A 65,603-nucleotide genomic window follows, 5' to 3' on the forward strand; every position below is an offset into this window, starting at 1 on the left:
AGATTCCGTGTCAGTTAGGATTCGATTCTAATCAATTTCCATCCGGATTGGCAATGACATAGAAAAATAATGAGTTTTTAAAACACTTAATCTTAAAAATAAACGAGACATTTATATGTGGCGCCTCCTGCATATGAAAAATATGCCTTATTTGCAGTTGTCTGACGAGTAGATGTGAAAAATAAACGAGTAGGTGTATATCTATTATGGCGAGAGATGGGCACAACCTTCCTTTTTATCAAGTGGTCTGTATCTATTATGGCGAGGGATGGATTGGCACAACTTCTAAAGCGGGATATTTCAATTTTGAATTGAAACTTTTATTGCTATTATAGTTTACTATCCACTTTTATATGATCTATCTTCCTGTGAAACTAGACTTGGCATTAGAATGACCGTTAGATTTCCACGAGTTTCAAGATCTACAGTGATCTGATGGTTTCTCCCTCTGCAACACACCATTGTTACTGTAGGAATCTGAAAGTACTGGTTCAACATCTCTTCTAATTCTTTGTTTGTACTTCTGCCTTGTATTTTGAGTCTCTACATGCGGTGGGACAACAATATTGTCATTAAGAACACATATATCTTTAAAGAACACATATATTTTTAAAGGATAATTTAAAATGAATGACCCCTAATTTAAGGATACCATCTTTCGGATGATCCAAAACTCTCTATTTGGGACATTCCCTAACCTTTTGGGGCACACCTAACAAAATTAAAAAACATCTTAATTAAAAATAACAAAAATACCTTCGAAAGGTGTTTTGGCCTTTTTCTTAACCAGAGATATTCTTTCTTAATTTTACGAGGTGCGTCGTGTGCATGCCCAACTTTCATTGCAAAATGTTTTGTAAAATAAAAAATAAACATGATATACTCTAAGCCATCCGATCAACATCATAAACTAACCATCATATTATGTCTAAAGTTGTCATCCTTTTAAATCGGATTGTTGGAAACAGGGGTTACATATTTTAAATGTAGGTGGCACCACATGCAATTTTAAATATTTCTCTAAATAAATAGCCCAAATAATATAATACAAAATACACTATATTTTAAAATACAATTTCCCTTTGTAACTCTTCCAAACCCTAGAGATTGTTCTTGGGGCCTGACACACTGACCACTAAGCCTAGATTCCAAAGCCACCTTCTCTGGTGTACACTTGGGACTTTGTCCTCATTAAAATTCAACTTCTCATTTATGCTCTCTAAGTGGGGTGCATCATCATATGAAAAATATGGTGACCTGAGAAAAATTACCCACCTTTAAAAGTGGTAACTTGGGGTCCAATGTGGGTGCATAGAGGTGTCAAAGCCATAAAGTGAGTGGGCGTACTATTTTTGGATGGAAAGCATAGTATATATATATATATATTTCCTTTATAGAAGATCTCCTCGAGAGGGTTTTTTTCGATCTAAATTTTTGGGAATCGCACACAAATTATCAGATCAATTATTCCAAAAAATAAAATCTTAAAATTTTGCGTTTTCTAACACTTTTATCTAAAAATTGGAGGGTTTTTGTTCAGTCATGCGACATTATATTCTTTCAATATTTGAGGTTAAAGTTAATCATTGATTGGATCTCACATGATGGTAAACGGACGGTATATTCTTATAGGAAAATCTTTTGCTTTAAAAAGAAAAAGGGAAATTTAAATGGATATCCCCTTATTTATTATTTAAAAAAGGGTGGGGTTTGCATAAAGTTACAACCTTAGACAATCTAATTAAAGTGCACCTCCAAATTTTATCATAAGATGTAATTTTGGTGTAAAAAATTCTTAGGGTTGTTTGAAATTTTATTTTCAACTCTAGTTGTAAAATTTTAAATTTCAAAAATAGTTCAAGTCAAGTAGATATGTAAACATATGAAAATCTTGAAAATAGCCATTTTAGATAATATGTTGCAAGTGTACTATTTTTGGGACTCGAAATCTTTTTCTGTTTCATATTCGTACATCTCAATGTTGAGATGATCAATAAAGGGCTTCTTAACATTAAAACAACATTTTTCGATGGATTTTTTAGGTACCACCTGAATTCTACCTTTTAAGGTTACAACCATATATAAACCTTTTTCCTTAAAATTATTCATGACATTTTTGTTTTATATTCATATCCCAATTTTTTGAAGATATCGCATATAGAATTAGAGCTAGGTAGACGAAATGGAGATATGTAACTGAAATTTGAAGTAAGGAAAAAGTTTATATAATGATGCAACCTTATAATGTAGAACTACTGATGCACCTCAAAAATCCATCAAAAAATGTAGTTTTAATGTTGAAAAACCCTTTGATTGATCATCTCGACATCGAGATCTATGACCATGAAAAATAAAAAGATTTTTAGTCTCAGAAATAGTGCATTTTTACAACATATTATCTACACCATCCATTTTCATGATTTTCATATGCTTATAGATCTACTTGATTTTAACCATTTTTTAAATTTAAAAAATTAGATATAAAAATAGATTTTGAGATAATCCTAAGAATATTTCACATCAAAATTATATACCATGATAAAATTTGAAGGTGCACCTTACCTCTACAGCTACGGATGCAACTGTATGCCAACTACATACCGATAAAGCTGAAGAACAAGTTCTATAAGACAGATGTGAGACCAATTTTGCCCGATGGGAGGAATATTAGGTGGTCAAAAAATAATATACCCATGAAATGAATGTAGTAGAGATGAAGATGTTGAGATGGATAAGTGGCAAGACAATAAGGGATAAAATTCAAAATTAATACATTTGAAAAAAAATTAGGTGTGGCACCAATAGGGAATAAAATGAGAGAGAGTAGACTTAGGTGGGTTGACTATGTGTGGCACTGACACAATACAATATTTGTTAGGAGGTACGAGTTAGTTCAAGTAGAAGGTTAGAAAAGGGCAAGAAGTATGCCCAAAGGATGTGGTTGGAAGTAGTGAGAAAATATATGGGGATTTATGACCTCACTGAGAGTATGACACTTAATAGAGCAGAATGACATACCACGATTCGTGTAGCTGACTCCGATTAATTGAGAAAAGGTTTTGAGATGACAATGATATTCATATCCCTTCTTTTTTTTTCCCCTAAGTTGATCCTAGTTTAGAACTTCAAGGCCCAGTGTTTGCCCTAACAACTATAGCCTTAGATGTCAAGATCCTAAGTTTGCCATAAACTTACTTTGGACCATGAATGTCTAAAGTTGTTTTGCATATTAACTTCGGACCTTGAAGGTTTTAAGTAGATTTGAGAAACATCGACTTTGGACCTTTAATATTCAAATGTGATTTGAGACCTTAACTATCATGTACATCAAATTCGGATCTTGAAAAAAATCTGAGGTTGATGTATGTGAATAATAGTATACAATGAAACTATTTACAAGTGGTACAAGGAGGTTACAATTAATCTTCACAAATTGGATGTGAAATTGGGCGGCTGCATTTATTTCATTGACTCAAAGTTCAAAAGGAACTTTCTCAAACTTTTTGACACACCCAAGCTATTACATTTCACATTGATGGGTTTAACTAATTGTGACATCCTTGTATTAAAGGCAAATGGTTTCATTGTATGCAATCCCTTTTTATTATATTATCCTTTTGGTTTATCCTATTTCTTTTGTGTAATAGATTTTCTTTGAAAAGTAACATTTGATAAGGGAAAGTATAGAAATGAGACCATTTACTTTTGGTACAAGGTGAGACATTAATCTTGACCATGGGATGTGAATTGGGTGGCTGCAATTATTCTATTGACCAAGCTCAAACTTCAAAAGAAATTTTCTCGAACTTTGTGACACATCCAAAGTATCAAACTTCATATTGGATGGTTGTAAGTAATTGTGACTACCTCGTATTAAAAGTAAATGATCACATTGTATACAATCATTTTTGATAATTTATTCAAAGCATTCTAAAAAAATGTGAGTACGATTTCTTGGCAATTTTGTCATTGTATTAGACAGAAATAAAATAAATGGCCTATAAATAAATTTGGGCATGATTGTTAAGAGAAGAAAAGAAAAAAAAAAAGGATTACGAGAAATAATAGTTGTCAAAAAATTAAAAGGAAAAAGCTTATATAAGGTCTAGGTTTGATATGAAGTTGCAACCTCGAAACACTAGTGGGGGAATGCAGTTCTGGCGCTGGGGAAGCCTTCAAACTGATTATCTCAACTTCAAAATTCATGAATCTCAAAAAAGAGAAAAAAAAGAAGAAAGAAATAAAGAAGGAATTTCAAATCTTCAGAGTATCATGTATCGTAAAACATCATCTGAATTGTCATTTTCAAGTGTGTATAATTTTACCATATCTGTTATACTTTTGAAGCTCCATATTTCATGATTAGGTTATAGAAGGTTTTGATGTTGGAACAGCATTTTTCAACGGTGATTTACTATTTAACTGAAGTTACAAGGGCCACTTGATTTTAAAAGCTACACTCCTGCTCTTATATAAATAAGCTTTCATCCAATTTTGGTGCAATTCAATTTAATGAAGAAAAGAATTTCGAGTGATTTGATTCTTGCAAATAGAATATTTTGATGGTAATTAATTTACAGGAGAACTCATATTCGTTTGGTACTCAAATTTACCCAAAAATAAATACTACTGTCTCAAACGGATTAAATTGGTTAGTTTGGATGTACCCAAAATTGAAATATTTTTAGATTGCAATTCAAAAATATTGTGAAACAGACTTTGACCGTTTAGACAGTTGCATTATTTTGCCAAATTTTTAGATTGAAAGAAAGAAAAAAATCCGTGTCAAGGCAAAAATTACCATCCAAAACAATTAAAGTTAGACTTGAATTTTTTCAGATGAAAATGCGGTATTTACCCTCATCTCCTTCCCTGCCTCTTCTGCTCTCTCGCGCCTCGCTCTCTCTCTCCTCTCTTGTCTATGCTCTCAGTGACAAAGCCCTCTAAGTGTTTTAAGGCATTGGGCTGAGCTTGGTTTTTGGGTTCCTCTTACTAGCCCATTTTGCATAGCTCAGATACCCCATGAAACTTACACTATAGTGAGAAAATAGGAGCCTTGGGTCAGACACCCAGATTCAGTTATAGTCTACCATGGCTAGCTTGAGCAAGATGTATTGCTTAAACCATATGGAAAAGATGGTATTGAGACTGAGATTATGAGGATCCACAACCTTTCAGGACCCCCAAGGTTTCTATTCACCATTAAAGAGGAGTCTAGAGAATATTTGGAGTCAGAGGTGGAAAATCTAGGGCTGGAAGGTGCAGGTCTAGGAACAAGAACTTGAGTGAGATTTTAGCCACTGTTGAAACCCCATTTGAGACCCCTCTCTCTTCACCCAAGTTTCTTACTCCACCATAGACCATAACCACTGTGGTGTCTCTTCACCTGGGTGTTATCCCAGTGGCTTTAATCACAATTTCTTTCTCTCTATATTCTCCTTCTCTGTTTCCATCACTCAACAAACATGGATCTCTAGTGATGAATGCTTTCCGAAGCATAGGAATTCAGTCCTTGAACTCTGATGTGAATGATTTTACTAGAAATGGCGAACTCGCTTCTATGTTGCAGGGTCTCTCTCATGATCTGTGAATTCCGGTGATTTTTGGCCTGAAAATAGTGAGATTTGGCTGGAAGGTATGATAACGGAATTAGGTCCTTTTTTGGTCCGGCAAAGTGGCAAAGATGGGGCATGGTTGACAATACTTTTAGGGAATCAATATGCGGTAGAGGGTTTTTTCACAAATCAATGAAATTGGACATCCAAACAGTTTACAAACATGATAAAATAAAACAATAATGTTTTTCAATTCAGATGGAAAAACTTGCATTTTTTTCGCAGTGAATAATTTTTTCTTTGACATCCGAACTGGCCCTTCCTTATCCAATAGATTACTAGTGAGATTACTTGCGTTGCAGGTAGGAAAAATAAAAAATCATGTAAATATGCAATAAACAATTATATAAATAATTTCCTAAATATGCAACATAATAGTACATCGATATGTGATAAAAAAATCATAAATAATCACAAGATTTTGCAATGGAAGAGTGTGTAGATGCGCACTGAGAATAGAAAAAACAAAACCTTTTTTTCCTCAATTATTCAAGTCGGATAATGCTCCTAAATCTCGATCTACCTTGGGATTCCTACTTATTATTTTTCTTTTTACCTTGGGATTTCATTAATATTTGACATAAAAAAGATAATATAAACAAACCCAATATATGGTAATATGCTATACCATTGATTTTAAAAAAAAAACACATTGAAATTTGAGTTTTCCAACATTTAGATATCACTATTTTAAAATTGCATGTTCTCTATTCAATCCGCATCATTTTTTCAAGTGCATACAATGTAGCAATTAGGAAATGTTTTTTATTGAGGTCAATCTATGAGCTGAAGAGGTTACATCCCAAAATTTGAGGTCCTAAAATTAATTATAAGTGGGGTTTTATATAATAGAGTAGACAGTATACTCCCACGGGAATATAATATCTTTTAGCTTTAAATAGTTTTAAATAATATGATTTACATTTTAACATTCAAAAAGAACAAAAAAAAAGTCAAATAATATGATTTGGTGGGTATGTCATAAGTTGTCGATATCCATCATGTTATCAAATATATATATATATATATATATATATATATATATATATATATATATATATATATATATATATATATATATAGGAAAAGATGGGATTAGCCCATTAGTTCATATGAACATATGAGTCCAACGTCCTAGATTGAATATGGGCCGATCTGGCGATCATGGATATCCGGTAGTATTTGAATTTTAGTTTTTTTTTTCTACAAATCCAAATCACTTGAAATTTTAGACATGTGTTTATAAAGAATAGGTGAATCTTCGAAAAATATAAAAAATATGAAATAAATTGATCAAAATACCCCCGAAAAGTTTGGGGGGTATTTTGGTCATTGTTTAAGACTACTTTTTTTATATTTTTATTAGGTACGCCTTGATGAGAAGAATACACTCCTATAATTTCAAGTGATTTGGATTTGTAGAAAAAAAAAAAAAATTCAAGCACTACCAGACATCTATGATCGTCAAATCGGCCCAGATTCAATCTGAGCAGTTGGACTCATATATATATATATAGGAAAACACTACGCAACGCCTATAGGAAAAAATGAACAGTGATTTCGCCTACCCTCATCACCGTTCAAAGTTCATCGCATGGTCACGATTGCTCACTAGTTTTTCCTTTTTCATTTTTTTTTATACAAATCGGAATGACTTGAAATTTGGAACGTGTATTCATAAAAAATAGGGGAATCTTTGAAAATTATAAAAAAAAATATTTTACATTTTAGGGGTATTTTTGTCAATTTAGTTTTTACGAATAATTTTTATTAGATGCACCTCATTAAGATGTACATACCTTCCAAATTTCAGGTCTATAGGTGAAAATGAAATTTGGAGGGTATGTACAACTTACTGAGGCACATTTAATAAAAATATAAAAAAATTATCCGTGAAAAATAATTTGACCAAAATACCCTCAAAAAGTTTCAAAGGTATTTTGATTAATTTTTTCAATGTAAGATATTTTTTTTATATTGTTTGAAGATTTCCCTATTTTTGATGAATACACGCTCCAAGTTTCAGATCATTCCGATTTGTAGAAAAAAAATGAAAAATAAAACATTACTGAATAATCGTGACCGCACGATGAAATTTGAACGGTGATGGGGGTATGTAAAATCACTATACATTTTCGCCTATAGACGTTAGGAAGACTTTTCCATATATATATATATATATATATATATATATATATATATATATATATATATAGAAGATCATCATCATCTATTTGGTCTAGATGAGAATCACTAGAAGTGGAAGAAGAAGAATCATAAGACATGATATTATATAATTTTGATTTGATTGTATCATCTAAATTTAATGATTCTATTTTCTTTTTGAATTTACATTGGTATTTATAATGTCCTATTTTACCACACTTATAACATACGGGTAATTTTTTCCTTTTCTTTGTATTAGGGGAAAATTTATTGATTAACTTTCTTTTGGAATTTTATAAACTATCATGAAATGGTGATAAGCATTAAAGACGTCATTCATTATTTTCTGAAATTCTGATGGAGCATTTTTCAGTCCAAAGGGCATCACATTCCATTCGTATTGTCCAAATGGAACATTGAATGCAGTCTTATATTTATCCTGTTCTTGGATTTGTATTTGCCAATATCCTGATTTCATATCAAATTTTGAAAATATACAAGCTTGGGCAACTCTATCTAATAAATCTTTTTTATTCGGAATAGGGTATCTTATCCATTTTAAAACTTTATTTAATGGTTTATAATTTATGACAAGTCGATGAACTCCTCGTTCTTTTTCAGCATTTTTATTGACATAAAAAGCTGCACAACTCCAAGGTGAAGAACTTGGTCTTATGAGCTTCCTTTGTTGGAGTTCAGTTATTTCTTTTCGACACATATCTAATAGAATAGTATTCATTTGTATTGGTCTAGCTTTAGTAGGGATTTGTTTTTCATCAAATCCTTGTTCGTATGGTAGACTGATACTATGGTTTTTTCTTTCCCAAAAAGCATTAGGATGTTCACTGCATATTGAACTTTCTATTTGTTTTTGTAGTGTCTGAATTGTTTGTTGTAATGAAGAAGTCTGTAATTGGTCTTCAATTGTTTTATATCGTATTTCTTGTTTAAGTGTACAAAGAAATCTTTCCTTGTCTTTTAATTGGCTTTTGACATTATTTAATTCTTTTAATTTTGGTTTATGAATAAAATTAAACTGTATTGGAATATTTTGAATTGTTGATGAGATTCCTGTTTCATCTATGGTTATAGGATAAAGTAAAGTTAGGAATGGAACTCCTAAAATTACTGATTGGCTTAATCCTTTAACCATGATAAATGGTGTATCAATACACTGATGATTGTTACAGACTGAAGCATTGGATAATTTATATTTAATAAATAGTCTACTGCCGTCTGCTGTATTTAATATTTGAGTGGTCTTATCAAAATATTTTGAAGGTACAAGTCCTTCATTTATACAATTTAAGTCAGCTCCTGAGTCTATTAGAGCTGAGGTTTCAAAACTATAGTTTTTTGCAACTATAATTTTAACTTGGACAAACCATTTTTGTACAACTATTTTGTTTATTAAATTGACAGAAGGAATTGGTACTGGGTGTACTTCTGAGGATTCAGGAGTATCCAATACTTGGTTTGTATCAGAATTGATTAAGTCATTGAATTCTACTTCATCTGTATCCGATTCTTGCTGAGACATTTGTTGTAATTCAAGTGATTGGATTCTACTTTTTAACTGGCCTATTTCTGATTTTATTTCTTTAATCTCTTTTTTAAGATCAGAGATTGTAGGTTCCTTTTGTTGAGAAGTGTGTTGATCACTTACTCTTTTTATTATAGCAGAAAAATTATATTCATCTGGATTTTTATTGATAAGTAGTGGTTTTGATTTGTTTTTGGTAATATTAATGAATTGAGTAATAACAGCTCTTTTTTCATTAGGATCACTAATCTTATCAATAATATCTAAGATGAAATTATCTTCTTGAGTGAGTGTGTGAACACCATGTTGGGGTAAGGGACAACTACAATCATTGTCTTCTATTGAATTAGAAGATTCTGTATCAGTGGTAGAATCAGAAGTATCTGTCTATAGAAGATCATCATCATCTATTTGGTCTAGATGAGAATCACTAGAAGTGGAAGAAGAAGAATCATAAGACATGATATTATATAATTTTGATTTGATTGTATCATCTAAATTTAATGATTCTATTTTCTTTTTGAATTTACATTGGTGGTTATAATGTCCTATTTTACCACACTTATAACATACGGGTAATTTTTTCCTTTTCTTTGTATTAGGGGAAAATTTATTGATTAACTTTCTTTTGGATTTTTTATAATACTTTCTATCTTTCTTCTTATTTTTGGACTTATATTTTTCTTTTTTGTATTTTTTCTTTTTCTTATATGAATTGTCAGGCATACTTTTCTTATCTAGATAATATCCAAATTGTTCACAGAAATCACCTAGTTCTTTTCTCTTGGTGATCTTTTGTTTATCTAGTTGTCTTTTTAATTTCATATCAGTGCATAAGGCTAAACCTTCAGCACATATTTCTGCAGAGAGTTCTCCAAGTGTATATGTTGAATAGACAATTATTCCATTATGTTTCTTTCGCAGTCTTTCTTTGACTTTTTCTGCGAATAAGTATGGAAGACCAGCTATGAATTTTTCCTTCCAGTGGTCTAGCTGACAATCTTCTCGTATTAATAACCTTGAGAAAAATACATCTTTATACCATTTATAATGAGATAGAGTAGGACAGCGTAAATTGGATAGCAGATCCTCCGATCTTGCTGCTAGTAATGATGTACTGCCTACAAAGTGTAGAGTAATTGTATATATGAGAGTGTTAACTGCATCACTTTCTGTATATATGACTTCTTGATTTTGTTCATATCTTCCTGTCCATTGTCTTGTATTATTAAGAATCCTTTGTTTTGTATCATCATCAACATAAAAATCCCACCAGCCTCTTAACCATCCTGTAAATCTATTAACTATTGCTTTAGCAACCTCTTGGTCATGGTTGCCTGCCATTTTATTTGCAGAGGCATACATTGTCATATGTCTCATGACATCTAATATTTTTAATTCCGATAATCCATCAATTTGCCAATTCACTATTGACCTTCCTGAATAAGCTACTGCCTGTTGTATGGGATCTTCTTCCATTTGAATATCAACAGGGGTAGGTCTCTTATGATAGGGTAAGGCCGTTATGGGTTTCCAATATTTCCCATAAGCTATTTTATTGATAGTGTCAGTTATTGGTGTAGTATCCATAAAAGCTTTTTCTTGGTTTTGGATAGTATCTTCTATAATTGGTTCTTCTTCTGCAAGCATCATTGTTTCATGCTCAGGTATGGCTATGGCTTTACCTTTGTCAGAAGATTCAGGTGGTTGAGAAATGATTGTTGGCTGAGGAATATTAATTTGGGATGATGGTACTCCTTTAATATCTAATTGGGACAGTTTTGATATTAATTTATCCATAAGGGATTTATTATTGTCTCCAATATGAAATTTAGCTTTATTTAATTCTGGAGGTGGTTTAAATAATACTGATCTAGGAATAGAGGAAACAGAAGATGTGTCCTTGGATACAATTCTTTCTATCCTTTCTGTTTGTTTCCCTAAAGATTGTAAATATAAATTTGTATAATTGTTTTGTTCTACAATATGAGGTATAAAGTCTTGCTTTTTATTCAACTCTTTAGGTATGATTTTATAGGGTGTAGCCACTATGTCATATAGTGTTTGGGGTTGTGTAGGCTCATTCTTTTTTGGAATTGCTGTCTTGAGTATAATACTCTTTTCAGGTAGATGTATACTAGCTGTTATAGTACCATCAGTACTGATATATGTTTTTTCTTCTATTGTCTGAATTTTATCAAATGAAGGAATAGTAATATTCTTTTCTATACACATTTCTTTTAACCATTGGAAAAAACCTATATTTAACCTTTCTTTATGTAGAAATTTATTATATTTTTTATGTACTAATTCTAGTAGTCTTGGTGGTTGAAATCTTTTCAGATACCATTCTCTTATGTTTTTATTTTCTTCTGATAAATAATCTTTTTTGATATAATCTTTATTTATTTTTCTCTTTTTCCTTTCTAGCTTAGCAGCTAGATAGGCTGCTATATACTCATCTGAATATTGAGTATTATCATAAGTATCTTCCTCTATTTGTAGTGTACATACTTGAAAATCTTGTAATTCTTCTATACTGGGTTCAGTATTGGATGTTGTAGTATGAGATTTAAAGGTGTATGTAGGAATCACAATATTATCCGTGGTTCTTTGTGTTCCCTGAAATTGAATATCTGAATTGGATGAAGAAGGTTGATTAGGAGGCGGTAATATAATTACATTAGGATTGTGAGAATAGGATTTCCTACTTGGTATTTTATTTTTAATATTTCTTTTTCTTCCAAGATTAATAACATCCTGTACTTGTGGTTGTTGAAATTTAATTTCAATATTTCCATCGGTATGTTCTATTATTTGATTGGGAATATGATTTTGAGGAATTTCTTGTGGTTGGTTGGCATTTTGCAATGCCCATGATTGGGGTAATACTATATCTGACCATTTTACGGTTTTTGGGACAATCATATTGGATTTTTCTATGTTTGTTTGAAACAATATTGTTTGATCTTTTTGATCAAGTTTTAAAGTATTTGGACTTAACATATTCATGACTTTATAGTATATTCTGTATACTATAGCCAAATTTTGTGAACCATGGATCATGTTGAATCCATGTGTTTTTAGGTTTATTGTTAAAATATCTAAAATATTTGGATCGGTCAAAGAAACAGAAAAATTAGGAAAACAATTAAAATAGATTAGACCACTACAAAGGCTGGATTCGACCATGCCGAGTAGAGAGTCTGTGAATATATTGTGTCTTGTATCTCTTAGGCATACAAGCACAGAAGTGTTCAACCCTAAACGGGTCAAAGGTTTTACGGCTATTTGAATAAGGCCAATATGTAAATATTTATAATTATTTTCTTTATGTTTTTCAATTACTTTTTTTGAGAGTAGGTGAAAGTCTTCTTGGTTTTGAGTGACTGATAGACTTTCTTCTACCGTTTTGATGGCATAACCCATCTTGAGTTTAAATGATCATTTATTATAAACATCATGAATTGGGACCTTAGGAATGTTCCAGTTTTGAATATTTTCCTCAATATCATTTATAATAATTTGTTCTTTATTCTTTACTCTAAGTTTTGAAGATGAAGCTACAGTTTTTCCTGTAAGATTCTTTATGAGATTAGCCATCCGTAGGTTGCGGATAATGACAATCTGGACATTCAGCGGCCTTAGCTTTTTTCCCTAAGCGGCTCTCCTGGCCTTGGCGGTACTTTTCGCATCGGCTTTCACTTGTCTCTTGTCTTAACTCTCGGACCAACTTTCTTGGTGGTCAATCTCACTTAGTATCTTATGGTAAAATGTAACTTTATCTGTAACTTATTGAGTTAGAAGAACAGTTTTACAAATTCTCCAGTTGTAACTGTTTACACAGTTCCACTGTTGAACAGTTCTACTGTTGTGATTTGTTGACAGTGTTTCACTGTTATGGCTCTGATACCAAATTGCGCCAGGATCTACAGCACTGTCACTTTTTGATTATTTTTATTGTTATCTAAACTTCTGATTGTAAATATTTAATTTATAATAAGTATGTGAACAACAAACCGTTGTACTTGATTATTGATTGTAAAATTCTATAATAGTTAAGACAGAACAAGATGATTCCTAATAAAGGGACTATTGATATATCTAATACTATCCACTGAGCATAACTATTTTCTCCGATCTTAATATTAAACAAAATCTTAAATTGCATTATAATATTTTGAGCGAGAGATTCGTTGCTAATTGTTTTTTCTCTCCCGTATCTTTCTACCTTAATTCGGTAAATCTCTTTGCATTACGTTAAAAAGAGGATATATGGTCATTCAAATTATCACATATGTACCAAAATAGAAAGCAGAAATTTTCTCTTTCTCCAAAATTTATGAGGTTTTTTTTAAAAAAAATTCCCCCTCACACCCCAAGTAACTCACTCTCACTCTAGCCCCCTCTTCACCAATCTCCATATCCCTCTCTCTCTCTATACCCCCTTCCGCCCCCCTCTCTCTCTCTCTCTCTCTCTCTCTCCATACCATATATAATCGCATCATCATGAGCCTTATCCCATACCATATCTCTCTTTCCCCCATCAAATTTAGGAGTTTCTATTATTTTTAGGAATTTATCCTTATTTCCTATTTGAAAAGCACTTATCCTACCATCTCTCCGAATATGGGGTGCCATTTGTATAGAGCCTAGGCTCGAAACAATCAAATTAGAGCCTGCCTTCAAATAGTGTCAAGAAATGTGGCTTCAATACTGGAAATCTTTGTAATAGCCTTAAAATATATTTTCATATTTATTTATAAAATTTAAAGCTTAAAAAATAGTGTAGATCGATAGATCTATAAAAGTTTGAAAATCTTGAAAATTAACGGTCCAAAAATACGTTACAAAATCTGCTATTTCTAAAACTTGAATCTATTTTTTCTCATGTTCATGCATCTTGATGTCGAGATGATAAATTTGAAGATATTTCTGCATCAAAACAATCTCTTTTAGGAAAATTTTTGTTGTAGGCTAAAGTTTGATTGTTTAGAGCCTCGGCTCTATATAAACTTTTTGCCTGTATATAGTCTATTTTTATTATTACGATATGTGTCAACCCCTTAATTATTGCTTAATAATATAGTATATATAGATTATATATTTGGGTACTCATTTTACTTAAAAATAATAATATATATATATTTTTTTCTAACACAATGTGACGTCTTGAGTTTCATTCCTAACATAGGCAAAAAACATAATACTCTTGGGACATCCAATATCTGTTTTGTTGTGAGACGGTGGATAATCAACCACACACCCTAACGAATACAAAGGTCATCTATAACCATCGATCAACAAAAGGACGGTGGATGTGACCTTGGAATACCATTTAGCATAGACCATTGGGGCTTGTTTGGATGACAATTATTTTTATTTGAAATAGAGTATTTAATTTGAAATTAATATGTTCTGGACAATATTATTTTGTTAGTTCTTTAGTACATGTCTTGTATTATATGCAATACTATTATTTAATTATCATATTCCTTTGATAAGTTTTGAGCTACTTTTAGTTATTTTTGGTCAAAAAAATGTGACTTTCAACAAATTAATTTGAATACAGTGAAACAATTATCAAAAAGTTAAACTTATATGTAAATGGTCTCAAATACCTTTAAAATAAACATTGGCCAGACAATAGATAATTCATTATTATGATTAATTTTATTGAAATGGTGAATTATAAGTGATAATGAGTACATCCATGGCCATAGATTGTGGCGTACATCCTTTTATTGGCATATTTATTCAAGGGAATTGAACAACAACAAAAAAAAACTATTTATTATAAAAATTTAAAGATAATCTCATATATTTTATATTTAATTTAAATTTTATAATGTATATTGAATTTTAATTTTATTTTTCTCTATACATCAGATTGAGCTCAAATTTGGTAAGTTGATACTTCACACCGTCTCAAATTTGAAAAAAAAATACTAAATAATATTTCAAAATAAATAAAATGATCAAAATAAAATTTATGAAATTTGGAGTGGTAGTTTGCCTATTTTTATTTCAGTTAATTATATTTTAATTTTTTTATAAGTGCATGAAGGTGACACATATTGATATCCAAAATTTGAATATAATGAGATATATAAAAAAAACAATATAAATAAAATATACATTGTGATACATCACATTGGGTAATGAAACTTCTCATCATCAAAGTCTTTCTCAACTACTTTGAGTCGCTACAAGAATTCTAGTATGTTGTTATATTAAGGGTTACACCCTCACTTGGGCCATAAGTCCTTATATTTTCTCATTACTTCCGACCATATCCTTTTGGGCTTACTCTTTTTTTTTATTTATCTTTCTACTTTAACTAATTCGCACCTCCTAACAAGTAATGTATTAGGTAAGTGCCATATATAATTAGCCCACCTTAGTTTACTTATTCAGCCCATCGTAGTCTATTTTATCTCATATTATCGCCTAGTAATATCACCCCTAAATTCTCCTAAATATATAAAGAGAAAAGTTTATATAGAGTCGAGGCTATAAACAATCAAATTAGAGCCAACCTCAAAATTATGACTATAAGAGGTTGTTTTGATGCCCAAATATCTTCAAATTGATCATCTCGACATCAGGATGCATAGACATGAGAAAAAGATGGATTTCAAGTTTTGGACCGTCTATTTTCAAGTTTTCATAGATATGTCGATCTACACTATCTTTGAAGCTGTAAACTTTCTAAATAAATATGAAAATATATTTTAAGACTATTACAAATATTTCCATTATTGAAACCACATTTCTCGATACTATTTGAAGGTAGGCTCTAATTTGATTGTTTAGAGCCTAGGCTTTATACAAATCGCACCCATATATAAAGGGATTTAAGCTTTAATTTGATCATTTAGAGCCTAGGTTCTATACAAACCGCACCCATATATAAAGGAATTGTCTATAAAGAGACCATTTATCTTTTATACATAAAGGTCATAATCATTCCCACTCATTAAATGTCAAATAGGATGGCTTACGTGAGTCACGACGTCAAAAAAATTTTATTTTAGAACTTTGTATTTATTCAATTACACTGTACGTATCACCATTTTGAAATTTAAGGGACAATAATAATTAGGACTTTGATGTACAAAATTTGTAGACAATCCGACAAATATAAGATGAAACTTAAGAATAAAACATAAAATACATCGTTCTACTTTAAAAATTCGAAAATAGAAGGAAAATTTTGTGGTAATTTACTGCCTATGGAGATATCTTAAGATTGGAGGGACACTCTAGATATTATGTCAGTATAAAGTAACCTATAAAGTGCCCATTTCACCAAGCCCTATGTCATTCCACATTTTATTTGGGATCCTCCCTTGATTCCTCGGAACTTCTAGTTCCAGGTAATGGAAAATCCCTATTTTTTTTAATTATTTTTGGGATCGCCTCTTAAGTTAGCCGAGCAATCCTCGTTTCATTTGAATTTTTGGATCCGTAGCTTTCAAATGTGCTTCTCAGATTCTGATTTGACCCATTTTTTGGTGTTTGGCTCTGGCTTTTGGTTTAGAGAGTTGTATGTTAGGGTTCTTGGGTTTCATTCTGCTAGTTTTGGTCCCCATGGTTTTTTCTATTTTGGGTAGGTTCAAGGTTTTTGGGTGTTGTTTTTGGGAACTTTTTCATGGATATTTCTATGGCTTTGTTTTCTTAATTTAAGTTTGTAGCCTTTGTATCCAGATATATGGTTTCTGGATATGATTCGTAGGATTTTGTTTTTTTGTATGCTTTGTTATATTTAGTTTATTTGCTTGATGTCTTCCGTTTTGTTTATGTAATTTTGGTTCCATGCCACAAAACACAGGTTTGTATATTTTTGTATGCTTTGTTATATTTAGTTTATTTGCTTGATGTCTTCCATTTTGTTTATGTAATTTTGGTTCCATGCCACAAAACACAGGTTTCAAACATCTATTTTCGTGAGGGGTACTGTTTAGTTAGACTGTTAATTTTACGTAGTAGAAACTGATTTTTTTACACCTTTTGGTTTGATTAGTAAAATGTGCTCATATGGTTTCAATTCATTTTTCATATTAAAGATGGACTTTTGTGAGTTTAAGATTTTGATTCCCATGCGTTTTTGTTTGCTAAGATGAGGCTATACACAGACTTTTGTAGCTGTAATTTTTTTCTTGTGAAGTTTTTTCTTAATGCAACTGTTCTTATTGCATTTATTTGTTGTAGCATAGGCATAAATTTGTTTTATTTTGTGACTATATGTCTCCAAGTCATATTGGAAAGTGTTTGGAATTTAGGATGGTTGTAGCGGGTTTCGTCTCATTCATAGTTCCACACAATTTCTGCTGTTTCGATAATGGAAAATTGCTTCATTCGGGCTGGACCTCATTACTACATATACGGTCCAGAACGTGTAGAGCATCCATTTTAAAGATGGATGCAAGTAGATGTTCCATCTAAAAACAATGGAAACTAACTGTCCAAGTGTTTTCTTACTAGAATTATTATTTTTAGTTTTAAAAATTTATTTATTTGTTTATTTTTAGTCTTTAAAAATTAAGTCTTAAAATCCATCTAAAAAATAGATTTATTAAGAGGCCCGCATTTCTACATATGCGGGCTTGGCCGCATAGAAACCGGGTCCTTCTATAATTAGGGGTAGTTCTTTCTTTTTGGAATGTTCAACATGTTCAAGCTCTTGCTAACAGTTCTTTGATAGCCCATTAATTTTTTGTTGAACACTGATACTTTTGGTTTTGCTTATTAATTTCTTTACTGGTTCAAGGCTAGGTGGCAATGGCTTGTTTTGGGTGATTGCATTTTATGCCTGCAACAATGAGTTCTCACGGATATGACTCTGGGAAAGCTTCCCCAGGTATCCAGTATTGTATATGTATGATGCATATATTTTTCGATTTGATTTGCATTGGTTATGTCATGACACATCCTTTCTTTATGTATATAATAGTGTTTGTTTCTCATTATGTTGTTGGATTCAATTTGCATCCTGTAAGTTGCAGCACAAATTTTCTATATTTATAATAATATAGTTCTTATTTAGTTTGATTTATGTTGTTGATTAATTTCTATGTTTACTCAGAGTTTGGAAATTCAAAGTTGACTTTGATAAATGACCAATTTCATTGACCCGATCAATTCATGTACAAGGTGTTCTTTCTTTTATTGGATTTCTTTATTTCTCTTTGTTGCTTGATGGCTTCATACCTACTTAATGCTTATTGGATATTCTGATCTGTCTGAAAATTTGGTATTCTTGACATTTAAGATCAGTTAGGGATTGGTGGTGGTTAAGAAGAAGTGCTTCATATGACTAGAATTTGGTTCCTGACCTATGCTGTTGTCTGAATGAAAGGTGGGATGCCAATAGAGAAGATAAAAAATAACTTGAGTGGCAATAACCACCTAGAAATCTTGATAAATTTGTTTGCTGGTTATAAATTACCTCCTAGTGAGAACTAGAGTAAATGACGTCATTAAGCATCGATAAGGAAATAAGGAACAGACATGGACAGCATGCATTAGATGTCGATCATGGATATGGTCTTTCATGCATGTTGTTTGAAATTTTGAAACTTTAGTGCTGGAATGTCCTATTGCATTTACCCTGCTTGAAAACATACTTCATTTTTTTGGCTCTGGTTCTATTTTGTGTGTCCCTTCTTGCACCATCTACCTTTTGTTAGTCTTTTTTTGCTAAGTTGATGTTTATGATCTTAAATGTGGATTTTCTATAAAATTATGCCCAAATTTTTGTTGGAGTATCAGATGCCTGGTTACCATTTATTTTTTGATCCGGGGGCGAGATTGGTTTTTTTTTGTTGGATAACATGTGCTTTTCTTCTTTCCATATATTGAATTACATGATTAACAGGTAAGTTGAGGAGATTGAAGGAGCTATTGCTTAAAGACGATAATCGCACGTGTGCTGATTGTGGTGCTCCTGAACCCAAATGGGCGTAAGTGTACACACCTCTTCACTGCAGCTTTTTTAGATTAATCAGCTTGAGGCTTCTCGCTCTTTCCCTTAACTAAGCTTGGACCAGTTGCTAAACATAATGATAACAATAAAAAATAGTTTATTCGAGAAGGTTGTGTCTATGTTTTGTCCTCTGTTCCATCAAACATAGTAAATGCTACTTCCTGCTTATGATTTTTTTTTCTTATTGGAGATTCTGCAAATCAACTTATATCATATTTATTTTTTATTTTTTTGTTAACTGTTTTCCTAACTTCTATTGGCCTTATTGAACTTTAAGAAGTTCATTTTGGTGGATTAATAAAGGCTAATATGATTTTTAACACTGTAATAATAATGGTATATTTATTACTTTCTGATGATGATGATGATGATGACGACGATGATTATAGTAGTAGTGGTAGTAGTAGAATAGTGTTGACTGCTTGACTAAGCTGACTTTCAAGTTTTTGAATCTCCATATATTTAAGGAATTATATAATCCAATCAATTTTCTACTTTTTCTGCATTGGATGTGGATCATGCCATCATGTGGTACCTTTTCTGTATTATTACTTTGATGTGTCACTTCATAAGAGTTTTAACCAATGTTGATGCTAATGCATTTTTAGGTCAGCAAATATTGGTGTCTTCATATGCTTAAAATGCTGTGGTGTGCACAGAAGCCTCGGTACACATATTTCAAAGGTAATCCTTGATGAATTGTGGTTTCTTTGGTCTTTCATCTGTAACGTGTTCCTTTCAGTTTTTACTAGGCCTATCTGTCTCTTATTGCCTTTCATGCTGAAATTCTATGAATTTGGCATGGTTCTATCAATATAACTGATGGTGCTACTAGTTTTATGTAAATAGTAAATGTAAATGAGATCATATGGTCCTTTAGAGTTTTAATTCTAATAATCCGTTGTCCCCTAAAATGCTATCCTTAAAGTATCTTTACTCTTTCGTGTTGAAATTCGTGTTTGCATCATGAAGTTACAGGCCATAGAATTGGTCCCCTAGTCTCTGTAGCACCCACACACCACCACGAACTGAAAATGCTCGGAGCCTTACATGGATTGCTGCACTTACATACATTGATAAGTAGGATGTAGTTTTCCCTTGATTATGAGAATCCCAAACTGAGGTGAGTTGATAGGTGATAGTTATTGATGTGCTTGGAGGTCAATACGGTGCCATAGGGGGTTGAATTGGTTTTTTCTTTGATGAAGAGTTTAGAATTGGTTTTTTCTTTGATGAAGAGTTTAGATCAGGGGAGGGAGGGGGAGGGGGGAGGGGGGGAGGGAGGGGGAAGGGGGAGGGAGGGAGGGAAGGAGGGAGGGGGGGGGGGTGGGGAGGGGGGGAGGGAGGGAGGGAGGGAGGGAGGGGTTATGAGGCGCTAAAGGGCTTTCGATATTGCTCATTTATAAACTTTATCAACTAAGATATGGGATACATTTTTTTTTTTCCTGTTTTTGGTGGGGGTGGGGTGGGAGGGAGGGAGGGAGGGAGGGAGCGAGGGGGCATGGGGGTCTAAAAGGGGTTTCAATATTGCTCTTTTATCAATTAAGGTATGGGATACCATGGCTATATATTGAAAAAAGACTCTGACAACCCTAGACACATCATTTAAGAGGTGAGATGCAATGGGTGTATGTAGGAGAACTATACAAACTCTAGACACCTATAACCTCAAACATATAGTATAGGACACAAAGATCCTTTTTTGCGTAGTTGGTAAAATGGGGCATCCCTGAGACAATTCTTATGCCAACAAATGGCGTAGTTACATTGTTATACACATTGCAAGTTCTTTAAGCACACACACATGATTAAAAACAGTGTCTACTGTGGGGACTTTGAGTTTGACTTGTAATATTCTTCTTATCTTGCAAGTTGTAGACGAATCCACTCTGGTGCCATATTGAAATTCGTGGTAGATCCACTCTATAGCATTGTGGAGAGTTAGAAGGAGAGTCTAAAGAGTTCGTCATTCATCCCTTCTGAAATGCGATACAATGAGCATGTGTCGGAAAACAAAACTATGGCGAACCCTTAACTTTAAACATATACTAAATGATGTAAAGATCATTTTATCTCTGTAGCAGCTACAATAAGACAGTCCCCCAGATTCTGAACCTGTATTGCAAAATTGCAATTAATGCCAATTATTACATTGATGTCCCACTGCAAGTTTTCTATAGAACCTATACACCACCTTAAACTGATTATCCTCACAGAATAACGCGAAGTACTGCAACAAAACCTCACATACACTAATAAGAAAAATGTAGTTACCCTTGATTCTGAGAAGCCCGAACTGAGGTGGTTGGATAAGTATTGTTATTGATGTTCTTGAGAGTTTCCTGCTGTGCAACGAGGGTTGAATTGGTTCCTCTTTTTTTTCTTGAAGGGTTTAGAGCAGTAACTCGGACCTTGTGGTCTCTCCCTCTTTCCATAACAAATGTGTCTGGAAGCCCTCAATATTAACTTGTCAACTTTCTTAATAGGTTTGTTTGGAATTTCTTAGCAATTCATGGTGTGGCCTTTTGTTTTCTGAATGGGTCGATTTGATCATACAAGCAGGCTAAAGATTTTGGTGAGGTCAAAGGATATTTAATTGCGAATCAACTTTCATAAGCTCATGGAATTCTCCTGCCATCCTTCTATGATCAAATGTACTCATGCACAGAGGTCAAGTTGATGAATTCCTGAGTAGATTCCAATTCGAAGATGAAAGATGAGCCTGTGCGAGCTTCCAAACTCATCTCTCATGGAAAGAAAAAGGGTAAGTCCCTCTAGTGTTTTAACAAGAGTCCCTTGTCCACACACCTTTTTGAGCTTGATCATTACCGAAGGGAACTTTGTTCTTCTCATCTTGCTTGCAAGTTTTAGAACGAATCCACTCTGATGCCATGTAGATTTCTGTTGCAGATCCACATTTTGCCATGGTTGAATTTCTGTTGTTATGGAATTGTAGTCTGCTTGTGTGTGTTTAAGGTTAGGGTTAGGGTTTAGTCGAAAAAGGAGGGAACAAGAACATTGAAATGCAACCTTTTAATCTATATTATCGAGAGGTGAGGATGGAGAGAGAGAGGCATGATGCTTTAAGAGGGGCTGCCTTGTTGCTCATTTATTGCTTAAGATATGAGATACAGTGGTAATATGTAGACACCAGATGCTTATAACCTTAAACATATGCTAAAGGACATAAAGATCCTTTTCTCTGCATAATTTAGTATAAGGCATAACAATCTGGTGAAAATCCTAACTACAATTAATGCCATAGTTACATGTGGTTACTCATTGCAAGTTCTTTCGAGTACATGCACATGATTACTTTAATTGTATATGGTGGAAATGTTTGAGTTGGACTTTTCATCAATGGCATTTGAAGCATTAAGCAGTACTTAAAAACTCGGTGACTTGGGCTATGACTCGCACGGGTTACTTGGGTTCGACAGGGAGCTGGGTCCAGTTGAATAACCCTAAGAGGGGCAAGTCTAACCCAAGTCATGGGTTTTTATTGTATTTTCTATAGGAGCAGCCAAATCGGACCTTCGACTTCTACTCAGCCTTCGACTTGGGCTCAGGATGCTGGCGAGTCCTAGCCTGAGTTCAGGCCTTTAATCACTGTTTTGTACTAATGTGTTATGATCTTAGTGTATTGGTTAATGAAAGGCTTTTAATTTACGTGTGTCACCATCATCAGAGCATTTTCCCAACTTTAATTTATATGGGTACATAAATGTTTTATGAGGACTGCTTTTCTATTCAGGTCTTGTCTGTGTCCTTAGATGATTGGACTGATGATCAAATTGACTCAATGATTGAAGTTGGTGGGAATTCCTCTGCAAATGCAATTTATGAAGCTTCTATTCCTGCAGGCTTTTCAAAGCCTGGTCCTGATTCAGGCTATGAAGAACGCTCTCATTTTATAAGGTTGTTATTTCCTGTGTCTTATGCTCATGTAAACCTGTAATTTGGCTGATGCCATTTCCTATTTCTCCTTCCAATAGGTCTAAATATGAATTGCAAGAATTTTTGAAACCGAGCTTGAGAATCATATCATTTTCAGCACAAAGGAACTCTTCTGTTCAATCTTATGATTCTAGGACATCACAAAAGATGGTACGCATGCTGTAAATTGTACTTTTTTTCTTGTGTCATTCTCACGAATTATATTAAGTTTTTATACAAGCTGTGCATCAATCTCACTAGTCGCACATTCTGGTATTTTGGCCGCGTCAAAGATGCATTTATTTAGCGGTTTCTGTCACATGATAAACACTGCAAAAATGAGCTCAATTGGGATACTAAAATTTTGGGTGGTAATTACATTAATGCAAGTTTCAAAGTGATAACAGGTAGGGATGGTGGAATTCATTGGCTTGATGAAAGTCAAAGTGATAAAGGGTACAGATTTAGCAATTAGAGATATGCTCTCTAGCGATCCTTATGTTATCCTTACAATTGGACAGCAGGTTGGTTTTTACTGTCTTCTTTTTCTGTTGCGGCCCCCTTTCATATTCTCCTCTAGTGTGTGGATAAGAAGAAAAACTTAAGTCTCGGGACTAAGAGCTGTATATTTCACATGGCTCTGTTGCCCGACCCCTTTGTTACTTATTTGATTATGATATGATGGTGGACTAGAAAGTTCTATCCTCTTTTTCTCGTCCGGGTGCTTAATGTGGATTTACATCTTACTGTAGAGGGTGAAGACTAAGGTGATAAAGAGCAATTTGAATCCAGTTTGGGATGAAGAACTAATGCTTTCGGTTCCAGAAAGTTATGGGGCCCTTAAACTGGTATGCCCAGCAAGTGCTTCCCTCCAGCTGACTATCTGAAAATTTTCTGAATGGTTATTATTTTGTCTTTTTGATGGCTCTTAACAGGAATTTTGTAAACTTTATTATATCAGGAGTTTAATTTCATGCAAATTTTCTTGGTTCTTTTTCTTTTGATATAACCCGACTGTAAATCTACCTAGTATTTAAACAATGTTATAAGCTTAAATCAAAGTGTTGTATCTTTTGTAGTGTGAGAGTTGCATCTACAACACATTTTGAAGCCGACCTATCAATATATACAAAAAAAGATTCTGATTTCAGGATGTTGAACATGGGATGACCCCCTTCATTTCAGTTCATGGCATCAATTGCTTCTAAATTTTGATAATGATATTATGCATGTACTATTGCTTTCTAAAATTTGACCGAGCACCACAAAAGCAAAATCTGGAACACTTAGAAAAACTGTAGTTTATACACTCTCTCCCAACCTGCCAAAAATTAATGTGTCAGAACAAAAGGAAAAATAACCCAAAAGGCCACTGGGAGGAATTACTCGCCTTCTCGTTTATAATGATATCACACACTAATCTCCCTTACTGATTTTCTATCAAGTCAAATTTTTTGAGTGCTTTACTTGTTTCTTACCGATGAGCATTGTGCGCTGGCAGTTAAAATGTTCCACTAACCCATACAAAATTCGCAGAAATAATGGATACAAAAACCACCTATCTTATTCATGGGTTTTTCTCTTATTTTTATTTATTTGTTTCAAGCAGCAAGTCTTTGATCATGACACCTTCTCAGCTGATGACATTATGGGCGAAGCTGAGATCGACATCCAGCCCTTGGTTACAGCTGCCATGGCCCATGAGGATGTGGGGTTCGTAGAAGATATGCAGATTGGGAAGTGGCTGGCTTCAAGTGACAATGCACTCCTTAAAGATAGCATCATCAGAATTGTGGATGGTAGTGTGAAGCAAGAAGTCTCTCTCAAGCTTCAGAATGTTGAATCCGGAGAAATTGAACTCGAACTTGAGTGGATGCCTCTTGATCAATGAGGTATACTGTTTTTCAGGAAAATGCCAGCATAGAATCTTAAACATCTGCATGGATCATCCAAGTGGTCCAGAAACTTTTGACATCAAGGGACTTCCCTTGACCCGTCAATTTCTTTGAGAATGATTATTTCATCCTTATCTGACGTCCAATATTAATGGACAAGGTGGGGGTAGAAAGCAAAACCAAGAATGGTCCTAACACTCAAGTCACCTGCATGGATAGATCTAAGTATTGTCCTGATATTTTGAGTTTCTGGACTTTTCCATGATCAATGCAGGTGCTCCAGGTCCTACATTTTTCTTCTTTTCTCCAACATGGGTTGGCCCTTTTTGATCTGGGTGTATGATATTTGGGTATTTGTTGCAGGAGTCAAGTCAAATCTAGAGATGAATACTCCGTCGAAAACATCTGTTATTGGTCTTGGTTTGATTTCTTGCAACCTCGCAGGTTCTTGATTGTTGTACTAAAAACATTGCTTATTTATGATTGATGAAAATGCTTGTATATCTCAATGGTTTTTTCTCTAATATATGACTTCACAAACTTAACTACCGAAAAAAGGCGCCACAAACTTAAGTTTGGCCTTGGATCTAAGATTTATTCTACATTCTATATTCAGGCTTATCTTATGTTTGTTTGTTTTTTTTTTTTTTTTTTCTCTGTGTCGGTTGTGCTCAGGCTTGTGCATTGTTTCAAAAAGTGCTAGGTGTTACCCAAGCGGTCGTAGGGGTCTAGGCCGCCTAGCCTAGGCGGGATACCATAACCTTGGCGGCCTAGTTGAAAAAAAGAAGATAAAAATTGAGATCAGATGACTATAATCCATATTTTTATACAATGCTAAAACAGTAAAACCATATAAGCATACATTGATAGTTTGATACACCCAAAAAGTTAGATAGTAGAAACTAAAAATAAAAAAAAGAAAAAAATATATAGAAATTCAAAAAATATACAGTTTAGGATACAATGGTTAATATTCAACACTCAACGGTCAACACTCAACACCAAGAGTCAAGCATTCAAGCATTTTCAACTCTTCATTATTTAGTCGTCATCATCATGAGAATGAAAAGGGTAAGTTTCATCACGTACATTAGATTCAAGGTCATCATCATTAGAGTCAAATGTTTCTTCAATATAACGGTCGGTTTCTTTTGTTTTTTTTTAATCTGCATCTTTTTCTTTATCCCTTTTATAATGTAAAGATGAGGCCTTAGGCTTTAGGAGTTTTGGCTGCTCTACCCGTTCTTATCTTTTTGCGCTTCCTTGAACTTAAATTGTGTAATCTCTTCCCTAGTAGCATCAAGAATATTTTTACACGGGACAACATCCCTTTTAATATCAATAAGGTGTTTTTTGAACCAGTAAATACCTTCTTTAGTTTTCTTTCCACAATAATTACATTTATTTTGATTTTTTTCATTTGTATTTGGGTTATAATCATATTTCTAGATGACTACTTCTAGAAAAATATGAATAAATATTTCCATAGAACAAGGTTCATTTCTATCATTTTTTATTTCTTCTAAATTCAAAAATTGTCTAATCTCATCTCAAATGGCTTAAGGAATCTTTTTACAAGAAGGAACATTCCCTTAAATGTCTGTAAGATATTTCTTGAATCGGTTAATACCCTCATTGATATTTTTTTCACAAAAATTATACCGTATACAATTTTTATCATTTGGTTTCTGGTTATGATCATACTTCCAACCTGGATCACTTCTTTTAAAAGAACAAAAAATAGATCTATTCAAATGGCAAGGATTTTGTTCATATTTTTGTTATATATAACTCATATATTGTTTAATTTCCTCTCTGATAGCTTCAGGAACATTTTTAAGGGGTAACATTTCTCTTAATACTGGCAAGATGTTTTTTAAACCGGTTTATGTTTAGTTTTGTATCTTTTTCACAATAATTGTATCTAATGCAATTTTTATCATTTAGATTCGGGTTATATCCATATTTTCAATCCAGATATCTACTTCTGCTAGATCCTAAAGAATACATCTCAAAATAAAACAAGTAGTCAAAAAAATAAAGTTTTGCACTAATTTTGATTGTTCGAATTCGAAACATGGTGCTAAAATATTCAAAAACAGCCTCTAATAGGATTAAAAGAAACTCCAAAACTAAAACCATATTTAAAAGCTTTTATTTTTCAAAAAAACTTACTAGAATAAAAAGAAAAACTCATTTTCGCCCCTAGGCGGGGGGTAGGCCCTGGACGTTGGTTGCTTGCCTAGGCGGGTGCCGTATCGCCTAGGCGGTCGCTTAGGGACTGCCGCGTAGGCATGGCCGATGCATCCAAGCCTTTTGGAATTGCCTAGGCATTGGGCGATCCACTTTTTTGAACAATAAGCATGTGTAATTCTCCCTTTCACACTAACTTTTGTTAGGTTCCATAAAGTTTGAGTTATTATCCGGTAAAGTTAGCAATAAGCTTATATTTTTTATATGCAATGTTAGTAAGCAAGGCTGGCAATAAGCTAGGTCTTTGGGCCATACCGGGCCTAATAGATGCACTATATATATATATATATATATATATATATATATATATATATATATATATATATATATATATATATATATATATATATATATATATATATATATATATATATATAGATGTTAGAGTGAGCCCATTAATTCATAGGAAAAAATGAGTCCAATGGTTCAGATTGAATCTGAGCCCATCTAACGATCACGGATGTTTAGTAGTGTTTGAATTTTACTTTTTTTTTTCTATAAATCCAAATCACTTAAAATTTAGAGCATGTGTACATCAAAAATTGGTGAATCTTCGAAAAATATCAAAAAAATATTTTACATAAAATAAGTTGACCAAAATACCCTCGAAAAGTTTAGGAGGCATTTTGGTCAAGTTTTTTTTGTGAATTTTTATATATATATATATATATATATATATATATATATATATATATATATATATATATATATATATATATATATATATATATATATATATATTTATTAGGTGTCTTGATCAAAAGAACATACGACTAAAATTTCAAGTAAGTTGGATTTGTAGAAAAAAAATTAAAATTCAAACATTACCAAACATTTGTTATTGTCAGATTGGCTCAGATTCAATCGGGGCCAATGGGCTCATTTTTCTTGTGATATATATATTAAGAAAAAATATATCTTGGATTGAGTCGGGCCAGCCCTATAGAGGCCCAGGTCCTAAATTTTCAAGGTGGGGCTGCCTAAGTAATGCACGTGACGTTGCTCCTAGTACCCACTCCCCTATTGTGGGGAACCAAGTTCATAAATGTTGTACAAGTGCGTGGTCCACTCTGTATTTTCATTAGACATTTGTGTTTTGAAAGCAAGTTAATTCAGCTATAATACATCTCAAATGTAGAAATCACTTGTTGCATTTTGCCTTGCTTGGGGATTTTGTTGACTCAATTCTGTCAATTATTTTGCAATACTTGGTTTTTCACTATAATTTCACTATGCGTGCCCCTGTTTCCCTTGAGCAAAACTTGGCATGGGAGAATACTGTCACATATATATATATATATATATATATATATATATATATATATATATATATATATATATATATATATATATATATTGTTTGATTCAAATGCTTACTTAGTATCTCTCATGAGCCATAGTATCATTTTATGTAATATTTTCATTTCAAACTAGCAAAATAGTGGTACACATGTTAAAGATAAACTATGCTTGTTTAAAAAATGGGAAATGTGGAGTCCGGTTCCTAGTTGCCAAGTTATTTGTGCCTAAAATGATTATCGCATGTTGGATCAATATACAGTTAACAAAGAAAATTGGATAATTGAGATGATTATAGGTCATCAAATCAGAGTCATTCTCCAGCGATTTTGAGTTGGATCTGCGATTTTAAAACCATTGTGTGAGATTCTCATGAGCAAGAGCTCCTCACCATTTTCACGAGAGATCGAAAGATTAGTGGAAGCCTTCATTTTAGATGTCAACGTTAGGAAACAAATGGTTGTTAGACATTATTGTGATAGTTCATGGTATTGAAGTTCTTTTATTTTGTTTAATGGATTGAAATAAATGGCTCATGGTTTGCAATGGCCGTTCCTCGAAGAAAAGGTTGGGGCTTTAGTTCTTAGACACTAAGATTTGGGTTTCTAAATGTACTCTTAAAGCAATGTCTGTTGAAACTGCCATTGCAAACTTATTTACTGTATATTTAATTGCAATTCATGAGAAACTACCAGTGGCAAATTTTGTAGTTCATTTCTCACTCTTGCGAAATATGCAGGGTTTCTTTCAGGCAAAAGCCCACCTATCATATCTTACTGTTTTATAATGTCAATGACTGTTAAGTTTTCAGATAATTTAACTTCATGCGATGAATTGTATTAGATTCCCAACACCTTACTACACAGATTCCCCCACAATTCAATGTATTTGACATGCCATGCAGTGTAATAATAATTATGCCATAGTTAATTTTTTTTATTTGTGGATCTTCTCATTATGAATCTATGAACTTATATAATTTTAGTTACAGTTATACGTACTTTAAATATTTATGATTAAATTATAATTTTTCTACTCGATAAGCTTGAAATATTTTAATAAAGTATTTCTTTTCAACAAAAGTTGGATACTGGCTTTGTTTATTCTAAGAAATATTATATTTTAAATATAAAATTTTATTCATGTCCTTAGGTGGATTTGAAATTAGGTGGCCGAGAGTGTGTTATTGCCTAGGTTCAAAATTAAAAAAAAAAAAAAATCTCAAACTTTGTTATACGCTTTTAGTCATCTAACTTGACATTTGATGGTTAGGCATAATTTTGACTTTATAACAACCGTAAATAATCTCTTAGTTTACAATCCCAATTTATAATGCCACCAAGTATAAGAACCTGTGGTTTAAAAAACGGATCGATGCCCCGGATCGGGCATCACAAAAACCCATCTGGATCAGTGAAACGGCGATCTGGATCGGAAATCAATTGAATCGGTCGGATTAAGTCTTAAATAAAATCCAAAAAAATTATTCAAATTTATTATAAATGTTGTTTTTTAATAATCAAATAAGAAATGGGGGTATTATATTATTAACTTTCATTTTGTTCATCAATATGCGAATATTTAGATGTTCTTTCCCTGTATGAACTTATGTTAACCATTAAATTTACATCACACAAAAGAAAAATCATAGAATTATCATGGATGAAGTATATAATCATCCATGGACTACAATAAAGAATGAATTAAATCAATGAAAAAATGGCTACCAAAATCTCGAATTGGCAGAAAACCCTATTCTACTAAAAAAAACCCAAATTATTACAACCTAACTAAGTATAATCTAAAATTATTACAACCTAGCTAACTATCAAATTATATACTGAAATTGAAATTGTTGGTTTATATTTTATAATTATTTTATTATACAAATATTAACAAATCCAAATTATCTTATAATATCATTTAATTTAAAATATATTATTGACACCTGTAAGAAAAAATAACACATTACATAATTTATAATGCAAATAAATTAATAAAAAAATAAAAGATTTGGTTATCAATGTAAAAATTGTTATAATGCATATCAATTTTGGAAATAACACTTTAACTTTCAAAAATATAATTTTTTAAGTTTCTAAAATAAATTTAATGGAAGAGACTGTTAGTAGAGAGAGAAAGATTTCAAATGGCCTCATTGTATGAACCCTATCTTTAAATTAATATTCCAAAATTTATGTTAAAGACCACCATGTTATAAAAATAAAAAAATATAATTAAAACATTTATTTTTTGATAAAAAAATAAAAATATAACAATAGGCATTCATAAATGAGAGGGAGAAAAAGAGCTAACATGCTCTAAACCTAAATTGTATTACCTTTACATATCTAATTTAAGCTTATAATAATCACAGCCTAAATACGTGCTTGAAAAACATGATACTTGTTGTATTACCTTTTTTATAAGAAAAATAACAAGAATCACTTGTTGTATTAAGAAATACCTTTTACTTTTTTCTTGACAAGAAATAATCATTGCATGACCTTTTATTTATTTTTTACAAGAAAAATATGATACTTGTTGTATTATCTTTTATTTTATTTTTTGACAAAAAATACTTGTTGTGTTATCTTCTTCTTCTTTTTTTTCTTTTTTTTTATAAGAAATACTTATTGTATTATTATTTTTTTTATGAGAAAAATAAGAAAAAGAAGAAAATAATAAAAAATATTTGTTGTATTAAGAAATGCCTTTCATTTTTTTTCTTGACAAGAAATACTTGTTGTATTACCTTTTTTTTTTTGACAAGAAAAATATGATACTTATTGTATTATCTTTTATTTTATTTTTGACAAAAAATACTTGTATTACATTTTATTTTTTGGACAAAAAAAATAAAGAAATAACATGTATTTTGACAAAAAATACTTGTATTACTTTTAATTTTGTTTTTGATGAGAAAAATAAAAAAATAACATTTTTTTTTATAAAAAGAGAGTCCCAACCACCAAGAGGTTCAAACCAACGACCAACATTGGTAAGAAGTACATGATAACCATATATGCCACACGTGAATTGTTGTAGTAGTTATGTGTATAAAAGATTATATTAGAAACTAAACAGATATTAAAGAATTGTCCTACATGGAAGAGATTGGGAAAGAAAGGCTCTATATAAAAAATAAATAAATAAATAAATAAATAAATGACCATGCCTTACTTAATGAGAAAGTGATGCGTCGCCATGTGTAAAAACTATTGGTCGACCTGAACATCATTTTGACGTTTAAGGGCAATCCATAATATCATTCGTGTCAGCCGTTTTTTTAAATCACTGAAAAAAGTTAACTTAATTATTCATTTATTTTAGATGATCTTTTTCATTTTAGATGATTTTTTAAAAAATTTTGTTGATCACAAATATGAAAAGAAAAATATATTTTCAAAATAAAAATTGTAATTTTTTAATATTTTTTATGCACCGTTCATATCATCGTTATAGACAACACACTTTAGATAACATCAATATTTTAATTAGGATACACTTACGCTCGCTGACTCATGAAACAATTCTCCATGTTTAAACTAAATTAGAATAGAATGTATAAAATAATTATATTAATATCAATAGTCCCCCATGCTCAAGACCAACCATTTGCCTCGTACTTAGGAGCCAGCTATGCTTTGTCGAAAAAAGAAAGCATTCTTTTTTCGACCTCAATGAACCTCTCTTTTATAATACTTTATCTCTAAGAATTAGTCTCACTTTCTTTCTTAATGCGGGAGTAATTCTTCCTTTTATTTTTGAGTTAGAGCCATTATGAGACGTATTTCTTCTTCCTATGTCTCTTGTGTTTTTGTTTACATAGTTGGCTACTAAAGCGTTACTGGAGTAATTCTTCTAAAATTCTTCTCTTTATTTTTGAGTTAGGGCAATCGTGAGCCAATTCTTCTTATATCTATTTTGTTGTTTTTGTGGTTTTTTTATTTATTTTCATGGTATCATGATTTCTCAATTTGTAAAAAATTTTAGATACCCCTAACTTTCTAGACATCCTACCTCTAATACTTTTTCTCTCGCAACCTAAATCCCAATACTATTTTTTCTTGTATTCACTTCTCCAGTCAACCACATTTAAAACAAAAATACCCTTATTCACTCCTTAAAAAAAAAGTAGCTCTTTAGAACTCTAAGTCTCCAAACACTATCTCTCTCTCTACTTGCCCTCAATCCCCTCTTTATCTCTCTCTACTTCCCTCTCCCCTCTTTATCTCTCGCTACTTGCCCTCTCACCTTTTTATCTCTCTAAATCTCTCTCCTTTTTATCTCTCTCCCCTCTTTCTCTCTCTCTACTTGCCCTTTCCCCCCTTTTATCTCTCTATTTGCCCTCTCCCCTCTCTTCCCTCTTTCTCTCCCTCTCTCCCCTCTTTCTCTCTCCTTGCCCTTTCTTCCCTCTTTCTCTCTCCCTACCCTCTTTGCCTCTTTTCTCTCTCTCTACTTGTCCACTCTCCTCTTTTTCTCTCTTTGGTACAAATATTTAGGTCCAATACACTATGCCAAACCGCATTCGAGCGACAAACTCCTTTGGAACAATACAGACCGTGTATTGCTTTGCTCTAAGGCGATTCGACACCTAGTATGGCGGATTGAAATATTCGTGCACCGGAAAAAAGAGAACATGATGAGAGAGAGAGGGGGGGCATGTAGAGAGAGAGAGAGAGATAGGCAAGTAGAGAGAGCCTGTTGAGAGAGGAAAAAGAAGTTATGAGAGAGAGTTAGGGTATTTTCATTTTAAACTTGTTGACTTTATGACTAAAGGATAAATACAAGAAAAAACAATGCTGAAGTTTAAAGATAAAAAAAAAATATTAAAAATAGAATGTCTAGAAAGTTAAATTTGGGATACCCCCCATAAATAGTCACATTAGATAGGGGGATATAAATTCTTGTAGCCAAAGTACTATGAAAAGAGGATTCAAGGAAGAGCTCCCGAAGCATAGTTGGCTACTAAGCATCCCTTTTATAGCACAGTGGTGTCAATCTCAGTTCCTCCGTGGGAACAATTCTTCTCTATATTTTTGAGTTAAGAGCACTCATGGGACATTTCTATGTCTATTGTTTTTTTTGGCTTGTGCCCATTAGACATAGGAAGAAATGTCTCATAATTCACCTAATTCAAAAAATAAAGAAATAGTCCCACATCCAAGCCTATTGTGTTCTCTATTAGTCGCCAATAGACATGAAAATAAATGTCCCATGACACAATTGATTTAACTCAATATAGTCATGGAGGATAGCCCCATTCATAGTACTTTTTGACTCTTAAGAATTAATCTGTACGAGTAATTACTTTCTTAATTTTTTAATTAGAGCAATCATGAGATATTTCTATATTTATTCCCTATTTCTAATAGACATGGGAAGAAATGTCAAACTTATCATAATTAACCTAACTCAAAAATTAAACAATAAGTCACGCATTCTAGATAATATAAAGGAAATCGCAACAATTTCCTTGAAAAGTGATCCGAATGAGAATTAATTAAAGACTTATGTTAAGATGCTTGCTCTATAAAGCATATTTTATAATCATACTCAACAAATTTTAAACATTTATATGCCTTTATTTTGTAATACAATATATTTTTTTTTAGCAAGAGTTACAAAACAATAATATATTAATCTCCAAAATGTTTAACTGCAATTGTAAAATGCTAACATAACACTTAATTAAAAGAGTTTGACGGAACATTAAATACATTAAACCCTATACCATTAAAAAATTCCCCAAAATAAATTTATTATATCATTGTGCTTTTTGAATCCTCACTATAAAATGTAGCTAAAAATGGCAAAAACAAAGAAGAAAATAAAACCATTTACTTTTGACTCGAGAAAGTCGCAGAGGTCGGAAAAAGATATGAAACAGGATGGCTACAGTTGTGCCATTGACTGTGCACAATGTTCAAAAAGAAAAATCTCTTCTCTTAAAACTTCATTACTCATGTTTAGCCTCTTAATTTCAAAATTAATGCAATAAATTGCGATCTTTCCATGCCAAAAAAAAAAATAAGAGCGACGACATTATGAGACATTCCTACACCCACCTGAGTAAAGACTTCAAAAGATCACTATTCAATTTTGACACAATTCTCTAAAAAAGATAATCGATTTATTGATAACTTTTCTAATTATCAAAATTTAATAATGATCCTTTTGGATCCTATTCACAAAGGGTAAGAGGGTCTCATAGTATCATTAATCCATAGATAAATAATCACATGCCATACAATCTCAACTAACAATTAGTTTCTCAACTAACAAAAAATAAAAAAATGATACAATTTTAGTGTTCAACTCATCTATTACAGTGCGGTCTCTTATCTATTTAAGATCCATCTCTTAGATAGACGTCCAAAAATATTACACCTAACAAGTTAAAATGGACAGTGAAGAAAGAAATTTGAAAAATTAACATTTATAGTTTTTTTGAAAAAAATTGCAAATTAGATTATTATCATGATTGAGATTATTGAACTCTAAAATTTTGGATAAAAATATGAGATAAATTATGTAGGAGACAGCACAATAATAGTGGGAGTCGGGCGACTGATGATTTAAACACTTGAAGGAAAGGTATTGAGAGACATTTACTAATAAATGAGTAGAGAGAAATCCAATGAATAAGAGGGAAAACTACTGTGAATGAGAGGGAGAATACTGAGAGCGAGAGAGAGATTGATGTACTAAGAGAGTGATTTACTAATATATCAGGTGAGAAACCCACAACAAATCAGAAAGAGGGAGAGATTTATTCTAAATGACAAAGAAAGGTCCTCTGAACCATTGAGAGAGAGATTTTCTGAATCATAGAGAAAGGTTGGTCCTCTGAATCAAATAGAGATAGATTTCTGAATCAGAGAGAGAAAGGTCCTCTCAATGAGAGAGAGAGAGAGAGAGATCTATCCTGAATCAAGGATGAATCGAAGGAAGGAGAGTACTCTCTGAATCAAAGAGATAGGGAGATCTGGTCTTAAACAGATACAAGATTCAACAGGAGAAAACCCCCTGAATCAGAAAGAGATCTCTACACTAAATCAAGAGAGAAAAAAAATTAAAAGATAAAAAAAATGAATGAAATGCGGGTTTTGTGCTCAGCGGAAGGAGAAGTCGTATAATGGTTGAAGGCTCACGGCGATCAGAAACCGCCACTGCCCAAACACCTCAAAATAACCTCATCATCGCAACAAAAAACCCTACTTATTTATCGATAGAAACACAACCACTGGAGAAAAGTAAAAATTATACAACAGAGAGAAATCACCAAGAATACAGAAAATACTGCCAAATAAATTAACAGAAAACACCAAAAAATTGAGAATAAGCGAAAACGATAGAAATTCTAGAGAGATAAAACACCAAGAATACAAAGAATGCAAAAAAAAATGAGAAAATCACAGGAATAGAAGCTTCAGTGTGTGTAACAATGAGGAAATCATAGACCAATAAGGTCTCATTGAAATCCGCTAAGATGTTATTCTATCATCATAAGCTCTTTTATCCAAAATTACTCGGAATAATAATAATAATAGTAAATTTGATAAACAAATCATGTAAAATTACTCAAAAGAATAACAATGAAACCAGATTCGATGAACAAATAAGGGAAAACATTCCATATTACTGGGAAGAGTGACAAAAAAAAGTAAAACGATGAACAAAAAGAGAAATCCTGTGAGAGCGAAGATGATTTATACGGCGATGAGGAGGACTTATAAAGAGAGGAGGATGAATAGGAGAAAGAAATCCAGAGGTAGAAGAGGATAGAGAGATTAGGGTTAGGGTTTTTTACTTGTACTGAGATGATACTTATAGAGAGAGGAGAAGACTGGTTGGGGCACGGGCTGGGCTGGGCTTCTCATCGCCGAAGGTGCATCGGAGCGTCGATTAGGGCTTCTCATCGCCGAAGGTGCATCGGAGCGTCGATTAGGGTTAGTTTTCAGAGAGAAAGGCAGATTTGCATTTCCATGGACCGTTGATTTGGGTTCCACGTTAGGGTTTTTGGCATCTTGGTGTTTAAGAGGGGAAAGGGTAGATATGTATTATGGGAATGTATACGATGAGGTTGTTTACCTTTTGAAACAAGGTTATTTACAACCATGTGATGTGAAATTTAATGGTTTGGATGTATTATAAATTTTGAGATATTTTCTTTTGAAATTTGAGCTTAGTAAGATAATAATTGCAGCCACCCAATTTTACATTCAATAGTTAAGATTAATGTAACTACCAAAAGATAAATAGTATTATTATATACTTTCCATTCATATTTTTATTGTTTAAGGATGTAACTTTATACTATTAGGGTAAGGTGCACTTCAAAATCCTACATAAGATATCAATTGGATATTGGAGAACTCTCTAATTGATAATCTTACTTCGAGATGCATGGGCATAAGAAGAAAAAAGAGTTTTAACTCGATCTATATCATTTTTCCTTTTTTAGAGAGGGTCCATCTATACCATTTTTGAAACTTTGAATTTCATAACTAGGTATGAAATTAGATATTCAAGCTGTCATTACCGTACGCGGAGGTAACCTTGTAGAAACTTTACCCTTTTTAGTAGAAAAAATCCAATTGGTATCGATTAAGCACACCTCAAAGACCCATTCCAAAATGTTGTGCTTATAGGGACTAGGCCCAAGCAAGTGTTGGACTAGGGCTAAAGCCTAGGCCAAACCAGAGGGTCCTTAGCATAGGTTCTGGCCAGGTCTAGGGCAAGCCTAATAAAAATAAAGAAATTTAAAAAGAACAAAGCAAACACACATTGTCCCACATAGCCCAGGTTGGCCTTGTTGTGGCCCCAACCTAGGCCTATACCAGTCCTGGGGCCGTGGTAACTCGACTCTTGGGCCACATTTTGTTGCGTAAGCCCTAGTTTTTTAAGGTTGGGCGTATCAGGCTAGGCCAATCTCAGTCCTGGGGTCGTGGTTGCTCGACTCTTGGGCCACATTTTGTAGCGTAGGCCCTAGCTTTGTAAAGTTGGGCTGATTGGGCTCGGGTTTCTCGACCCATTGCCAACCCTAGTTATCTCAATGTTGATACGTATGAATGTCAAATCAAAACAATTTGAAGTACTGACATATATAGCATCTAGGAACAAAATTTCTAAACTATTCATTTTCAACAAATTTATAAATGTGGCGGATTTGGACTATTTTTTTGCTTTAAATTTTACAATTATGTGATAGATTTTTGGGCCATCATAGGAGTTCTTGCACTATCATTCTTTACTTTGATTGTTTAAAGTTGATTTACAGTTTTACACGAACTAAACCCATAAGCAACACAATTTACGCTAGTGTAGCTAGGGGCATAACATTGCTATGTCTTAAGACTTGATGTTCCTAGAAATCAACTACAACGATAGGTAAAAGGCATTGCATAGTTTAAGCTCATATGACCGGGAGTATTAAGCGCTAACCTTGACTCTTGAGAGCCCGAACTGTGTGAAGTTCGGATTCTCACAAATATCCGAACTAGGAGGGTCGTAGCGCCAGGTTCGAGTGACTAACGCTAAACTTAGGAGTATGAGTAGGCGTGGCAATGGACTAGGGCCCGACTTGGGACCCGAGTCAGGTCCGGGTATAAGTCTGAAAATTGGACTTGGCGGGTCGCGTCTGGGTCTAAATTTTGGACCCAAAACCTATTCGGGTCTAGGATTGGATTCGGTAACAATTTTTTAGTCCCAATATATGAAATATATTTTGGGTCCTACACCATATTTTCAGGTCTGGGTCTGGGTTGGACCCGACCCAACCCAACCAATTGCCACCCCTAAGTTTGAGAATCTCACAATGTTTATAGGAACAATTGATTCAACAATGGCTGAGGCCCGAGACCTTACTGAATCTCTACTTTCTTACATTTATTTGGATTAAACGTTTGGCTTGGGCTCTAACCCTAAACAAGTCTATATTCTTTAGGGGGAAATTACAAAAATTTCTTGAAATTGAGACTTTTTAGACAATCTACCCCCAATAAAGTTTATTTTAACAATTTTTGCCCGAAATTTAACTTTTATAGCAAATACTTTCAAGTAAAAGAGTCTTTTTTGTTTGATAAAAATACCCATAGTGGCATACATTTACATTTTGTGTTTGACCGCATGCTCAAAATATCGGACCGCCTCTATTTTGTGTTGGACCGCATTCTTTTCAGAAGCCCAAAGTGCCGGACCGTCCCCATTTTGTGTCAGACCGCATGCCCAAAGTGCCAGACCGCCCCCATTTTGTGCCGGCTTTCTAAAAGGAAAGTGTTGGATCACCCCCATTTTGTGTCGGACCGCATGTCGAAGGTGCCATACCTTTTTTCCATAAGCAAAGTGCCGGATCGCATGCTTTCCAGAAGGTATTTTGCTATTCATTTTACCTTTTTTATGACTTCGAGGTATTTGCTAAAAACGTTAAATTTGGGATAAAAAATGAATTTTGGTCTTCATTTTTTATGACTTGGGGGTATTTGCTATAAAAGTTCAATTTGGGGCAAAGGGTAAAAATTGAGAAACAAAAGTTAAACTTGGGATAAAAAAATAAATTTTGGTCTTCATTTTACCTTTTTTATGACTTGGGTGTATTTGTTATAAAAGTTAAATTTTTGGGTAAAAAGAATTTGGGCAAAAATTGAGAAAAAAAAAATGGTTGTGGATAAGTGCATGGGAAGTATATTATTGGAAAGTTTGGTCTGAGGGTAAATTGCATAGGAAGTCTATTATTGAGGGTCGTTTTCATTCATCACCAATTAACATTATTGTCAGAGCTTCTAAAGATGTGAAATCCTCTTAAAGTTTTCTATATGGGACAATTATCATTGTAGCAACTTGAAAACAAACCTATTAGCATGCAAACTGCAAACCTATTAAACTATGCAAACCCATTAAACTAGCGTGCATCTTTCATGTGGAATCCAGTTTATTATTAAAAATATTTATTAAATTAATAAAACAAGTATTTTAATCAATTGTGTTTATTATAAACAATATTTATTTAATGAAATGAGCCTTTTATAATAAATATTTTTTTATTACAAAAAATATACAATCAATTCTAAATATACATACAAGAGCTATATTGTTTTTTTTAATCACGTTTAGTATATTATTATAATTAATAATTATATTAATTACATTGATAATCAAATATTATATATTATTTATTAATATATTTTTATTATAAATTATATAATTTAGTATCTTTTGTTATAATTGTAAAGTAGATTTTAAAGTTAGATGATATTACAAGATAAATTTCAAATTTATTATTATTTGAATAGTAAAATTATTATAAAGTATAAACCAATCATTAGAATTTCAATGTATAGTATTATTGTTAGTTATGTTGTGATAATTTTGGATAAGTAAAGAGAATTAATAAATGTTTGCTCCGATATTAATTTCACTTTATATAGGATAATATTATTTTAAATTTTATAATATGAAAAATGTTTCTTAATATTTTTAAATTATTTTTTTCAATATTATAATATTATATTATAATTAATAATTATATATACATCTATACAAAAAATGTCTCAGTATTCACTTATTTTACAAAGTAATGAAAATACATGATGCACTACTCCTAATTATGTTTAGGAACTAAAATAGCACTATTTTTAGATATTTATAGTGATTTTTTGAGACAAAAATTACCGATTCTCTTATCCGATCCACCGATTCTTCTATCAGACATGGGTATGGGTGAGGCCAATTTGAGTCACTGATCCGATTTTTTAAACCTTGTGCACAACTATGTCAAAGGCTTAAAGGCTTTATTTAAAGGGAAAATATATCTTTATCTCCTATGTTTTGCTTTTATATATCTTGAGACCCAAAGTTTGAGAATATTATTTATGTGGACCATCTTTTTTATCTTCACAACCCCTTGATCTTTTTTATCGTCAATTTTTTATCCAAACAAAAACTAAAATCACACCCTCACGTTTTTCTCAAGTCTAATAAAATAAAAAATAAAAATAAATAAATAAAATAAATAAATAAATAAAAAACAAAGAACCAACCCCCTCTCTTTCCACCCCACCTTCACCTCTCCACCACCCCTCTTCGCTCAATCCTGCCCTGTCTCTCTCCTCCCCCACCTTCAACCTCAAGACCTACCGGAAATGCTTATCTCTGAGATCGATGTCATGTAATTTCCCCAAGTTACCCTTGGATGACCCCTGCTTTGGTTTTACCAAAAAAAATAGGATAGAGACAGAAATTGAATCATATGAGAAACCAGTAAATTGGGGCAAGAGAGAGAGATAAAGAGAGATTTTTACATGAGAAACGATGAACTGGTAATTTTTCTCTTCGAATTTTCCAAATTTTGGGTCTTTTGTGAGTTTCATAGTTTCTTAGATTGGATCTTCCCATGTACAGGTCCCGTTGTTGACTGGCAACCTCTCTGTTTTTGCAGTGCTGTGGGTTTTCCAATGTCCAAAGGAATGAGAAAAAACAGATAGATTGTCCCATCCTCCTGGCACCTGCAAATGAAATGAGAGAGAGAAGGGGAGAGAGAGATTACACACCGCTGCATGGTTTGATGAGAGAGTTGAAAAGAAAAAGGAGAGAAACACTCGACAATGTTTAAGTTAAAGTTTTTAGAGAGAGATAAATGATTGAAGTTGTTCTCTGATCATCAATACTTAAAGTACATTCTAAATCCATACCCATATGCACAATCACTCCCCACCAAAGAGAGAGAAAGCAATGCCAGAAATTTCTCAGGGATGAGTGATTTCCAGTAGGTCTTGAGGTCGAATGCGCAGGGTGACAGCTCCATATGCACAATCACTCCTCACCAGATAGAGAGAGAGCAATGGATTACCGCACAGGGGGACGGCAGCATGGAGCTGGACATCGAACTCAGAGATGAGCATTTGCAGTAGGCCTTTGAGCTTTTTTTTGTTTGGGTCAAAAAATTTATAGTCAAATAAATCTAGGAGTAGTAAGACATAAAAGATAGTACTTTTTTTTTATAAATAATATTTTCAAAACATTAGGTATCAAGAGATATAAAAGTAGAAAATTAAATATAAAAAATATTTTCCTTTATTTAAAGTGCAGTCAGACGGACATAAACGATGGTTACTTTCTGCTAATAAATAATATTTTCAAAACTTTAGGTCTCAGGAGATATAAAAGTAGGAAATTAAATATAAAAAGATATTTTCCTTTATTTACAGTGTAGTCAGACGGTTAGGGACAAATTAAAAGGAAAAAGCTTGCATAATAAGGTTACAACTTGATATTATTGAGGTAAGGTGCTCTTCCAAAAATCCTCTAGAAGAGAGTATTTTAATGTTGAAGAACTGATCATCTCGACGTGGATTTGACGAAAGAAAGGAATTTCAAGTTAAAAAAATAATGTACCTTATAATAAATTATCGAAACCATCTATTTTCAAGATTTTTAATTGTTTATAGATTTGCTCGATTTCTATCATTTATAAAATTTTAAATTCATGACTAGTGATGACAATATATTTGAAGCCATCGTAAGGTTTACGAAACAGGAACTACGGAACTACGTCAACAATTTTTAGAGGTGTGTTTTATTTATATAGTATAAAACGGATGCCTTATACATAAAAGGGTATTAGCTATGTTTCGTTTAAGAAAAAAAAATCCATAAAAAAAAAAATTGAAAGAAAATGGCTATGCGAGCTCCCTAGCTTGTTCGATGTGGGTTCAGGTTTGCCAACCTTAACAAGGGTAATTTGAGTTTTTGCCTCTTAAATTATAAAACCTACAAAAAATACATCTAAAAGTTTGAACAGTTTAACACTTTACATAGGTCTAATTTGTTACATCTAGAAGTTGAACAATTAAATAGTTCACACAGGTGTAATTTTATCAATTTCAAAACCTGTTATGATGTGTCATTTGATGGGATTTTTAAGATTTGATCAAAAGAATAATAGCAATTAGATAAAAAAAAATATGGATAAGATATTAGTATTGTTGGAATGTCAATTTGATAAACTACCCTTCAGAAACCTCATTATTTTATAAAGAGGTACTTTAAGTTAAATGAAAGTAAAAAACAGAGATTGTATACAATGAAACTATTTACCTTTTATACAAAGAGGTCGTAATTACTTTTAACCATCCGATGTGAAATCTGGTAGTTTCGATGTGTCACAATGTTCAAAAAAATTTCGTTTGAACTTTGAGCATAGTCAATGCAATAAATGCTGCCACCCAATTTCACATTCAATGATCAGGATTAATTGTGACCACTTTGTACCAAAGATAAATGGTCTCATTGTATATTTTTTCTAAAAAATAACTCTTAATTGGAATATTTTAACTCCCTTGATTATTTTGTAGGACGTTTTTAGCCTTTAAATGATATGATAATTTCTAATTAAACTTTATTGGGAAAAGTTTATAGAGAGCCGAGGCTTTAAATAATTAAATTCAAGCCTATCTCAAAATTTTCATTAGAAGAGGTTGTTTTGATACTCAAATATCTTCAAATTGATCATCTCGACATCAAGATGCATGGGCATTAGAAAAGGAGGATTTTAAGTTTAGAAAGAGTGTATTTTGTAACGCATTTTTGGACCATCAATTTTCACGATTTTCAAAATTTCATAAATTTGTCGATCTATACTATTTTTCAAGCTTTAAACTTTATAAATAAAGACGAAAATATATTTTAAGGCTATCACAAATATTTTCAGTATTGAAACCATATTTTTCAACACCATTTGAAGGTAGGCTCTAATTTGATTGTTTAGAGCCTAGGCTCCATATAAACCGCACTTTAAACTTTATAAATAAAGACTAAAATATATTTTAAGGCCATCACAAATATTTTCAGTATTGAAACCATATTTCTCGACACCATTTGAAGGTAGACTCTAATTTGACTGTTTAGAGCCTAGGCTCTATATAAACCGCACTTTAAACTTTATAAATAAAGACGAAAATATATTTTAAGGCTATCACAAATATTTTCAGTATTGAAACCATATTTCTCGACACCATTTGAAGGTAGGCTCTAATTTGATTGTTTAGAGCCTAGGCTCTAAACAATCAAATTAGAGCCTACCTTCAAATGGTGTTAATTTGATTGTTTAGAGCCTAGGCTCTAAACAATCAAATTAGAGCCTACCTTCAAATGGTGTCGAGAAATATGGTTTCAATACTGAAAATATTTGTGATAGCCTTAAAATATATTTTCGTCGTTATTTATAAAGTTTGAAGCTTGAAAAATAGTGTAGATCAATAGATCTATGAAAATCTTGAAAATTGACCGTCAAAAAATGCATTACAAAATAAACTATTTCAAAAACTTAAAATCTATTTTTTTTCTTATGTCCATACATCTTGATCTTGAGATGATCAATTTGAAGATAATTGGGAATCAAAACAACCACTTCAAGTAAAATTTTTGAAGTAGGTTCAAATTTGATTGTTTAGAGCGTCGGCTCTATATAAACTTTTCCCTATTTTATTAATAAATTTGAAGGCGGCCCAGACAAAATGGATGCCAACCTAGAGTAAGTTAGCTAATCATCTCTTTCCTTGTCATGATATGCGTAGATTCCATTGGCCTGTCTTTAAGTTCAAGCATCGCATCAATTTCTAGAATTATATCATTCTCATATCTAAATTTAATTGTATATCCTCATATGATTAAATTTTATGAAAGAGTAGTCACAATTACTTTCAACCATCGGATGTCAAATCCAATAGCTTGGGAATCGTCACAAAGTTCGAGAAATATCTTTGACATACAATATTGGTCAATAGCACCATCAGCCGTCCAAAGTCACTCCAATTGGCAAGAACGATTCTAAACACGTAAAGGTAGTTTTAGTATATGCCAAGGCCAATGGAATCATGCCTATCTTGTGAATGCTATATATATATATATATATATATATATATATATATATATATATATATATATATATATATATATATATAAGAATAGAGTTAGGGCCGTAGAAGTAGCACCTATGCCCTAGTTAATATCTCTATGTTTCCACTCTTACCTAATACATTTAAAAAAAAAAACACTAATAATTTAAAAAAAGGGTAGGTGCATATCATCCTCACTTAATTATCTAAAATATATACTCCATATTGACCTTTCGCACCCACACACATAAAAAATTATTTCACCATTGTCACAAAAAATATGAATATTGTTCCACTTGATTATGATGATGATAAGTATTTAGTGGTTGTTCAATAAAACAACTTATGTTAAGAATTGTATCCTATCAGACCGCTCATTTGTAGTATAAGAACGTCACAATCATCTTTGGTTATCTGATATGAAATCTTACAGTTGGTGGTATCTCACAATTCGAGAAAATTTATATTAATTTTTTTAATCAATCAATCATACAAACCCCAGCCACTCAATTTTATATCTAATGGTCATTAATGATTGTGACCTACGCTTATCAAATATAAATGATTTCTTGAATGAATTTTAAACAAAGATATATGGATTTATGATCTCACTGAGGGTATAACACTTAATAGAACATAATGATAAATTAGGATTCGCTTAGCCGACCCTAATTAATTGAAAAAAAACTATGATAGATGATGATAATGATTGAAGGAATTTAAAGAAACAAGGACTACTAAGTTACAATAATGGAAATGTAGTTGATGAGGCCACTACTAAGTTACAATAATGGAAATGTAGTTGATGAGGCCCTGGCCTCAGGCAAAAAACCTATGTTCCCATTGTGATTTGACTAAAAAATCTGCAAATCCATCCTTTCGACCTCCAACCCCAATATCGATTTCATGAAAAGGAATTGGATTTGGAGCCTCAAATAATGCTCCATCTTGAATGCTAATGCAATCTGCTCCATCCATTTGAATGGATGAAGATCAAAAGATTTTCATCACTCCAAGATCACTAAATCCATTTTTGGGGGCACAAATAAATTTATTTTAAATATATTTTTTCGAGCTACAAATGCATCCATTTAAACTTTGCTAGAGTTTTGGGTCCTCAATCTATCAAAATCATAAATTATGAAAAGGGGCCTCGTGGTGTTTGCATGAGATCGGGTGCATATTGATAATTTGTTGTGGCAAAAGGCTTTATGCTCCTTCAGGAGTATTCTATCGATTTACTCCTTCGGATAAAACCTAATCCATGAGTAATTGTAGGATCTTAAATTATGGATATGTAGCCTTCTAGACTCCTAGACTAACCCCTATTAAAAAAAAAAAAAATCCAAATAGCACTCTCTATGTGTTGTAAAAGAATAATGTCTCAAAATTAAAACGAGAGCACCCAATTTTTTGATAATGAAATCGAAGGGCTAGAAATCCTAAAATTCAAAAATTTATCTTTTGAAAACAATCATCTAATGATTTAGGAACCCTAGAAAATTTTCAAATTGAAAAAAAGAAATCCTTCTAAGTAGGTCATCCAGACGAAGGAGTAGAGACATATCTGCTCCGTCAGGAACATATTAGACTAGATTCGCTTAGTTATTATTATTTTTTTGAAATGTTACTCGAAAAAAAAAAAAAAAATCTTTCCAATCAGGTCATCCGAGGAAGGAGTAAATGCACATCTGCCCCCACAGGAGCATATTAGATTGGATTCACTTATTTATTATTTCTTTTTGGAAATGTTACGAAATTCATATAAACTAAAATAATCAATCTAATGGTTAAGATAATAGGATCAGCACAACGCCAATGTAAAATAAATCCAAGTGCACCTAAAGAATATTCTCCATAATATTCACTAGAAACTCCATACTGAAAATGATTGAAAGACCCCCCATTAGAACTTGTCATTTGCCTAACTTTTTTTTTTAATCTTTGTTTTCTGTTATTCTAATCCGACCTACCCACAGAAACGCAGGGTTGAGAAATTTGTAAAATTTAGTCCCGAGTGGCCAACTTAAAAGTAAAGATCGATAACAATACACATCTTGCATGTTCCTAAAGAGAAGAGGAAAATATCTATTTAAGGTATCAATCTTATATTCTAGAAATGAGAGCACCTCAAACACCCTATGAATGGTCGTTTTGATGCTGGAGAACCTTCTATTTGAATATATCGACCTCGAAATATATAAATGTAAAAAAAATAAGGTAAAGTTGTCTGTTTTTAAAATTTTTGTTTTAACATGAAAAAAATGGATGCAATGGTAATAATAGAAGCTATTCGGTAGAGCTGCAATAATCCAAATTATAACAGATATGTATGTAATTTTCCCAAAAAATAAAGTGTTAAAAATAATGTATCACATAGCACATCATGTAGACTGTCAATTATCAAGATTTCAACTATTCAGATATGCTTGAACTACACTATAATTAGAGCTTTAAATTTCATGATTAGGGGTTGATATAGATCTCTAGGCTTTTGAAATAATTTCCAACACCGTAACTACATCTTCTAGTGTGGTTTAAAAGAACATCTTACTTTGATTGTTAAGATAGACGCCTTTATATATATATATATATATATATATATATATATATATATATATATATATATATATATATATATATATATATATATATATATATAGAGAGAGAGAGAGAGAGAGAGAGAGAGAGAGAGAGAGAGGAAAAGTCTTCCCAACATCTATAGGTAAAAATAAACAGTGATTTCGTCTATGCTCATCACAGTCCAAACTTCATTGTACGATCATGATTGTCTAGTAGCGTTTCATTTTTATTTTTTATTTTATAAATGATCTGAAATTTGGAGCGTGCGCATCTTAGTGAGGTGCACCTAATAAAAATATGAAACAAATATTTCAATAAATATAAGTTGATAAAAATACCCCCATATAAACATACGCTACAAATTTCAAATCATTTCGATTTGTAAAAAAATGAAAATTGAAATACTACCGGACAACTATGACCGTACGATGAATTTTGGATAGTGAATAGCATAGATGAAATGACTGTTCATTTTCGCTTAGAAGCATTGCGTAGTGTTTTCCACACACACACACACACACACACACACACACACACATACACACACACATATATATATATATATATATATATATGATATTCTAAACTTCACACTTTTGTGGGGTAAATTTGTAAATATTACTACAAGACAAAGGGTATTTTTGTCATCTCCATAAGAGGTAAAATTGAAATTTTAACTGAAGGATAATGTCACTATTTAAATAAAGTTTCAAGACACTAACTTCTAAAATACCATTGTACTTTTGTGAAAATTTCAAATTTGTCGTTGCTTAATGGTAAAGTTACCTATTTAAATAATTTTTTATTAAAAAGTAATGATTATTTTGATAAATACATCAATCACAACCCCTTCTAACTTGAACTTTTGTATATTGAGAGGTTAGTAACTCTAGACAAACCTTCATGCAACCTTTGTATAGTAATATGATACAACAACCTTAAAAATCCATTTTATGGCCATTTGTCTGATCCAAAATTTGAAATATACACTCTTTTCATTTTAATAAACAATCTCAAAAAAAAAAAAAAATTTGAAAACACAACCTAGAAAGCATTATTTTAGCCCAATTAACATAGGCCGTTTATTTTGGTAAGATGCTTAGGTCTAGGCCTTAGAAGGATTTTTTTATTTCCAATTTTTTTTGGATGGCTTTATTATCATTAGATGAACAATGTTGAAAAAGAAAAAAAATACTTTTGAGTTTATAAAAGCTAAGATATTGAAATTCACAAAATGAATGGTCTAGATTTGTTTTTGGAATGGACTCATTTTGATCATATCTAGAGTTCAAATTGAACTTTTTTTTTTTAGAAGATTGATTATTGAGATGAAGAGAGCGTGTGTGCAAAAATTGGGGTCATACAAATACCACAAACATGGTTTTCTAGAAGTATCGTTGCATTATACTATGATACAACTGTTGCATTGGATCATTGCTATATATATATATATATATATAGGAAAAGTTGAGATTAGCCCACCAGCTCATATGAACATATGAGCCCAACGGTTCAGATTGAATTTGGGCTGATTTGACGATCACGAATGTCTGGTAGTGTTTGAATTTTATTTATTTTTTATAAATTCAAATCACTTGAAACTTTAAGCGTGTGTTTATAAAAAATATATGAATCTTCGAAAAATATCAAAAAATTATTTTACATTAAATAAATTGACCAAAATACCCCCAAAAATTTTGAGGGGTATTTTGGTCATCTTGTTTTTCACGAATAACTTGATGAGAAGAAAATACACCTAAAATTTGAAGTGATTTGGATCTGTAGAAAAAAAAATAAAATTCAAGCACTACCAAACATCTGTGATCGTTACATTGGCTCAGATTCAATCTGGGCCGTTGGATTCATATGTTCATATAAGCAAAAATGAACAGTGATTTCATGTCATTTCGATTTGTAGAAAAAAAATGAAAAATGAAATACTACCAGACAATCGTGACCGTGCGATAAACTTTAGACGGTGATGAAAGTAAGTGAAATCACTGTTTATTTTCGCCTACAGGAGTTGGAAAGATTTATATATATATATATATGAGTAGTGATCCTATAGGACCCTCCCCCACCCATGTGTTTAGGACTCCAAAAAATCATCATTAAAATTATCACGGATCTTTTAAAAAAGTTATCACATGGGTGTGAGACTTGATTTTTTTATAGATCCGTGCCAAATTTAATGATGATACTTTAAAGTCATATATATATATATATATATATATATATATATATATATATATATATATATATAATGGATCTCAAAAAATGTGTGTGAACACATAACACCAATGCAAAAGTCATCTCTCTAAATACAAGCACAATTGAGGGGCTATTTCTCTCTCTCTCTATGTTTATGTATCTCTATCTTATCGTGCACAAGTGAGGTTTATCTCTCTCTTTTCTCTCTTTCTCTCACTATAAATATTGTAATATTATCTATGTAGAGGGATTAGTTAAGGAAAAAGTTTATATAGAGCCAAGGCTCTAAACAATCAAATTGAAACCTATCTAAAACATTTCATTAAAAGAAGTTGTTTTGATACTCAAATATCCTCAAATTGATCATCTCAACATCAAGATGCATGGACATGAGAAAAATATAGATTTCAAGTTTTGAAAATAGTGTATTTGGTAACGCATTTTTGGACCATCAATTTTCAAGTTTTCATATATCGTCGATCTACACTATTTTTGAAGCTTTAAACCTCATAAATAAAGATACAAATATATGTTAAAGCTATCACAAAAGTTTCCAGGCCATATTTGTCAACAATATTTGAAAATAAGCTCTAATTTGATTGTTTAGAACCTAGGCTCTATACAAATCGCACCCATTGGTTGATCGTGCAACGTTTATCCAGGAAATCAAATGAAATAGGTGGGCGGCCCGAGTGGGCCCATGACAACGAGACAGGTCGGCAGCTTAAACCCCTCCTCGTCCTGTATTGGCCCTCCTACTAAGCCCCCTCATATATACTGAGTCCCTCTACTCCCACCACTCTACCATATCTCACAAGTTTCTCTCTCTAGAATATCACACCAACTTCTCTTTCTCTCTCTCTCTAACACACCACACCTCTCTCTCTCTCCATTCATATCACACCAGTCTTTTCTCTATCCCTATATCACATTGGTTTCTCTCTCTAATATATCAGACCACACTCGAACCACTATTCTCTCTCTCTAACCAACCAACTATTCATTTTCTCTGATCGCCGGAAAATATGTCGAGTGAGACTGAAGTGAGAGAGCAGCCACCAGAAACCGTGGCCGCAAAAGACTACACTGAACCTCCTCCAGCACCTTTGATAGACATTGAGGAGCTTGGGAAGTGGTCTTTGTATAGGGCTCTGATAGCAGAGTTTGTAGCAACGCTGCTCTTCCTGTATGTGACTGTGGCGACGGGTATCGGATACATGAGGGTGTCGGAAGACGACAAGTGCGCTGGGGTCGGGACACTCGGTATCGCATGGGCCTTCGGGGGGATGATCTTTATCCTTGTTTACTGCACTGCTGGGATATCAGGTGAATTTGATTTCTTTTTTAGATTTTTTGTATAAGTAGCTCGCAACAATTCACACTCATTAGATATTAAATTGGATGGCTTGAAATGAATCACAATATTGGATTTTTTTTTTTTGATACTTCGTATCTACCACACTCTTACAGCTACCCATTTTCAAATCTAAAAAGCAAAAATGATTATAACCTCATTGTCCAAAAGATAAATGGTCCATTTATAAACTATTCATATTTTTTTGTTTTTGAAGAAATTTAATGGAGACTATTTTCACCATTTTATTACCGTTTGGTTAACGACAAGCACCCCCTCGGCTGCCTTTTTATTTCTTTGTAATGGCAGACCTGGCAATGTCAATACGGAATAAGAGGGAGAGGAGCAAGAAGAAACCGAGAAAAGAGATAAATAAGTATTTAATCTCTCAAAAGTATACTATTTATTTACTTCCCTGGATAAAATTCTTAAACTTTAGAACATAATCACTACAATCCATAGAATAATCTCAGCATAAAAAAAGTATTGAAATAAAATCTCAATGTGCTAAAAAAAATAATGCCTCAAAATTGAATATAAACGGTCCAATTTTTAAAGGATAAATATAAGTGTCACAAAACTCTAAAATATATTTTTATTTCAAAAATTAATAATTGACTAATTATCTCACCTTTAAAAAATTAGACAGTTTCTATTCAATTTTGAGATGTTAATTTTTTAGAGTGCGTAAAAATTCTAATGTAATTTTTTTATGGTTGCAGTTTGTAGAGAGCCTAGGCTCTAAACAATCAAATTAGAGCCTATCTTCAAATAGTATCGAGAAATGTGGTTTCAATGTTGAAAATCTTCATGATAACCTTAAAATATATTTTCATATTTATTTATAAAGTTTAAAGCTTCAAAAATAGTGTAGATCAACACATCTATGAAAAGTTGAAAATCTTGAAAATTGACCGTCCAAAAATGTGTTACAAAATACACTATTCTAAAACTTGAAATCCATTTTTTTCTTACGTCTATGCATCTGGATGTCGAGATGGTCAATTTAAAGATATTTGGGCATCAAAACAACGTCTTCTAGTGAAATTTTTGAGATAAACTTAAATTTGATTGTTTAGAGCCTCAGCACTATATAAACTTTTCGCTTTTTCTATTATTGAAGTACATTTAAATTGGATTTTACCCCCAAGGAATAAATGAAGAGTATATTCCCTCTCTCTTTCTTTCTGATGCGTAAAGATTTCTGGCCGTCGAAGTGGTGGCTAGACAAATCAAGAACAATCATACACTTGATTATTATGTTCGGTTGAAACTTCTCTAGTATTTTATTTGATTAGGTTAAGGTTCATCAACCCACCACTAAAAGTCTCCTTTTGATGACAATAGATAACACCTAGGCAATAGATAACACATTGTTTGGTTCTCTTATCCCATCGCAAACATTATATCCCGATGATTTAAAAAACGTGTGGTCGGCACAAAATCACCGGGTTCGATCCGGGAATCGGTCATTCTGTTCCAGTTTTACATTTATATAGGAAAATTGATGATTTTATAAGGGAATTGGCGGTTTCGCACAATAAAATGGTGATCCTCTACAATAAAATGATGATCTATATTTCGACCTGGACCGGTTTTTGGCAAGTTCACTTTTTTTTCACGTGTTTTTTTGCCGGTTCACTATTTTTTCTGTACCGTAAATTTGGCGATTTAGACTGCAGGTTCACCGATCCAGACTAATTTTTGGGTGCTCGATCCCGATCACCAATCCGTTTTTTTAATCACTGGGATAACCCAATACATGGTTATATGTTTTATTCTTCTCTACATTGTTACTTCTTCGGTATAGACAGTGATAAAAAAATAAAAATAAAAAAGAAGGAAGGAAGGTTGGACTCGGGTAAGACTACCTAGGGTCCGATTTTGATTCTGCTCCAGGTCCACTCGGGCTAGTTTGAGTTGGACGAGAGAAATTTCAACAAGAATAAAAAAAAATTTACAAAAAATAAGGAGACAGGTGATTATGAGGGTTTTCGGCTTGGAGTCGCTTGCCTACTGAAACGTTCAGACATGTTTGAACAAGCATTTTTTTAAATACTAGCGAAAATTTTTTATTTATGAGGGTATGATCCTTAATAGAGCAAAATGACATATCGGAATTTATGCAGTCGACCCTAATTACTTGAGAAAAGACACTTTCCACTAATTGTGTTTTTTGTGGTAGGTGGTCACATTAACCCTGCAGTCACCTTCGGCCTCTTTCTCACTCGAAAAGTATCACTCATCAGAGCCATACTGTACATGGTGGCTCAGTGTCTAGGAGCCATGTGTGGAGTAGGATTGGTGAAGGGCTTTCAAAAGTCATTCTATGATAAATATGGCGGCGGCGCCAATGGGCTCGCAATCGGCTACAACACGGGCGTCGGCCTTGGTGCCGAGATCATAGGGACCTTCGTTCTTGTCTACACAGTTTTCTCTGCAACTGATCCCAAACGCAACGCTAGGGACTCTCATGTGCCGGTGAGTATTCAGTTCATGTGGTGGCCTCTCAAGGAGAGTTGTCTTGGAAAGAAAATGAGCATAATCGCTGGTTTTGGATCTGTGGTATATCGATGAATTGGTGATTTGGATTGGCACCGGAACAGATGATCTAAATAATATTAAAGAATAAATTAGATAAAATTAAAATTAATTAGGGTGTATGGGGTGGGGATTTAGATATGACTTAAAAAAATATTAATTAAAAAGGAAAAGGAAAAAACATATGTAAATAAAATTTTGGGGAGAACCCGTCGATAACTATATTATTCCAGAACTTATTTATTCCCAACTGATTTCCATCAACGATCTATATCTAAAGGAAAATGGTTTGATAGGGTTGCAGCCCCCCAAAATAACTAAAGCCTCACTTCATAACTCATCAAAAATTGTAATTCAAGTGTTGAAAATCCTTTAAATCGATCATCTCAGCTTAAACACTATGGCTGTGAAAAAAAATTGGGATTTCAAGTTCTAAAAATAGTGTATATTTCAACGAATCATCTAGACCATCCATTTCACCCTAAAAATAAGTGTTCAAAGGTCCACAAGATTCGTACTATTTTTTGAGTTGCAAATTTTCTTTTCGGTGTTGGAAATCGATTTTAGAGTCATAATGAAGATTTTTGCTGTTGAAAGTGCTTTTCGGATGAGGATTTGAAGTGATGTTTTATTTTGTTTTCATAAAGCCTAGGCACTACATAAACTTCATCCACATATAAAAGGATGAACTTTCTATAAGGCACAAATTCGAGATTTCTTTCCACGATGCGCAGGTTCAATTCAGGTCTTTTGCCCATTAGCCATGTCATTATGTCTTTGATATTGGTCGTTGCTAATCCCAGAAATGGGCGCTCGGGATATGAAAATCCTTGAGAAGCAACTGGACTTATTGTATGTGTCAATTATCATTGAGGTAATGAGCTCGAGGATATTGATGTTCACGCTAAACTTTCATAAAAGTTTAGGGTTTTTTTAGGCCGGACCTAAGTCTAGGCATGGCAGGCCTAAGTTAGTCTTTTTTTTCTTTATTATATTTCTATTTTAAATTTAATGACGTCTGGCCCTTTTGCCCTAGGCCCGATTCAAACCGAACCATCTATTTAGATTTTATGGCCTCAACCAAGCCCGGCCATTGGTGGGACTCTTGCGACGCGACCCCACCCAGGCCAAGCCATGGTCGGGCCTTTGGTGACCCAGAACAGGCCACACCCGGCCCAACCTGTTGCCGACAATACAAAAGTTTATTGTGCTTTTGCTTTGAAAAGCCGTCGGGATGAAAGGAAGAAGATTCTCTTGTGTTTTTCTTTCATTTAATTCCCTTTGAATTACCCAAAAAAAACCGGGTAGGTCTACTGAATTACTCAAATAAAAAAAAATCCCTTTGAATGAATTAATCAATGTCATCTATATATATAAAATTAGATACATTTAATAAAGTTTTTGCTTTCACTTGGAACAATATTAGGGTAGTATTCTCATCAACTTTTTCAGTACTGAAGATGTGAAATTGAGTAATAATGTGATAAATTTATATTGAATTAGTTACCTAACTTTTATGGAAATATAAAACCAGGTCCAATAATGCTTGTACGACTGTAATTTATTTAATATTTTGGATATTATTAGATAAAGTTTTTTATTAATTTGTTACTTTGGCTGAAAATTCTAGGTACTTGCCCCCCTTCCAATAGGATTCGCAGTATTTATGGTCCATCTTGCTACAATCCCCATTACAGGCACAGGCATCAACCCTGCAAGAAGCCTAGGAGCTGCTGTCATTTATAACAAAGACAAGGCTTGGGATGACCAAGTAACCCCCTCCTTTTTTCTTTTCTTTTCCTTTTTTTTTTTTTTTTTTTTTTGTGTTCCTTTTTTTTTTTTTTTCTCACCTCTCCTCTCTCGTAGGTATTAAAAAAAAAAAGAAAAGAAATTATCTTAGATACAAATAAGTCATAGTTGTCATGATATTTAAAATTGGACGGTTGGGGATGTGCCATTAGTCAAGGTCAAAGTTTAAAAGAAAATTTTTATTTTTCGTAATTTATCAAAAGCTTTAAAATTTGACATCTGAGAGTTTATAGTGATTATGATCTCTTTATTTCAAAAGAAAATAGTCTTATAATATACAATCCCTAACCATAGACATAGCCTCTCACATACACACGTGCACCTACATAATGGGGACGATGTGTTATTACCGTTTTTTATAAAAAGGTCACAAATATGAGGAATGGGGTTGAGGTCAAGGTGGTAGCTCCACTTGTGATTCAGCTACCGGTCTTTGGTTTCAATTCTTACCAATGGTAACCCTTTCGAAAAACTACTAATGGTTTTAAAAAAATTCTTACCAATGGTAACCCTTTCGAAAAACTACTAATGGTTTTAAAAAAATTGCTAACTCACTACTAATAGTTAGCATTAAAAAAAAGAAAAAAAAAATGAAATAAAAAGAAAAGGAAGTCACAAATATGAGAAGGTGTTATAAATAAATTTTCTTTGCTCGGATGGGTCATTCTCCTCACAAAGTCCATAAATATTTCTAGGGCCTTAAGCATGGCTAGTGATAGACCCCTAGTCACCCTAGTCACCCTGACATCACATCCAATGCTAGAGTTAATTTCATAGTTATCGTATACCATCCAAGTACATAAACACAAAAAAGGAATTGTTTATAAACAAACCATTTATCTTTTCTGTCACAATTATTCTTTTATGTCACAATTGTTTATAAACAAACCAATATCTTTTCTGTCACAATTAAATTCGAAAGCGAGTAGTTGTAAGAGTTTCATTGAATAGACACAAAGTTTCAAAAAAATAATTCTCGGACTTCGTGATTCATCTCAAGCTATCTAATTTAACTTCTAATGAGTGATAATGATTATAACCTCTGTGTAGAAAAGATAAATGGTCTCTTTATAGATAATTCCGACAAAAAATGCCTACCTAGATGCAACCTATAGTTGGTTTTTTTTTTTTTTTAATGTTAAAACATCCAACCCCTAACCACTGATGCCCGGACCCTAGAGGTATTTTAGTATTTCTGTCTTTTTCATATAGCTCTTTGTATAAATAACTTCCAACTGCTGCATGCACACATACTTACATGCCCAAATGTGCCTGCACACACATACATGCATATTGTAAATGGACATCAATATTTCTGACTCTTATACGATTTGGTGCTTTGTGAGATTAAACGTACGCATATACAATCTTCTTAAAATGTTTGTAGGTGCGCACACACATGGATTTAGAGATGCATGTGTACAGTAGTGTTTGAAACTATGAGCTCATACTAGGGCTTGCCAATATCTAAGCCCAACTCACCAAGTCCTACTTGGGCAAGTTCCAAGTCGGATTTTTAATTGAAGAAATTTAGGGTTTGAGAGGGGCTCAGAGCCAGTCCCGGCTCTGGGCTCGCCAAAGCGCAAACCCAAGCCCCATATTGAGTCTCCGACTTTTGTAGACACTAATATAGATACAAACATATATACATAACTGTATTCTCTTTCCAAAGTCTTATGTCTTCATAATTTTGAGGGTTTCATTTTATGTCACAGTGGATCTTTTGGGTGGGGCCATTTATTGGTGCTGCCATTGCTGCAGCATACTACCAATATGTCCTAAGAGCATCCGCTATCAAGGCCCTAGGCTCTTTTAAGAGCACCACAAATGCCTAGAAGATGCAAGAAAGAAACCCCAACCCTTAATTGAGGGATCATGTACGAGGGGCTTTTTTCTCAGTCTTTGTCATCTCATTGGAGTGGACATAGGAATCCTTAAAAAGAGTGTGGCCATGTACCTTACTATGTGTATGTGTATGTGTGACTTTCTTACTTTTTATCATTGCATCTTTTGTTTTTCCTAAAGTCAAGGGCTTTGGATTCCATTCTATATTGTTTCTTTCTCTAAAATGTGTTAAGAATAGATGAGAATGGCTTCTCTGTTGTCTTTTATTTCTCATATGGATGAGGTATTGGTTTGTGGCTGTTCAAATGAGGCCATTTTGAAAAATGGGTGCGGTTTGCATAGAGACTAGGCTCTAAACAATCAAATTAGAGCCTACCTACAAATAGTGCCGAGACATGTGGTTTCAATCCTAAAATTTTTTTGATAGCTTTAAAATATATTTTCATCTTTATTTATAAAGTTTAAAGCTTCAAAAATAGTGTAGATTGACATCTCTATGAAAACTTGAAAATCTTGAAAATTGATGGTCCAAAAATGTGTTACAAAAATATATTATTTCCAAAACTTGAAATCCATTTTTTTCTCTTGTCCATGTATTTTGATATCGAGATGATCAATTTGAGGATATTTGGATATCAAAACAATCTCTTCTAGTGAAATTTGTGTGATAGGCTCTAATTTGATTGTTTAGAGCCTCAGCTCTATGTAAACTTTTTCCTTAAAAAATTCATCTTGATTTTTGGACCTAAAGTTTTAAGGTCGATAGCCTTCATCACCGCAATTATGAATCTGTAAATATGAATTTTGAATAAAAATTAAACTATTTTAAATCTTATTTTTAGACCGTTCATCACTGTTTATTTTAATTCTTTCAAGCTCATGAAATCTGCCATTTTTTTTGGGATGCAAAGTTTTATATCCAAGTAGACAGCATTATAGAGAGACGTAGGATGAGAATCCTAAAGCGTACGGTTTGTATGAGGAGCTCACTTTAAACAAACAAAGTAAAGAGCATTTTCAAATCTTATTGAAAAATGCAATTTTGGTTTGAAAAACTTTTCCGATAGCCTATAAATCCATTTTAACCTTAAATATGAAATTTAGAGCTCCAAACTGGTGTAGATCGATCACATATGTAGACACGTATTTATTATAGAGGGCAGTGATTTCATGCAACGGTTGTATCATATTATAATGCAACAATCTTCAAAAACCATTATAGGGCCATTTGTTTGATCCAACTTTTGAAATATACATTTTTTTTATTCTAACGAACAATCACAAAAAAGAAAATTTTGAAAATGGAACCTAAAAAAAGTAAAATGTTTTAACTTTGGGGCGATGTTTTACAGGCTTTTTACTTCAAAAAGTTTAAGTGTTTTAACTCCGGGGGCAAGCTTTCAGTACTTCCCCAATGTATAGTAGCAGTTAGATCTAAATGAATGACTGAGATGGATCCAATTACAATGTCACGCCTCTACACTATTTTATTTTTAATTTTTTTTACCTTACGTTTTGACACCAAATTTTAGGCATCCACTCCTCTCTAACTTGCAACTGCAAAAAAAAAAAAAATCCCAATAAAATAAAATTCTCATGAAAGTTTTAAGGGTGTTTTGGTCATTTTATTTTATGAAAATATTTTGTTTATATTTTTTTTACCTGCGAACCATTGAGACGATGGTGCGTACAAAATTTCATATTGATAAATTTTTAGGATAAAAACTAAAAATACTCTTATTCATCAAATCTAGATCAAACGATTAATGGCTTCTTTGATCAATTGGATTGCTGGATGGGGGAAGTATATAACTTCTATACAATAGGAGAAGCGAAACCTTTGCCTTAACTTTATATCGTAAATGTAAGGTACATCTAAAATGTTAAGATATAGATATCTCGGATATCTCGAGTTCATATTAATATACATCATTATAGATGTATAAATATATATCTCTTAAGAGAAGGTATCTAGCAGATGAACGTCAAGTTAGTTCGGTGATCAGGCCTCCTACTATTTACCTATCTCCAATAATCATACCATATTTATCATGTAATTGTGTGATTGTCCTCTATATATATAGAGGTAATTATTGATGTAAACAATCATCCAAAATAATGAAGATGTAGCCAGTTGGGCTTTGGATTTGTGGACGTAATTCCACGTAAATGTTGCGTTCTCTCTTTTTCTCTCTCCATTCTATGCTCCCACGAATTTTAACATAGTATCAAAGCGAGATCAATTCCGTCTTTGCCCGAGTTATCAATCCATTTTTCTCGCCGCATTAGATCCTCTAGAAAGCAAAAACTCATTGTTGTTGCCTCATCCAGTAACCAGAGGAAGATATTTTTCTCGCCGCATTAGATCCTCTATAAAGCAAAAACTCATTGTTGTTGCCTCCTCAGTAACCTGAGGAAGATATTTTTCCTCGATTGCACAGATGGTTTACTCTATGTTAACACAAAATATCATAAGGTCGATATGAATTTGATGGTATGTGTGCCTGGTGCATTGGTAAATACTGTGCATGCTCTCGATGGCGGTGATCAACAAGATGGGATGCTACTATGGCTTGAAGAATTTGCCAGGCGCTTGCAAAGTGGTGTTATTGGGGTTCACGAGGAGAACAATGCTAGAAGTATATCTCTATATCCAAAGACACCACCATTGATATCTTGGATATATCGGGTTCGTATTGATATATATCATTATAGACGTATGAGTATATATGTCTTAAAATTAGGTATCTAGAAGATAAACGCCAAGTTTTTAGTTTGGTGATAAAGCCTTGTACTATTTACCTATCTCCAAGAATCATACCATATTTATCCTGTAATTGTGTGATCGTCATCTATATATAGAGGTACTTATTGATATAAACGATCATCCAAAACAGTAAAGATGTAGCCAATTGGGCTTTGGATCCGTGGACGTAAGGCTTCGGCCTGAACCACATAAATGTTGTGCTCTCTCTTCTTCTCTCTCCATTCTATACTCCCACGAATTCTAACATAAAAAACTAATAAAAAAAGTTTGTTTCGATGCTAGAAAACCCTCCAATTGATCATTACAATCTTGAGATGTATAGTTATAAAAAAGAAAATGATTTAAGTCATAACACGAATTGCATTTTGTAACAAAATTTATGGAATATATATTTTCAAGATTTTCATATGTCTATAGATATGTTTTATGTGCACCCTCTTGAAGCTTCAAATTTCATAAAGGGGGGTGAAAGTAGTTTTTCAGGTCATTGCGGGGATTCTAACACCCATAATTGAATCTTCCAACAGGGTTTGGAGGGTTACCTTACTTTGATTATTTAAGATTAATGTCTTATAAAAATGTCACCCTCGACTTTTGAAAGATTGAAGGCAAAAATTTATACACAAGGTGTCAACCTTAAGTTATAGAGTATGGATGTCATGTACATCTCAAAAACCACAAGATGTTCGTTCTGACATTGAAAAGCCCTACTATTGATCATCTTGACCTCAAAATTGATGTCTATGAAAAGATAAATGATTTTAAATCCTAAAAATAGTGCATTTTATAGCATTTTATTTAGATTGTAGGTGTTTATGGATCTGCTCTATCTATACAATTTTTTGAGTTCTAAAGTTTATAATTAAGGGTGAAAATTGACTCTAAGTTCTAAAGTTTTCTGGCATTAGAATTACACCTTTTAGCAAATCTTAAAAGTGCATCTTATTCTGATTATTTAAGATTGACATTTTATACCAATCAATGTTATCAGGATTGGACTGGTCATCGAACCAATGAAGAGTCTAGTTTAATCAAAATTAATCTGACCCAGTAGAGCCAGTTTGTACAGATTTAAAAATGATGAGAAAACATATGATTAATAAATAGAATACATAATATATTAAATAAAAAATTTCCATGTTTTGTTTGGCTAGTTGGACAGGTTGAAACCAAGTAGTTAGATATTTTAATCAAACCCAATTTTTACTTAGACTATACCGACCAAATCTGGTAAGAGGTCTGACCGGTTCGACAATTGATTTGAACTGGCCTTCATAACTATAATATAATCCACGTATCATATCCGCCATTGTCCATGGCGGGCTAGCGATGGTAGAGATGGAGATTCCACATGTCTTGTACTGTAGGACCGGGTCTCATAGGATCTTCACCTTTAAAGTAAAAATAACATCTTTTTAACTTATTTATTATTTGTTTTTGGAAATCGTTGGAAAAGCAATGCTGTGTCATGCATAAAGAGGAAAACAGAGTTTTTAACCTTGGAAAGTGTACTTGTTTGTTTGCGTCTACTTAGCCTATGACTAGACGCGGGTGCAACAAAAATTGGCTTCTAGTGGAACCATGGGCTGGAAACCAAATATACTTGATATTAAAACCCAAATGCAAGGCCAATAATAGGGGTGGCAATGGACACGGACCCGACCTGGACCCATGCTCGGCCCCGATGGATCTAGGTATAGGTCTAAGAATTGGACTCGGCAGGTCAAGTTTGGGTCCACATAGACCTGACCCAAATAATGTCATTATGCAAATAATATTTAATATATGGGCATGCTTTCTATGCTTCCCCCACAGCAGAGAAGTTCTATCTTCCCCCTTATCCAACCGTCCATTCTGAATGAAGGGCTAAGATTGTCCCAATCACAATGTCACGTCTCCATACTCTTTTATTTTTAATTTTTTCCTATAAACTATTTTGACGCCAAATTTTAGACCTCCATTCCTCTATTAAACTCGCACTAGCGAAAAATATAAAAAAAATATTTTTAATAAAATGACCAAAATACCCCTAAAAGATTCAAGAGGTATTTTGGTCATTCTATTTTATCAAAAAATTATTTTTAAGATTTTTTATAGGTGCGTCTCAATGAGAAGATGACACGTACCAAGTTTCATATTCATACAATTTGTATAAAAAAAAACTAAAAATAAAATACTTTGAGACGTCAGATTTAAGATCAAACGGTAAATGGCTCTCTTGATCAAAATTGAACTACTGGATGGTAGGGGGAGGATAGAACTTCTATACTGTAGGGAAAGCATAGAAACCTTTCCCTTAATATATAATACTTTAATAATATTTAATTAATATTCAAATAAATATAATTATATATTTTTAGTTTTGATATTTAAATTATATATATATATATTTTTTTTTATTTTTTTTTTTATTTTTTTTTTTTTGGATCAGGTCTAATTGGGTCCAGTTCCATAATTTTTTTTTGGTCCAAGTTCAGAAGGACCCGACCGTTGCCACCTCTAGGTCATCTAACAAACCCAAATTACTCTATCTCTTATCAAATAGACCCAAATTACTCTCTCTCTCTCTCTCTCTCTCATCGTGTCCGATTTGCAATCCAAAAAGAGAGTAGTCCCCTCCAACAACGAATCTAGGTCATGCATTTGGTGAATTTCAAGATCTTATCCGTTACAAACTTAATATCATTTTTTTATTTTTTAACATTGTTATCTAATGATAATAAAGCCATCTAAAAAAAATAGAAAAGAAAAAATCCTTCTAAAGCTTAGATCTAAGCATCTTATCAAAATGGACGGCCTATGTTAATTGGGTTAAAATATACTTTTTAGGTTCTATTTTTTAAATTTTATTTTTTGTGATTGTTCATCAGAATTAAAGATTGTTGCATTATACTATGAGACAACCATTGCATGAAATCTCTTCCCAAATAAATCATTGCCCTATATGAATATGATATGAATTGTATCAGGATATGGATTGATATGAGATATGACAACATTGGTTACTATCAAGTATCAACAACCAAAAAATTGAGCGTATATAATGAGACCATTACCTTCTTTTGCACAACAGCCATAACAATCTAAACCATCCAATATAAGATCATTTGGCCTATACATGTCATATTTTTTGTGTCAAGTCTGAGAAATTTTTGTTGGGTGGTATGAGGTTTATATTCTTCCGTCAACCACTCAATTTCATAACTATGGCTAAAGGTGATTGTGATCTTTTTATACTAGAGAAATCTTACTATGCACTTTCGCTAAAAAAAGGTGTGGGTTACTACTGTGGGAAGGGCATTTATGTTAGGTGCAGTTTGTATAGAGCCTAGGCTCTAAACAATCAAATTAGAGCCTACCTTCAAATAGGGTCGAGAAATGTGGTTTCAATACTAAAGATCTTTTTGAGAGCCTTAGAATATATTTTCATCCTTATTTATAAAGTTTAAAGTTTAAATAATAGTGTATATCGAGAGATCTATAAAAACTTGAAAATTGACGGTCAAAAAATGCGTTACAAAATACACTATTTTAAAAACTTGAAATCCATTTTTTCTCATGTCCATGCGTCTTGATGTCAAGATGATCAATTTCATGATATTTGAGTATCAAAACAACCTTTTCTAGTGAAATTTTTGAGGTAGGCTCTAATTTGATTGTTTAGAGCCTCGGCTCTATATAAACTTTTCCCTATATGTTATGTTGGAGAATAAGGATGTTCATCCTCTTCTTCAAAATTTGAGAAGGGGAAAGCACATTGTGCACGTGCTGCCTGTCACACATGGTACTGCTGCCCTTTCCTACTAAAACAAATGGCAAGTAATCTATGCTGGAATTTGGTTTCCAACAGTTTGCTACCACCCCTCCGACAGCTAGTTGTCGGCGTATGTCCTCTCAATCTCATATGCAATGAGCTTGTTAGGTGAATATAACCAACATGCAACAAAATATAACCAAAATATTCCCTTTCTTGTACGTAAATATTGTGGGGGTATTTTAGTGTTTTTTCTTATTTTTGTATATATATATTTTTGTGCTCTTAGGTCAGGTTGATGTCTCATATGCATTGAATTTATAAAAGAGATATTTATTAAAAAAGTGCGGTTTGTATAGAGCTGAGGCTCGAAACGATCAAAGTAAAGCCCACCTTCAAATAGTATTGGGAAATGTGGTTTAAATATTAGAAATCTTTATAATAGACTTAAAATATATTTTCATCTTTAATTATAAAATTTAAATCTTAAAAAATAGTGCAGATCGAGTATATCTATGAAAACTTGAAAATCTTACAAATTGACGGTTCAAAATGCGTTACAAGATGCACTATTTCCAAAACTAGAAATCTATTTTTTCTCATGTCCATCCATCTTGATGTCGAGATTATCAGTTTGAGGATATTTGGGCATCAAAACAACCTCTTCTAGTAAGATTTTTGAGGTAGGCTCTAATTTAATTGTTTAGAGCCTCGACTATTAAAATACACCTACCTTTTCAAGAATTTAATAGTTTATCTTTTTCAACTATTCGAACTCATGGTTATGTGTATTTAATGGGTATTCTAGAATTTGCAACAAATGAAATAGCGACAGAGAGAGAGAAAAAGACCAACAACAGATATATGTGGTTGGCAATAGTGCCTATGTCCACGGAAGATAAACCAATATCTCATTCATAGAAACTACTTTGATTTATGAAAGATTTATAGAGTTACAACTCTCGTATTTTAGGAAACAAATCTCATTACAACTATAATCCCACATAATAGGAAACTTAGTATAAAAAATTCAATATCTTATAACCTACAAGATAGGAAATTCAATACTGGTTGCTATAACTATCAACAATATTTCAGAATTAAATATATAGATAAAATATTAAATAATTTATCTCTTATGTGTTATTTGATAAATTTCCCTCCATAAAAAATTGAAAATAAAATACTAAAAGCATTCAAATGGAGCCAAATTCAATATGGACCAATCTGCTAGTAGGCTGCAAGAAGTTACTCCCATACGCCTGCATATATTATTGTGACCAAATTTTAGTTCTCAACATCAATTATTATTATTATTATTATTATTATTTGGGCAATTAAAAAGAGGGTAAGTAGCCCCTATCTCTTGGCGACAATAGAGTCGGAAATTTCATCATGCTTGCCGGTATTACCGTCTCAGGTCCATGGGTTAATTTCCCATGTACTTACCAGTGTATCAATCAATCTACACCTAACCAAAAATAATTCAAATAAATATTATTTTTCAATCCTTCGTTGGTGCTCTTATCACACTATTACTCAATTTCACATCTTCAGTAGGAAAAAGTTCATGAGAATACTGTCCTAATATTTTTCCAGGTAAAAGCAAAAACTTTATTAAATGTATCTAATTTCACATATATAGTTGACATTGATTAATTCATTCAAAGGGAATTTATTGAAAATAAAAACACAAGAGAATCTTCTTCCTTTTACCCGTACATCTTTTCAAAGCAAAAGCACAATAAACTTTTGTAGGGTCGGCAACAAGTAGGGCCTGGTGTGGGCTGTACTGGGTCACCAGGGGCCCGGCCATGGCTTGGCCTGGGCCAGGTCACGAGCGTCCCACCAATGGTCTGGCCTGGTTGAGGCCCTAAATATGTGCCTGGCTACAAAAACCCTAAACTTTTATGAAAGGGTTTCATGATATTCGACCAATTGTCTTTGGCATGTGAACCTCAATATCCTCGAGCTCATTAGCTAAGTGACAATTGACACATACAATAAGTCCAGTTACTTCTCGAGGATTTTGATGGCCCGAGCGCTCATCTCTGAGATTAGCAACGACCAATATCAATAACATAATGAAATGGCTAATGGGCAAACGACCAGAATTGAAACCGCGTATGGTGGAAAGAAATCTCA

At 32.7% G+C, this 65,603-nt stretch overlaps 2 protein-coding genes, 1 long non-coding RNA gene and 2 other non-coding genes across 11 annotated transcripts; 2 read left to right on the forward strand and 3 right to left on the reverse strand.

The window, feature by feature from the left end:
- The first annotated feature begins 16,649 nt into the window (after window positions 1-16,649).
- On the forward strand, window positions 16,650-25,545 carry LOC18435910 (ADP-ribosylation factor GTPase-activating protein AGD12). 7 transcript variants are annotated; one of them, XM_088857429.1, is made up of 11 exons: window positions 16,650-16,703; window positions 18,098-18,187; window positions 19,205-19,289; window positions 19,921-19,996; window positions 21,875-22,076; window positions 23,067-23,230; window positions 23,308-23,419; window positions 23,656-23,772; window positions 24,001-24,096; window positions 24,858-25,140; window positions 25,507-25,545. In XM_088857429.1, exons 5-10 carry the CDS (start codon window positions 22,029-22,031, stop codon window positions 25,137-25,139), a joined length of 819 nt encoding a protein of 272 aa, XP_088713555.1. In that variant the 5' UTR covers window positions 16,650-16,703; window positions 18,098-18,187; window positions 19,205-19,289; window positions 19,921-19,996; window positions 21,875-22,028; the 3' UTR covers window position 25,140; window positions 25,507-25,545. The 7 variants fall into 7 exon arrangements, with proteins under 7 accessions (XP_088713555.1, XP_088713556.1, XP_088713557.1 ...); XM_088857430.1 differs by having other exon boundaries at window positions 18,103-18,187; XM_088857431.1 differs by lacking the exon at window positions 23,656-23,772.
- Window positions 25,546-35,808: 10,263 nt separating this feature from the next.
- LOC148783045 (small nucleolar RNA Z152/R70/R12) lies at window positions 35,809-35,907 on the reverse strand. Its single transcript, XR_016050735.1, has one exon. It is a non-coding gene; the product is annotated as a small nucleolar RNA Z152/R70/R12 (small nucleolar RNA).
- Window positions 35,908-36,125: 218 nt separating this feature from the next.
- LOC148783046 (small nucleolar RNA R11/Z151) lies at window positions 36,126-36,214 on the reverse strand. The gene has a single exon (XR_016050737.1). It is a non-coding gene; the product is annotated as a small nucleolar RNA R11/Z151 (small nucleolar RNA).
- A 4,567-nt stretch (window positions 36,215-40,781) lies between these two features.
- Window positions 40,782-41,634, reverse strand: LOC148783047 (uncharacterized). The gene is made up of 3 exons (XR_016048858.1): window positions 41,391-41,634; window positions 41,001-41,204; window positions 40,782-40,898 (listed from the first exon to the last, which is right to left on the reverse strand). It is a non-coding gene; the product is annotated as an uncharacterized LOC148783047 (long non-coding RNA).
- Window positions 41,635-50,165: 8,531 nt separating this feature from the next.
- Window positions 50,166-57,203, forward strand: LOC18435909 (putative aquaporin PIP2-2). The gene is made up of 4 exons (XM_006845942.3): window positions 50,166-50,714; window positions 52,928-53,223; window positions 54,914-55,054; window positions 56,808-57,203. Exons 1-4 carry the CDS (start codon window positions 50,414-50,416, stop codon window positions 56,925-56,927), a joined length of 858 nt encoding a protein of 285 aa, XP_006846005.1. The 5' UTR covers window positions 50,166-50,413; the 3' UTR covers window positions 56,928-57,203.
- Window positions 57,204-65,603: the final 8,400 nt, after the last annotated feature.

The sequence above is a fragment of the Amborella trichopoda genome, chromosome 2 (genome assembly GCF_054954075.1).
Source record: "Amborella trichopoda isolate Santa Cruz 75 chromosome 2, AtrichopodaSantaCruz75HAP2 v2.0, whole genome shotgun sequence".
Classification (NCBI taxonomy): Eukaryota; Viridiplantae; Streptophyta; class Magnoliopsida; order Amborellales; family Amborellaceae; genus Amborella; species Amborella trichopoda.

Bases quoted from the DNA above. Each gene is read 5' to 3' on its own strand.
- LOC18435910 (XM_011625724.3), top strand. From the start codon at position 18,136: ATGCCTGCAACAATGAGTTCTCACGGATATGACTCTGGGAAAGCTTCC. The intron at 19,290-19,920 runs GTAAGTGTACAC...ATGCATTTTTAG, and splicing joins GCTCCTGAACCCAAATGGGC to GTCAGCAAATATTGGTGTCT. The intron at 23,231-23,307 runs GTTGTTATTTCC...TCCTTCCAATAG, and splicing joins GAACGCTCTCATTTTATAAG to GTCTAAATATGAATTGCAAG.
- LOC18435909 (XM_006845942.3), top strand. From the start codon at position 50,414: ATGTCGAGTGAGACTGAAGTGAGAGAGCAGCCACCAGAAACCGTGGCC. The intron at 50,715-52,927 runs GTGAATTTGATT...TTTTTGTGGTAG, and splicing joins CTGCACTGCTGGGATATCAG to GTGGTCACATTAACCCTGCA. The intron at 55,055-56,807 runs GTAACCCCCTCC...TTTATGTCACAG, and splicing joins ACAAGGCTTGGGATGACCAA to TGGATCTTTTGGGTGGGGCC.